The sequence below is a fragment of the Melozone crissalis genome, unplaced genomic scaffold (assembly GCF_028551555.1).
Source record: "Melozone crissalis strain CALT ecotype California unplaced genomic scaffold, PUWL_Pcris_2 ptg000005l_1, whole genome shotgun sequence".
Classification (NCBI taxonomy): Eukaryota; Metazoa; Chordata; class Aves; order Passeriformes; family Passerellidae; genus Melozone; species Melozone crissalis.
The window spans coordinates 8905135-8977223 of NW_026535783.1; the positions used below are offsets into that span (position 1 = coordinate 8905135).

Consider the following 72089-nt stretch of genomic DNA (forward strand, 5'->3'; position numbering starts at 1 on the left):
AATCATAAAAATGGAAATTATATGACCACCCTGACTTATTTATTTTTTAAATGTATTTCTGCTACAACAATATGCAGTTAAAATTACCTTGGTTGTTGAGAACACCCTCCAGATCTGAGATAGAATTGATCATTGCAGTATAGAGGTTAGAGCTACACAACCAGTTAATTGCTTCAATACAGTCAACTCCTTCCTCTCCAAAACCTGTAAAACAGAAGTGCAGCTAGCAGGATAAATAAATCACAAAAATATGGCACACTGCTGCCTCCAGCTCTTTAAGAAATTAACCAAAAAGAAGCATATAAACAAGAAATTAGTCAGGACAATTTAGACTGTTTGAAGCATGCTTCCCGAATGACATTAAAAAAAAAAAAAAAGTAGATGAATCTTCTAATTTGGAAAACATTTTTAATACCATTTATCCTTGTAGAGAGAAATATAAACTGGTCTGGCAACAGAAAGGGGCAAATAGACATAATCTCTAAAGAAAATTTTGAAATCCTATGCTAATGTTTTACCTGAATCAGAAAGCAATTTTTGTGGGTTTTTACGAAATAAATATTAAAAATTATTTTTAAAAAAAGAGGAAATACCTTTTCCAAAAAAAAGAAAAGTCGTTTAGGAACATTGCAAGATATTTACCACAGGGAAGATGCTGTAGCACCTAGTTCTGAAATCCGTAACACAAATATCAAAAATATCAGATAATGTTGAGTTCATGAGCATAACTGAACTTTTACCTGCAATTCTTAACCTAAGACTAGGCATTTCCTCTTATAGTGGAATACATTCATCAAGCTATATAAAAAACATAAATCCATAAACAACATTTGTCAAAATGTCATTAAATATGTTTTTATGCCCCAACACTAAAAATAATATTCCTCTTTGTTATTCCCCAAACGTGCAATTTGATGTAACTCTTTAAAAACATTTCACTTACGTGTCACAGGACGCCTGCCTCTGGATTCTCCCAGACAAACTTGAATTCCAGGGCTTCCTCTGCATCCGTCTGACCAGACAAAAAAGGTACAAGAATATCGGGCCAGACCCCTCAGCCTGTTGGCAGCCAGAGCTACAATCACAGCTCTTCGGAACACATAAGCCAGCTTCTTGGCTCTTCTTTGCCTTGTCCTGACTTCGTCCTGGTTTCTTTCCATGACAGCAGGGAGAGCATAAAGGAGGCTGACGATCTTGTGGTTCAATAGTTGTTGCTGGTTCACCTGTTCCTGGAGAATGTCTCTTTGGCAAGACATGGCGCACAGTCGGCCGTAGAGAGAGCACAGGGCCCCTGATAGCAGTGCAGAGGCTGCCAGCAGGAATGAGCGTGCCTTGAAAGCATCTAATAATGAATTTTTCAAGGTATTGTTTTCCTGGGCCAGTTTGTCAGAGAGTTGTTCAAGGCCATAGAGGTTTTGCCTGTTTTTCTGCACCGTTTCTTCACATTCCTGTGACAGAAACAAACCAAACTATAATGGACGAAACATTAACTACATGGTTTTTACCTAGACAAGAATGAAAAGAAAATTTCGCTTTGCCATTCAAATGATGCATTAAAGGAGCAAAAGTCGTTAGTAATAATCGTGATGAAAGTGTCTCTTCTAGTAAGCAATTACAGAATAAGATGAATGAAACAAAAACAGTGGTAGGAGGGAAATTTACATGATAATCAATTGCAAATGGACTCTTGATTTCTGAAAACAATCCACCAACACCGTGACAGCTCACAGAAGGTCCAACACCACCTGTCTGCCCACAATTCAGTTTTATTAATTGCCTTAACAATACTAATAACATCCTCCAATTTCAGAGAAAACACTGCTGTACCGAGCAGAAAGCCAGTGTAAGTGAGAGGAAAAACATCAGGAAGTCTGGAACATGAAAGCTGACAGATTGAATTTTTCAGCATGCAGAGACTTCCAGTCCTGAAATCTGCATCAAATACAGCATTATTCTGTAAAGTAAGTTGCAGTAACTCACAAATAACAAGGGACATCTATTTCCTTTATTCACTATGCTTTTAATTGAAACAGGCGTGAAGGAGTGTGATGATAAAGACAGTAAATGGTGGTTGTAGAATAACAGGGAACATTTTGGAATGCAAATAACTCATCTAACAAGGAGTGACAGTTTCACACTTTTAGGCCACTCCTCACTGTAGTATCAGAAAAACAGAATTGCTTAACACCATTGAAATCTACCACTGCTCTTAGGATCAGTACATACGTAACTAAATTTATCCCCAGGTGATACCACATTATTGTTATTCTATACAATCTCTGCAAATGATGATGCTGAAAAAGTAGCTGCTGCCCTCAGTAATTCTTAAAACAAGCAAAGTTGATCTTACAGCTTTAACATTCTCAGAAAAAGAATACTGCTATCTGCAGATGAAATCAGGCTTCTCAGCTGGGCCTGAAGACTAAATTCTCTTCAACAAATGCTTCATCCAAGTAATTTATTTCTTTTTTTAAGTGGTGTTAATATTAGCACAGGGATGGGTTGGTTTGTTGTTTGGTTTTGGATTTTTTAAAACTTTAAACGTATACTAAAATTCCCAAATGACCTTTAACTGCTAAGAGGCTTAAACTATTGAAATAATCAATTCAATTTTTAAAGAAAAAAAAATTAGAAGTTCACAGCACCATACCTGTGATCTTGCATGAATTTCTGCAAGGGCGTTTGAGTACTGCTGTTCAAGATATTGCTTTTCTTTCTGCGACCAGTGTTCCTGTGCTTTTAACTGTTCAGACATTTTCTCCAAAGCATCCTCCTGGTTCTGCTGAAGGTTGTTCACAGTTTCAGTCTTGTGCTTGCACATATATTCTAGGTGAGATATCTGTGTGACAAGCATTTAAGAAGAAATTCTTATTTACCTTTTCACTTTAAGTTAAGCACAGACTATTCCAGCATAAAATCTAAACTGCAGTTTTTTCAATATTTTATTAAAACTAAGTAAAACCCTTTCATGGCAGATAAATTACTTGGTTCTCAAAACAAAACTGAAATATATTTTTTGGGTTCAGTTTTGCCTTCTACCACCTTGTCACCCTCTTGGCAGGAAACCTGAGCCAGACACTTCATAACTTTTTTTTTTTAAATGATTGTATTCAATTTTAGTAAATTAGTAATCCAAGTATATCCTTTAGAAGTTTGTGATGATTGCAAACAATAATTAAAACACAGCCTTTAATTTTTTGTTTGTTTGTTTGTGGTTTTTGATTTTTTTCTTTTGTTGAAAAGTCAAGACATTCCAGGTTATGATTAAGTTTTAAAACAATTTCAGGGAATTCTAGCACAGAGAATTTTTTCCTTACAAATAGCTCATAAGTTTATGATGTATTTTCAACAAACATGAAGGGATTCACTCTTGTGCTTTAACACTGCACTTCTCATGCAAGCTAAATGGAGGAATGAACCAAGCCAACAATGATCCCCAAATGCACACACCTCAACTTTCTGTTCCTAGAAAATATCAAGATACTTCCAGATAGATCACACTGAATTGTGTGGAAAAAAAGGTTTTTCAGCACAGTCTAAAATCCCAGAAAAGCTGCTCAGTACATGAGAAGAGCCCTAGAGACCTCACAATCAGTCTTAATAACAATCCTTAATTAAATAGCAAGCAACAATAAGACACAAGCCCTACAAACACTGCCAACAGTGTTCACCTTCCCTTCCCTTTCCTCATCTACTTCAAAAGAGAAATAAACCAGAACACAAAGTGATACCCTAAAGAGCTCTTTAGGCATAGCTTAGCCTCTGGAGCCAGCTGAGTTATTTTAGAAGGGGCTTTTTCCTTCCTAAAACCACAAGGTTTTCTGAGGAGAAAAGCCATGTAAGCTCATTTGCTTCAAAACCTTTCAGAAAAGTACAGCTCCTCCTTCATACAGATCCTGACATGTTTTAGAATAGGTATTTCTGTTTGTTTCTGAATAAAAATGTCATAATCCAAAGTTACAATTAAACAAAAAAACCCCACACTGGCATTCTTTTAAATAGTACATCTGAATCATAAACACATAATTACAAGGTGATATTCCTTGAGAAAGTGTATTTTGCCTCTGGATTATAGTAAAATAAAGATTTGATTTATGACTGTAAATGACTATGTTCAGTGAATTTCTTCCTCAGTAAGATGAATTTATTGTCTTTTAATTAGGTCCCTGTGGCTACTATCAGATTGTCCTTTCAGAATATCCTGCACAGAAGGTGGAGCTGGGAGACTTGATGCACACTCCACTCACATCTAAATGCCCCTGGCAACAAACTGAGCAGTGGACAAGCCATCATTAATGGTGCTCATTTGTTAGTGTCCAAATCCTTTTTTGGGGGCATGAATATCAGTCTTTTTTAACGAGACTGCAGTGTGAATAAAAGTCACTGAGCTCAGCAGAGGCAGCTGATGCCTGGGCACGCTCACTCTCTGCTTAGCCTTGTTGAAGTTCGAGACCAGGGCTTCAACATTCTCACGCAAGAGCGCACAAAGGTCTGTCCAAGGTAATTCTTCCAGGGGGACGTTTGTCTGTCTGGAAAGAACCTGGGAGTTTGCCAGGGTGTGGTATAAGTTCAGGAGGATGGACATCTCCCTCTGGAACACAAAGAAAAAAAATAATTGCTGTAGCTGGGCAATGTTAAAATCAAAAGAGATGCATCATATGTGCAGTAGCAGCGCTGAGCACAGCTGAAAACGAGCTCTTAAGGTTCATTCTCACAGCTTTACAAAATTCCTCAGTTCATTTCTAATAATTGCAGCCATAATATTACAGCAGAGTAAGAAAACAGATTTCACAAAATTTATCTAGTTAGACACAGTATGTAAATAAAGTATGTGAGTAAATCCCAGTCCTGTGGAAGCCACAACCATGACCTGGCAGCTAAAAATTTCCATGCTCTTAGTGGATGCAATTCATTCACCCATGTTAATACCTTGAGGTGCCTCCAAATTGTCCCCCAACACTTGCACAGCACACAGAAAACTGTAATTTATTCTACGGGTAAAAATAAAATTAATTTCCTTAAATGCAATTTGCTTCCTTGAAGTAATCCTCTCATCAGGTGAGTAAAAATCACATTCAGAAGTTGGAAAATAACAAAGTAGCACTGTACAGATATCTCATGCCTGTCCCTAGGAACTGATATCACTTTTAGTGTCATTGCTAAGAGCTGAAGGTGTGTGTAAGAAACCTGAGCAGTACACAACAGTACAACCATGCAGGAGAATATTTTGCACCCCCAGCTTTGGAATTCTCAGCATAAGATGTGGTTTGTTTGTCTGTTTGTCTGAGTATTTTAATCCCAGTAATTCCAGGGGTCCGTTTTACAGAATCACCCCACCATTGATGGAGCAATGGGGTCAGGACAAGGGCAAATCCCTGTGTAAGAAGCAGCAATCCTTAAACAAATGGATAGGGAGCAACAAACTTGGTTTATTGGCTGTATTTAATAGGAAACAGATGAATGAGCATCCACACCAGATGCCCCTAAAAAACTGATAAGAGCAGAATTGTTACTTATATCAGTAATAAAATTCAAACGAAAGAAAATTTTAATGAAGCATTTTCTCACTGCTACTTCATTTAGGTACCAGTTTGCCACAAGAGCATCAGGGAAAACCTTTGTAAGGGGGCTAAATTATTTCCTATGAATGGGGCATGCATGAAGGATGCTGCTGCTTTGTAGATGTTCTGAAGAAATTCATGTTTTACTTTCCACCTTCTTGAGTTCTAATGGCTTGAATGTGGTTTCCTGGGTCTAGTTTTGGCAGCACTGACTAGACTATCTTTCTTACACCAGATAAGAGTCCTTTTTGAAGCCTTTTCTTTGTTTTGTTTGTTGTGTTTAATAGCATTCTGCTTGACTGCCGAACATCATTGGACTGAAGTTTGTGTTTACATAGTGAGTTCCTAGGTGTCTGATAATCTAATATCCCAACATAACTGCTTTTCTAGTTGCTAAATACAGTTACCATAAAACTGCCTGTGGAATATAATTGTAGCTTTTCTTTTCTTAAGGCAGAGCATGTTTGGAAAAACAGAGAGGTACATTTAAGGTACATGAAAATGATCTAGGAACAGGATCAGTTTGCATAAAAAAAATAAAAGTATCTAAAATGTGTGGTTTCAAGACTGTATTTAAAAATCAGATGGGATAAGATGGCAGCTGTGAATGCAATCTCTGAAATATTTATTTTCTAGATGTCTCGCTATGAAAAAGAAATACTGCAATTAAGGTTGGAACTTGAGAAAGGAGAACTTCTTCGTCAAAATCTGGAGAGTGAAATGAAATTTGCTAGAAAAGAAGCTAATTTACAGCTGTATTCTGCAGAGGATGAACTGTGTGATGCAAAAACCAAAGTTATGGAACTTCAAGGTAATTTTCAAAAAAAAAAAAAAATCATGGCCAGAGGATACACCAGTCCCAAGTCATTACAAAAGCAGAGATTGCACAAGGTTTTACAGTTACAGCATTCTTTGAAAGTCTCTTATTTTCTTATTTTCCCATGTCTTACTCCTCTGCTTCTATAAGCTCATAAGAGTTTGCAAAACCCTTGCTGTCTCGTATGAATTAAATATAACCTGCTATGCCTATCAATACCTTTGTTTTCTCTTGCTCCTTACCTTCTGTTATTCCTTCCTTCAGTGTGTACAGAATTGTAATTAAGGAGTCCCTCTCCCCATCCTGCTTATCACTATGTCCAGCAGTTCTTCCTTTTTATTTTCAGGGGGAAAATATAATAAAATCAAACCCTGTTTATTTGTTTACACTCTTTCCAAAAAGCTTTGTCTTTCTCCCCAGGAGTTCTCATCGTGCTGCTTTTTTCTTTCACCTTTTCAGATATTTCTAGCTTTTTGTTGCTCATATCTGGCCTCTTCATCTCATCTTTGGTTTTGTTTAGTTTGTGGAAAAGAATGGTTTTACCTGCACATTTTTCCCCTACTAGTTTTGCATTCAGAAACTTAAGTTATTAATTATTCTCAAGCAGAAAGAGATTTCTCACTCTTAAAAGCTGGGGAGATTTTTTTTTGTTTGTTTGCTTGGTTTTTTTTGTTACCTAAGTAAATAAAATACTGTTTAAATTCAGTACAGGAGATGTATTTGGGAATCTTTGGTGTTCACTGAAAAGACTGGAGCACTCCTGAACTTTGTAACCTTACAAGGATGGAAGGAGACTCTGAAACTTAAAAGTGCATTTACACTGCCATATTTTTTAAAAGATAATAAGAATTCTGCACTTTCATTCATTTGGAGAACACACAAATTACAAAAATCTTGGTTGGTTTAAATTTCTCAAGCTGTTTTTTGTTTGGTAGGGGATTTTGTTAGTTTAGTTTTGTTTTGTTCTGTTCTTTGTTGGTTTTTTTCCCCCAGTTTTGTTTTCATTGTGATAAATGTCAAAGCCAAATAGTTGCAGTGTTGCTTCTCATTTCTTTTTCAGTTTTTAACTTACTGCTTCTTCTTCCTTGTCTCTTGGAGCCTTGCTCACCTCGTGTGGTGTTTTTGACACCATCTCAGCTTAACTTCTTGGACAGAGCACCTCACTTGTGCCCTTTCTTTAGTATCCTCTCCAAACTGTTTTTCTGCTGTTCTTCTTGAGGTTCGATTCCTGACATCTGACAGGTCTTTTCCATCATTGTGTCCACAAATTCTCTGTGTTTTCCCAACATGTCTCTTCTGGTTTTCTCAGCCTTCTCCATCTAGGAAGAAATTTCAGAAGAATGGGATGAATTTGAAGTAAAAATCTATTAGAAAGTGGTGATCACATAAATGCCAACATAGCTAGTTGTACTCAGCAACATAAAAAAAAATCAACATATTTTGACGGAGTTTGTGAAATGAAGCAAAGTTCCTAGTAAAACTGCTTTTAGGAAAAGAGCTCTTCCTTGGGATTTACGCTTTAACGGAGAAGTAGATCCAGTATTTCCCTATCTTGGGGCAACCATTGGGCTGAAGATTTAACTCTCTTGAGCAGCAGTAAATTTCCCCAGAAAAGCTAAGCCTTTGCTCATTAGCCCAACCTGCCTAAGGTTTTCCTAGAATCATTTTCATGTGGCTGGTGTTTGTCTTTATTGATACTTAAAATGAGCTTGAAATTAATTGCTACAGACTGAAGTATCTCATAAATATTTGGAAATAAGCTAGCCAAGTGTTGCAGAAAAATGTAATTAAGTTATTAAGTTCCCTATGCTATAGAGGCCTCACTTGAAAGAGTTGAATTTTTATTCCTTTCCAAAGGGAGAAGAGCTTAAACTTGTAGAAATCTCCAAAGCATTTCTATGTCCTTGTGTGAAAGTTGCTGCAGGAACACAGAATGTGATTGTTTCTCTGTAGTGAAACTGGAAGTGTTACTGTTCCAGTGTTTCACAGGATATCACAATATACAGAGGAACTTATGTTCATTCTACTTTTTTTCTGAACATGCTAATTTTCAGTGCTACTTTTCTTTTTGTCTTTCTCTTTTTTTTTTTTTTTGTAAACAACAGTAATCAATGACAAACATCAGCAAAAAGCATCAGAGATTGAGAAATTAGTTCAAAGTGATCAGTGGCAGCTTCAAGCAGAGCAACAAAGATGTGCAGTGGAGAAGGATAACATCCACAGAGTACACCTTGCTGAGCTAGAATTCCTCATTAGAGAAAAAGCTGAAGCAGAAATGGCTTTTCAGGTATGATGTATTAATAGATGGAAAGTTCCATGAGATGCTGGCTGAAAGGTTTTTGGTACAAAGTGTGGGGTGGGTTGGAGGTTTTCTGGTTTAAGGGGGAAAAAAATCCCCCAAATAGCTAAATACTGCAGAATGATTCTGAAGATTACAGAAGTAATGAAGTTACAGAATTATGAAGTTATTACACTTAGTGTGTAATGCTGGTTTGGGGCTTTGATGGAAGGTGTTGTGCCTGTTTGTCATGGTAAACACCTAACCCAAATTATCAGTACACAGTGGTAGTGAAAAACAGAGGAGCTTGTGGACAGGACCTGATGTCCTTCTCAAAACAAGCAGAAACATGAAGCCTCACTTTGGGCGCCAAAATATTTGAATATGAATCCCAATATCACCAGGTAGATTGTGCCTGGGCCAGTCTGACCCTTGCTGCTGGGCCAAAGGCGGCTACTGTGGTGTGTCACCCCAGAGACACCTTTAGCTTGCTGGTGGTTGCAGCTGGGCAGCTGAACAAGTCCAGGCTTGTTAGGAACTCCGTTTACCTCAGGAGAGAAGGCTTCAGGCTATGGTGAAGAGAAAGGAGACGGATTCTGGTGGAGGGTTGATATCCAGAGCTTTATTCCATGGTCACAGAGGTCTGAATCTTGGCAACAGCTCCAACAGAATCCTGAGCACATGGTCCGATTGCCCTTTTAAGCTCCGGGGGAGGGGAAGGGAAAGGACACGTGTGCCACCAACCAGATGGGAGGGGGAGGATCTCAAGGGACGAGGGACACCTAGACAGGCCAATGATCCCCAGGCTTGAAGGGCATCCTTTGAAAGTGACCAACCATAGGAGGCCATGCTGGAATGTTAAGCCTGATTGACAGAACTCACTCAGCAAGGGGGCGAGGGGGAAGGGAGAGAGGTATTGGCACACCTGGGGAAGGGACCCGGAAGTTTAAAACAGGATATTATAACACACTGCAACAGAAACACAAACCAGTTTTTATTCAATGCTGATCCTTGTAAAGCTGGGCAGGATATCGGAGGTGAAGAAGCCCACTTTTATGTAGAGTTTTCCTTTTTAAGTTGCCAGGGGCAGCAGGGTAAGCTCTGAGTTCTGGCCAACAGAAGTGGCTGAGTTAATTTGAGGAGGCTCTGGAAGGGTATTGCCTTCTGTTGTGTACAGTGTTTTATAGGAGCTACCTTCAGAGAGTTTAATGCTGCATCAAAAATCAGCATTGAAAAAGTATGCCATGCTCTGTCGAGTGATGTTTGTCCTTGAAACAGGACAAAAGGAGCAGTGTATGGCTCAGGACATTGTGTTGTCTGTCAGTCCCCTGGCAGTGTTCTCTGACAGTGGTTGTAGAGGAAGGGGTTTTGTTGGTAAATGCATTAAAGATACAAAATTGTAGGAAATGTAATTAGCATGAGTAGACTAAGATTGCCATGAATACATCTAGTTAAACAGGCCAGAGTGAGCTGTAGGGTTTCAGTCTTGATGTCACTGAACTCAAAAGTCTTTCAGGACTTTCACTGAAATGAAAATCTGATTCACTGGTAGGTGCCAAACCCTAACCTGCCTCGGTAATAAAAATGTTAAATTTTTCCACTTTGCTTTTGTAGCTGTTCGCCTGCCCATCACCCTAGAGTTATGTTATGGATAGTTATAAAATTACAGGAAATAAAAATTCTTACATCTGGGCTTGACTGCATTGAAAGCTGAATTCATTTAAACTTGTCAGATGAACATCAGAAATGTTTGGGTTTATAAATTATGACTTTGCATACACTGCAGTCTTTTGTGTTGTGTATTTACAGGCCTGGTTTAAATCTCCTTTAGTTATTCTGAGTTACAAAATGAAAGCTAAGGAGATTTAATTGTGGTCTTAATAAGTGCAGAGAAGTGGGATTCTGAGCATGTAGGCAAATCCTTCCCGGAAAAACTGCAGGTCACAAGCCGTAATTCTGAACTTATAAATGGCTGTGAAAATGCTGAGGTAGGCATGGGAGTGGAGTCATGGAGTATTGAAATGCGCCTCTGGAACGAGCACGCAGGAAAAATCACCTTCTCTGCTTTGTGACAGGATCTGTTGGGCGGATCCTGGCCCGGGACAGGAGGGCTCGGATGCGATAGGAAGGGCAATAGCATCGTCTCGTGGTTAGGCAGGAGTCCATAGGCCTTCATGGTCTTTTCCTTCAAAAACCTGGGAGATTGTGTCGTTTAAAAAAAAACAAAAAAAAACCAAAAAAACCCCCCAAAAATCAAAAAAAGAAAAAAGAAAAAAAACCCAAAGCAAACAAACAAACAAAACAAAACAAAAAAAACCCAAAAAACAAAAAACAAAACCAAAAAAACCCAAACAGCTGTGTTTTTCATGAGCAAATATTATGGGGATAGTATTCAACAGTCATATGGCTGCCGAAAAGTTCAGAAATTCTTCAGAACTCTGAAATCCTGCAGCTCATTCTGACTTGTTTAATGAGCTTGATATACTCACGACAATTTTAGTTTGCTAATGCGAATTATATCTCCAGTAGAAAATGTTTCTAAATTTTTTGTAGTATTTCACAGCAAACTACCTGCTACTTATTTCACATTCCCCAGTTCAAATTTGTTAATATTAGGAAGATAAACCTGATATTTCTCTATCTTTCTAGGTATAGAGTAGAAATGTTAGGAAATGTAGAAAACAGTTAATTTTTTGTTTATTTATTTATTTATTTATCTTGCATTCTAAAGGGAAGAAAACTGTCTTGCTGGACATTCAAACCTAGAGGATTACCTTAAATTTAAATGAAATTCATATGGACAATGGGGATTCTGTAGCAGTGATTTCGTGGAGCTGCAGTGTCCAGTAATTGAAGTAATGCTTCCAGCCTGCAGCTTAGTTCAATTTCTGTATGCAGAAATTGAGTGGAGACCAGATTATTTTACCAGATTATTCTACTGAGGACTTCATATTTCACAAGTTTTTAAAGTAATTCAGTTTCTAGATAGTAGCAAATCCTTTTCAGAATACCAGAAATCAAAATTATTTAGTCTGTGGGACTAGCTGTTTCTAAAAAACATCTGATTTGAAGTTTGAGCAATCAAAATCATAACAAAAATGTCCCCTGTTTGGGGACAAAAGTTCACCCAATGCACTCCGTTTCATTGCCACAGAGCTGGGAGACAGAAGAGATTGGAAGGGCTGTAGTCTTTTAGGGAAAGATGTCCTGTGGAGATCTGGTATTGATTTTAGTGTTACCACAGAAGATAATGTTCACAGTGATTTTTTAGCCCAACATAGATTTCTTGATGGTGAATCAAAAGCATCTCTGCTGTTGGGTAAGCACTTCTGTTGACGTGTGCTGGCGTCGTAGATTTTAAAATTCTAACATCATCTTCTGATGCAGTCTCCATTTCTCTGTTGAACTCTCAACTGCAATACTTTATCATAGAAAAAGTGCCTCTTGGCATATTTATTTATTTATTCCTTTACCTGCTTACCTTTAGAAAACTAATGCTGCTCTGCAAAGCATTGCCAAGAAGCTGAAGGACATGGAGGCAGAGCACAATGGCTGCGCCAAGGTGCTGAGGCTCCAGGCCAGCTCTCTGGAAATCAAGAACAAACGGCAGGAGAGGCTCCTCAAAGAACTGGAGGTAAAGCTTTCTGCCTGCTGCTGGGAGCCTCAGCAAGCACTGGCACAACTGAGCAGTGTCATTTCTGAGGGGTGAAACCTCTGAGTCAGGTTATGAGTGCCCTGTGTTTGGTTAACAAAATGTGGAGTGTCACTTCGCAGGAAATGTGGATTCACAGGTGAATGCTGTGAGCCCGACCTGAGAGTGGTGTTTGAACTGCAGATGGAAAGGGGTTTATGTCACTGGGAAAGCAATCTTAGCAATACAGATGTATAGAAGAAGAATTTGTGCGGGATTTGTGAGTTTTTTAAAATTTTTTATTTAAGCATGTTAAGCGGATAGGTCTTGTGGGAGGAAGCAAAGCTTAAGCCTTTTGGCTGATGCTTTTGTGGAGGGGGTTTGGTGATCTCTGTGCTGTGGCTTTTTCTTTAATAGGCCTTCCACAGATCTCTGTTTCTCAATTATTTCCTTTTGTGAATGTGCGGGCTTATACAGAGTTTAAATTTATTGCCAACAGCTAGTATGTAAATTTTATTTATTTATTTATTTTTAAGTTAACATTTCCCTAACTGAAGTTCTTAGAGTTAGGATTCAGTCTCACATACTTGCTACTTTGCTTTACCTGTCCAAAATCAATGACTTTACTTGTATCTGTGTAACCTTGAGTGTCTTCAATTACTTTTAATATTAATGTCCTTTTCTTCATCTTTGTGGCATCACTTGAAGGCAGGAGTCATTTTGGGGTGTGATGTTCTTTTCAAATCAATCATCAGTCAAAGTGAGAGGATGTTTTTGATAGGAAAGAATGTAATTAAAATTTCATGTGAATTTCTATTACAGCAGCTCTGTAGTTACTGCTTTTGCTAAAAACATTTTTTCAATTGAAATATCATGTCCAGGCCTTTATGTAGCGACACGTATCTGTGACTATAAAAACTGTAGCAAGAGCATAATCCTACATCAATTTCTTTAACTAAATAGAAAGTATTACTTTGATATTCTGGATATGTAATGATTTCGTTTCATTTGTTTATTGGCATGAGTTTTCACAGTTCCAAAGTGCAAGTAGTTCAGATACCACAGGTTGGTTTATGGAGACCTAATAAAGTGAACAAATAAAGTTGTCTTTGCATGATGTTATCATCTTTCTGGACTTAAATATTTTTAAAATGTACTTTTAGGCAGCTGCAGTGAAAATAAAGGAACTGGAGGATGATGCTGCAGCAGCAAGACTAGCACATGTAGAATGTAAATACACAACAGATGTCATGCAGGTAAACTTTTGATTAAATATTTGGTGGAAGTTTGCAGTAAAATAGAAGATGGACTTGTAAAGGTGCAATCTTCCAAAAATGTTAAGATTTCCTTGCTCCAGTGAAAACACTGAGTAGATATTTTTGCAATGATTGTCAAGACTGTAAAAGGTAATAGAAAAACATCTCCTTTATTTCCAGGGAACTGTCAAGTTAATAGAATCAATATTAAAATAAAATGTCACATTCTTATGTTTTAGAATTCAAAGTTGCATTGAAACAGTGAGGGGAAAGGAAATGTTTCACAATAGTTAAACTGCTAAAATATTCTGTCCTATATCTCTGGAATGGGCACTTATATAATTTCAGAGATAGAGTGTACTCACCCAACTTCTCTAGGTGTGAGATATTAATGCATCCTGAGGCTGCAGTTCCAAATGTAAATATTCAGAGTTCATTTCTGCTATTACATCTGCTGTTACCAGAAAAGTTTGAATATATGAAAAAATGCTATATGTATACTTGAATATTAAATTTTTGTATCACTAAACTGTGTCACATAGGGTTTGATCCATTAAAGCAATTAGGATTTATTAAAAAAAAAAAAGTGAAAAACCTGAAAGATGATTGCTGAGTGATCTTTTGATCTGCTGAGTGATCTGACTAGCAGTGGAATTTAGAAACACTAAATGAGAAAACAAAAGTGAATTTCATTAATTTTTTCTTATTTTCTGAGGAACTCAAAAAAGCATTTCCACTTCTTCAGTCAGTTATTTTTTTATTACTTTTTCTAAGTACAGGCACTTGGATTTCTGAAGTGATGATTAAATAAGTAATGATGATGCAGGTTTTTTTATTCCTTCTCTACTCTTACAACATACAAAGGGAAAGGTAACATTCCTGGAAGTTAGAGATTTCTCTTCTTTGGGTGAAGAACACAGCAGGTTTTCTTTCTTGTTTATGTACATGAACAAGCTCCACATGAGCTTTGCTCTGAGTGTAAGTGTAGCTTTTACTGTTTATCCTACACTTTTATGAGCCTACTTAATGAATAGAATTCCCCTGGAAAACTTCAGTAATATAAATAATTGAAATCAGGAAAATCCAAACACCACGCAAGGACAACAAAATGTGCTTTTGGTTGGCATATCTATTTCTCTCTGTTTTGAACTCTATGTATTAATACATTTCTATGTGTGTTCAATGCTTTCTGATTCCATACAGAATTAATAGAATATATTCACCTGTAAAAAGCAGAACAGAGCAGTGAACAGCATGAAAGACCGTGGTAATCTTTCCTAACTTCCCTTAACTGCTTTCTTAACATTTGCTAGTTGAGAATTCAAGAACTCGAAGACGTTTTGAATGAAGATCAGCTCGGCAGAAGACAAGCTTTGCCAGAAGGGGTAGCAAGGGAAGATTTCAGAGAGCCAGTAAATGCTCTTGAGACAGGAAAAAAAGCGTAAGTTTCCTTTTAAAGCCATTCCAAAATGGCAGTAGACAGCTTGAGTACAAAATAGAAAATTCCCTGCAATTTTCAGTCAGCAGAAAATTCTAGGGCAATGGGACAAACCAAGCTAAAGGTTCAGAATCTGGCAGTCCATTAATAACAGGCCCATATCAGTAACCAAAGCTATTGTGAATGGTACAGATAATAACTGGCCTGCTACAGATTATTTGCCAAACCAAAAATTTTGAAAATCGTATTTATGGTAGGGTCCAGCCTCCAGTAGTGTTTGGGGTGAGTGTAGGAAAAGATATCCAGCAGATATCCAAAAGATGTCCAATTCTTATATTATTATGAAAACATTGTTTTCCACTTCAGTGAGTCAGTTGGATCTCTAAGACTCCTGTCAAGAAGTTGGGTATCATTTATAGTGGGTAATCTTTGTTTTCAACTTTTGAATGACTGTAGAAAGCTTGACATGGTTAAAAAACATTGAAAAGTGTGAGAGCACAGGAAATCTCTTGGGATGTTTCCACAGCACAGTCTGCTGTGCCTGTGGTAGCAGAACTTGGGTGACGTCTCTTTCAGCCTAGAACTATTTGGGTCCGTATACACAGGTGTTTCTTTTGACTTACTCACACAAGGAGTAGTGGAGAAGGAAAAAAATCAGTTTTCCCACAAGAAAGGAAGTTTGTGGCCCGAGCAACTCGTTCAAGATTCATGATTATGGACATGTTTTTAGTAAGATACTTCAAACTTGAGCTGGAAAAACCTTTGTCATCCTTTGCAAAGATCATTTTTAAGCAAGCTTTTGGCTTTCCTGATACCATGCCTAAATACTTAGGCAATCTTTTAAAATTCTTCCTTGCATTCCCTCTCTGTGCTTCTGTGTCGTTTATGCTGTTGTTTTGCCTTGTAGTTTCCTCATCAGCTGCCTGTTTAGTCATGCCAGGCTCTTGGTATATCTGTTTTCCTGACTGACACAGTACAAGAACAGATTAAAATTCTGGGTAGCTTGCTTTCAAAGTCAGACCAGAGTAGGGTCAGGCATGTGGAAATCTTAAGAGCAAGAACTGTACTTGAAATCAGGACTGATGATGCAACATGTGACATGGTCTCTCTGAAGACAGTTATTGTGCTAATTAAAATATGAAGAATTCTGTTTGTTATATGTAACTTTGAGGCCACATCCAAAAAATCTTATGAATTGCATGACAGCAGGCTTGGTAACTGAAAATATAACCTCTTGAAAAATCTTTCTTAGAAGGAATATAAATTTCTTCATTCAATTAAGAAAGGCAAGCAGCTTCAGGATCCATGTGATGTGCTAAAGTGGTATCTGCCATATCCATTGATTATCATTTAAAAGAACATAGAGCATGCGACAAAAGTAATTTTAGTTAAAGTATCTTTTTTGTGGAAACTTTCCAGTTCACCAAGACAGCATATAACCTACGGTATGGAATGGAAAGACAAGGTTGAGGCCATGAGGAGAGCTCAAGATCCCAATGCCACAATAGCGGTTCCTCCAGACAGCTTCAGCCTGCATGAAGGCTCAATAGTAAGGAAAAAAATCCTCAATAGTAAATTGCAAATACAAATAAAAAGTGCTCAATAGTAAGGAAAAATATGTGACACACATTGTTGAGGTGTTTTAAAACATACTGTCAAAATATTTACTGTGGTGAGGATTTGCTGCATTTGCTGTGCTGAGCTGCGGAAGAACTCTGCCATTCTCTCACCCTTTCTGTTATTATGTTAGCTTTAAAAAAATTTACTACATGAATAAATGTAACCAATGACTTGGAGAAGCTAATTTGAAAATATTTTTAAAGTATGGGTAGGATGTACTGGCATTCCTAATTAAGGCATTTTGTAGATATTGATTATCATATCATGTGAAGAATGTTCTTTCTACCTAACTTTTTTGTCAAGTTTCATTAGCTACCATTGTAGAAATGCTTATTTCTATTTCATACACCTTTTTAGTTTTAGTGCAAGTATTTAACTGTAAAAATTGCTTGAAAATTGTTTCAAGCTTTCAGGTGGAAAAGCAGAGGGGATTTTTTTGTTGTTGTTTTGTTTTTTACTTGTATTGCTGTGGCTTTGGCACATTGGATGTATTTCGCTGGATTATTTTCTGAAAACTTTCTCCTCTTATGTGACCACTTTGGGCTTTTCTACTGTCTTTACCCAGCTACACCTTGAATAACAATTTTGTCATCGTTTTGCATAGCAGCAGGGACAAAGGAAAGTTGTCAGCATGTTTAGAAAATCTCTCCTTTGATAGTGTGGTAACATCTGCTCTCTTTCTACTCTTAGCAATATAAATATTTTTTTGCTGGTGGCTTGGAAACTTCTCTTTCTCTCTCAGAGCTCTGAGCATGGAAGGTACATGAGGTCTGTTCCCTGTGGACAGGAGCAGAGACCTGCATCAGAGAGTCTTCAGATTTGTGGGTGTCTTTTGTTCAGTTGATGGAGTGATTCCACATTTTGTCTCAGTGCTGTCCACTGCCCAGGCAGATCTGTGATTCATAAGCTGGAGACAAATAAAATCAGGGTCTTCTTTTTTCTTTCTGGGAGAATAACAGCTTCTTCCCTGCAAGCATTAATGTATTAAAAGACATTTGCTGGCCCAGTTAGGCTGAGAAAGTAATTTCATCAGGCACAAAAGGAATACATCCAGAGAAAAGCAACTGTCTGCCCTAACTACAGGCATTAATGATTGCTATTTATAACTACAAAACACAATTGCAAGCTGAAAATATTCTACTAAAATTCTTGCTTAACCTAAAGTGCTTGCTAGCTGTTGCTGTGGCAGAAGTTTTCCTTTTTATTTGTATTCCCTAGTAAAATATATGACATGGCAATAATTATGGACAAAATTCCATTCATGATCAAGATTTCTTTTAATGGAAACAGTATTTAATGGTAGACTCAAAATTAATGTTATATTATCGCAAGGTTAAAAAATAAAGGGTTGTCTCACTGTCATATTCATAGAACTGGTTGTTTTAATTGTTTTACTCAAAGGATTTCAAACCACAAGACTGTCCTGAGCAGGTGATAAAAATGTTCATTTTTGGAAGAGTTGTATTAGTAGTTGTCTTATGAGATCAGGTATTTATTGCCTTGGATGGCTTTGCATTTTCCCAAAGCTGTTTGTATTTGTTTGGGAAGCAGAAGTGCCTGTAGGTGGTCCTGTTTACTCCATTGAGACAGCTCTGATTTTGCTTCCCAAAATGAAAAAGCCAAAGACTGTAGCAGAAACTAAGTATAGATAACATTTAATATATTGCTGTTAGTCTCTGCTATACCTATGCTTAAATTGTGTGAAAATGCCAGTGTGTTCTCTCCCATTCAGTTTCCCCTCCTGCTTTCTTGATCTGTACAGTATTTTTCCATGTTTTATACCATTTTTATGCTTCCTGAATATGTTCTTTCCACTCTAGTCTGATAATCTTATAGTGATCTCTGACTGTACTGATACAGCATTTGAGAAACAGCTTTCTATTATCTGAAGGCACTTGTATGAACTGAAAGTATGAACAATTGAATTTCTACTGCATGCTGTTGTTGCTAAAATTTATTTTTAATCCATTTAATATACTACTGATTAAAATCACTGTAAAGAAATGAGGCATGGCTTGTGGAGTTTGACTGATGGAGCTGTAGGCCCATTTTGGCCAGCTGATTAATCATATATAATCCACACAAAGCAAATTTTTAAAGGAATTTAGAGTGTATTGTGCTGCCAAGCCAAATGGACAGTTTTCTGTGTGCTGTGCAAGTGTTGGGGGACAATTTGGAGGCACCTCAAGGTATTAACATGGGTGAATGAATTGCCTCCACTAAGAGCATGGAAATTTTTAGCTGCCAGGTCATGGTTGTGGCTCCCACAGGACTGGGATTTACTCACATACTTTATTTACATACTGTGTCTAACTAGGTAAATTTTGTGAAATCTGTTTTCTTACTCTGCTGTAATATTATGCAATATTATGGCTGCAATTATTAGAAATGAACTGAGGAATTTTGTAAAGCTGTGAGAATGAACCTTAAGGGCTCGTTTTCAGCTGTGCTCAGCGCTGCTACTGCACATATGATGCATCTCTTTTGATTTTAACATTGCCCAGCTACAGCAATTAATTTTTTTCTTTGTGTTCCAGAGGGAGATGTCCATCCTCCTGAACTTATACCAGACCCTGGCAAACGCCCAGGTGCTTTCCAGACAGACAAACGTCCCCCTGGAAGAATTACCTTGGACAGAGCTTTGTGCGCTCTTGCATGAGAATGTTGAAGCCCTGGTCTCGAACTTCAACAAGGCTAAGCAGAGGGTGAGCGTCCCCAGGCATCAGCTGCCTCTGCTGAGCTCAGTGACTTTTATTCACTCTGCAGTCTCGTTAAAAAGGACTGATATTCATGCCCCCAAAAAAGGATTTGGACACTAACAAATGAGCACCATTAATTATGGCTTGTCCACTGCTCAATTTGTTGCCAGGGGCATTTAGATGTGAGTGGAGTGTGCATCAAGTCTCCCAGCTCCACCTTCTGTGCAGGATATTCTGAAAGGACAATCTGATAGTATCCACAGGGACCTAATTAAAAGACAATAAATTCATCTTACTGAGGAGGAAATTCACTGAACATAGTCATTTACAGTCATAAATCAGATCTTTATTTTACTATAATCCAGAGGCAAAATACACTTTCTCAAGGAATATCACCTTGTAATTCTGTGTTTATGATTCAGATGTACTTTTTGAAAGAATGCCAGTGTGGGGTTTTTTTGTTTAATTGTAACTTTGGACTATGACATTTTTATTCAGAAACAAACAGAAATACCTATTCTAAAACATGTCAGGATCTGTATGAAGGAGGAGCTGTACTTTTCTGAAAGGTTTTGAAGCAAATGAGCTTACATGGCTTTTCTCCCCAGAAAACCTTGTGGTTTTAGGAAGGAAAAAGCCCCTTCTAAAATAACTCAGCTGGCTCCAGAGGCTAAGCTATGCCTAAAGAGCTCTTTAGGGTATCACTTTGTGTTCTGGTTTATTTCTCTTTTGAAGTAGATGAGGAAAGGGAAGGGAAGGTGAACACTGTTGGCAGTGTTTGTAGGGCTTGTGTCTTATTGTTGCTTGCTATTTAATTAAGGATTGTTATTAAGACTGATTGTGAGGTCTCTAGGGCTCTTCTCATGTACTGAGCAGCTTTTCTGGGATTTTAGACTGTGCTGAAAAACCTTTTTTTCCACACAATTCAGTGTGATCTATCTGGAAGTATCTTGATATTTTCTAGGAACAGAAAGTTGAGGTGTGTGCATTTGGGGATCATTGTTGGCTTGGTTCATTCCTCCATTTAGCTTGCATGAGAAGTGCAGTGTTAAAGCACAAGAGTGAATCCCTTCATGTTTGTTGAAAATACATCATAAACTTATGAGCTATTTGTAAGGAAAAAATTCTCTGTGCTAGAATTCCCTGAAATTGTTTTAAAACTTAATCATAACCTGGAATGTCTTGACTTTTCAACAAAAGAAAAAAATCAAAAACCACAAACAAACAAACAAAAAATTAAAGGCTGTGTTTTAATTATTGTTTGCAATCATCACAAACTTCTAAAGGATATACTTGGATTACTAATTTACTAAAATTGAATACAATCATTAAAAAAAGAAAAGTTATGAAGTGTCTGGCTCAGGTTTCCTGCCAAGAGGGTGACAAGGTGGTAGAAGGCAAAACCGAAACCAAAAAATATATTTCAGTTTTGTTTTGAGAACCAAGTAATTTATCTGCCATGAAAGGGTTTTACTTAGTTTTAATAAAATATTGAAAAAACTGCAGTTTAGATTTTATGCTGGAATAGTCTGTGCTTAACTTAAAGTGAAAAGGTAAATAAGAATTTCTTCTTAAATGCTTGTCACACAGATATCTCACCTAGAATATATGTGCAAGCACAAGACTGAAACTATGAACAACCTTCAGCAGAACCAGGAGGATGCTTTGGAGAAAATGTCTGAACAGTTAAAAGCACAGGAACACTGGTCGCAGAAAGAAAAGCAATATCTTGAACAGCAGTACTCAAACGCCCTTGCAGAAATTCATGCAAGATCACAGGTATGGTGCTGTGAACTTCTAATTTTTTTTTTCTTTAAAAATTGAATTGATTATTTCAATAGTTTAAGCCTCTTAGCAGTTAAAGGTCATTTGGGAATTTTAGTATACGTTTAAAGTTTTAAAAAATCCAAAACCAAACAACAAACCAACCCATCCCTGTGCTAATATTAACACCACTTAAAAAAAGAAATAAATTACTTGGATGAAGCATTTGTTGAAGAGAATTTAGTCTTCAGGCCCAGCTGAGAAGCCTGATTTCATCTGCAGATAGCAGTATTCTTTTTCTGAGAATGTTAAAGCTGTAAGATCAACTTTGCTTGTTTTAAGAATTACTGAGGGCAGCAGCTACTTTTTCAGCATCATCATTTGCAGAGATTGTATAGAATAACAATAATGTGGTATCACCTGGGGATAAATTTAGTTACGTATGTACTGACCCTAAGAGCAGTGGTAGATTTCAATGGTGTTAAGCAATTCTGTTTTTCTGATACTACAGTGAGGAGTGGCCTAAAAGTGTGAAACTGTCACTCCTTGTTAGATGAGTTATTTGCAATCCAAAATGTTCCCTGTTATTCCACAACCACCATTTACTGTCTTTATCATCACACTCCTTCACGCCTGTTTCAATTAAAAGCATAGTGAATAAAGGAAATAGATGTCCCTTGTTATTTGTGAGTTACTGCAACTTACTTTACAGAATAATGCTGTATTTGATGCAGATTTCAGGACTGGAAGTCTCTGCATGCTGAAAAATTCAATCTGTCAGCTTTCATGTTCCAGACTTCCTGATGTTTTTCCTCTCACTTACACTGGCTTTCTGCTCGGTACAGCAGTGTTTTCTCTGAAATTGGAGGATGTTATTAGTATTGTTAAGGCAATTAATAAAACTGAATTGTGGGCAGACAGGTGGTGTTGGACCTTCTGTGAGCTGTCACGGTGTTGGTGGATTGTTTTCAGAAATCAAGAGTCCATTTGCAATTGATTATCATGTAAATTTCCCTCCTACCACTGTTTTTGTTTCATTCATCTTATTCTGTAATTGCTTACTAGAAGAGACACTTTCATCACGATTATTACTAACGACTTTTGCTCCTTTAATGCATCATTTGAATGGCAAAGCGAAATTTTCTTTTCATTCTTGTCTAGGTAAAAACCATGTAGTTAATGTTTCGTCCATTATAGTTTGGTTTGTTTCTGTCACAGGAATGTGAAGAAACGGTGCAGAAAAACAGGCAAAACCTCTATGGCCTTGAACAACTCTCTGACAAACTGGCCCAGGAAAACAATACCTTGAAAAATTCATTATTAGATGCTTTCAAGGCACGCTCATTCCTGCTGGCAGCCTCTGCACTGCTATCAGGGGCCCTGTGCTCTCTCTACGGCCGACTGTGCGCCATGTCTTGCCAAAGAGACATTCTCCAGGAACAGGTGAACCAGCAACAACTATTGAACCACAAGATCGTCAGCCTCCTTTATGCTCTCCCTGCTGTCATGGAAAGAAACCAGGACGAAGTCAGGACAAGGCAAAGAAGAGCCAAGAAGCTGGCTTATGTGTTCCGAAGAGCTGTGATTGTAGCTCTGGCTGCCAACAGGCTGAGGGGTCTGGCCCGATATTCTTGTACCTTTTTTGTCTGGTCAGACGGATGCAGAGGAAGCCCTGGAATTCAAGTTTGTCTGGGAGAATCCAGAGGCAGGCATCCTGTGACACGTAAGTGAAATGTTTTTAAAGAGTTACATCAAATTGCACGTTTGGGGAATAAAAAAGAGGAATATTATTTTTAGTGTTGGGGCATAAAAACATATTTAATGACATTTTGACAAATGTTATTTATGGATTTATGTTTTTTATATAGCTTGATGAATGTATTTCACTATAAGAGGAAATGCCTGGTCTTAGGTTAAGAATTGCAGGTAAAAGTTCAGTTATGCTCATGAACTCAACATTATCTGATATTTTTGATATTTGTGTTACGGATTTCAGAACTAGGTGCTACAGCATCTTCCCTGTGGTAAATATCTTGCAATGTTCCTAAACGACTTTTCTTTTTTTTGGAAAAGGTATTTCCTCTTTTTTTAAAAATAATTTTTAATATTTATTTCGTAAAAACCCACAAAAATTGCTTTCTGATTCAGGTAAAACATTAGCATAGGATTTCAAAATTTTCTTTAGAGATTATGTCTATTTGCCCCTTTCTGTTGCCAGACCAGTTTATATTTCTCTCTACAAGGATAAATGGTATTAAAAATGTTTTCCAAATTAGAAGATTCATCTACTTTTTTTTTTTTTTTTAATGTCATTCGGGAAACATGCTTCAAACAGTCTAAATTGTCCTGACTAATTTCTTGTTTATATGCTTCTTTTTGGTTAATTTCTTAAAGAGCTGGAGGCAGCAGTGTGCCATATTTTTGTGATTTATTTATCCTGCTAGCTGCACTTCTGTTTTACAGGTTTTGGAGAGGAAGGAGTTGACTGTATTGAAGCAATTAACTGGTTGTGTAGCTCTAACCTCTATACTGCAATGATCAATTCTATCTCAGATCTGGAGGGTGTTCTCAACAACCAAGGTAATTTTAACTGCATATTGTTGTAGCAGAAATACATTTAAAAAATAAATAAGTCAGGGTGGTCATATAATTTCCATTTTTATGATTTTATCTAAACTATTCTGTTTAGATAGCTCTGAAGAGATATTTCTGAATATTTATGATAGACACCTTTGACTAGAAGTTATGTCCTGAGCTAGTCAATACAAATTTAAGTGGGGCTGTTTCCCTGAAAGAGTAATTTTACTGCAGGCTAAAATAATAACCCTTTTCTACATTCTCTGAATGATCACATTTCTGTACTGTTGGAACAGATTAATTTTCTTAAACAGCTGATAGGATATTTTATCCTTTCGGTATATAGAGGCCATGGAAGCAGAGGGCTGTTTCTGGAGTTTATTTACAGTGAGAACTGATACAGGTTCCCTTGATTCATCTGCATTTCCGCCACCCCTGGTTCTTTATTAACCTATAGTTTTAGAGTCCCCAGATTTTTGTCACAGAAAAAAGGATAGTAGAAGAGGGATAATTTATGTGAATAAAGGGAAATAGCAGGAGAAAGACAAGGTGATGCATTTTCCAGAAGCCTAAACACTACATTGGTATAAAAGTTGACATTGAATCAAGTGTGTTTAGATTCAGTTTCAGGCACTTTCTTCTTTCATCATGCTCTTTTCAATAAATTGAATTCATATCCTTTAAAAGCAAAGTTTGAACAGTGTTTCAGATTCAGCATTCTGTGTTTCAGAATATTTACAGGTTCCATCCCGTATAAGTGAAAACGAACATGATATTATAAGAAATGGGAACTAATAACCTGCTTGATGTTTCCTTTTTGTTGTTTTTTTCTTAAAGATTCAGAGCTGTGGCTTTCTAGTAACTCGCTGATCGGCACAGCCAGGAACTGCTTTGCAAAACTGATGGACAACCTGAGTGTTCTGATGGAGACAGTTCAAGGGAACACTCGTGGGTGCAGAGCCTTCCTGGAGAGGGACTCCCTGATAGACAGGCTGGCTCGTGGGCTCCGCAGACTAAATGCCCAGGCCCTGGAAGCTGGATTGCATGACAGACTGCCCAGCACAGTAAGCAGACTTGCAGTCCTCCTTCATGGAAACAGAAGGTTTACAGCAACATTGAAGCTCCCTTGATAGCAGCATTTATTTTGTTTCAGACTGGTGATGAGTCCATGAGAGTGAAGTGCTACTATATGGACACTCAGAAGTTGATTTGTCACACATTAGGGTGTGAATAGGTCTTTTCTTTTATTGAGAAAGAATTTTTGAAGGAGGTTTAGTGTATCCAAGTAAAAGATTTTTTTTAAGTTCTATCAGATCTGCATTAGCTTATAAGCACAAATTTGCTTTTGGCTTGATGTAAATGTTAAGGTTGCTTTTTATTCTTGTTTTCTACTTTCTCATGTTTACCATCCTTTCTTTCAGTAAAGATAACCTTCTTCCCTTTAACCAAAATAAAAGGATAAACTCTTTCCCTACTAATCTTTTCTAGTAAACCTTAGGTGAAAATAGTACTTCCTTGTAAACAGAATTTGCAGTTACCCTTGGTAGGTGACAGGTTCAAACTTTTGTCCTTGTGTATGTCTTTTAGAGATGGAGGAAAAAATTATGTTTTGTCTTCTTTTTCTTGAGTCTTAAATATTATTTATTTTATTGCTAAAACAGCAGATTTTATAGCCCATCAACTTGTTTTTGTTTGCTGACAGAGAAACATAGCAACTTTGCAGCAAGAAATATTTGCATTTTCACGAAGGCTTCATGCAGCAGAAGTAGAGTCCCGCTCACTGTACCTGCAGCTTCAAGAATGCAGATGGGCTTTCAACAAGATGCAAAAGGATGCTGAAAAAACCCACAGACTGCAGACCCAATTAAGTGAAGTTCAGCAAGTAAGTGCATTTGACTTGGAGGCTCTCTTGCTTAAAAAAGACTCTCCTTTCTACACATGTTTTGATTTGTGTTCTTTTGGAAAACAAGCATCAAATTGATTTACTTTCAACAGAATTTTCCAGAAACCTTGCCTTGTAAATGTCACTAAACCAGAAGACAGATTTATTTAGAAATATCTCTTTTCCACTGGAGTTATCTTTTGATTTGTAGAAGGAGGTATCCTGTATAAATTAGAGTTTGGTCTTCAGCAATCCAGGTTCTCCCATTTGCTGGAAATGTTGATCTGATTTATATATCCTCAAAGAAGATTTCACTTAATAGAATAAAGTCAGTGGGAATGAGGGTATTCAATAAAAATTTTAATGAAATATAAACATAGCAGTTTAAACTCTGTATGGATGTTGATGAATGTTATAATAAATACAATGCAAAGTTTAGCAGGTCTGTTTCCCTGAAGAAGTAACTTTATGGCAGGGGGAAAAAAGCTTTTGTCTATATTCTCAGTAGCACAAAATTCCCCTGAGCCTTTTGCTGTTGGTGATTGACTTACTGAGACACTGTGGGTTCCCCAACCTGAAGCCTAGTTGGTAGAACCTGTCAGGGGGTTCTACCAAGCAAAGAATATCTGCTAGATGATGTCTCGCCCATTGTCCTTCCTGTTCTTAGCTAGTAAAATGGAATTTTTTTTAAGCTCAAAAATATCTAATCATCTTCAGTTTTGCTCTTAACAGGTTTTATGCCCTTAGTGGTTTTGGACTGTTAGATGAAAATTATCACATATTAGATAGTAGTTGAAATGCAGATGACAGCTTTCTTTGAAGAATTACTTCTTTCTGGAACAGTTTTTGGACAAGAAGAACAGCCCACAAAGGTGTTTACAAGGGTTAATAAGCTCTCCACTAAAATTCTGAACATTGATCTGCATATTTTTCCTTCTAAATCCTGAAGTTTTGCATCCCATGGTGTTAATTAGAATAGAGTAATGAATGCCAAGACTTTACATGAATGTTCTTTATAAAAAACACAGCAATTAACTGGTCTGCCATCTTATTGTTCAGCGATGTCTTCATGTTAAAAAAACCTCAATAGTACTCATAAGCATGCATTTATTTTAGAATTTGATATGTTTGCAAGTGGAACTCACTCAATGGTAGGGAAGCCATTGGGTATAGTTACAGAATCAGGCACAACTTGTTTCTCTTTCCAGCACATCAACAAAGACAATATACAGGAGGAGTTACAAAACGCTTTACAGCGTGAGCATGAGGCACAATTGCTTTTACAAAAGCACCACCAACGGATTCAGGAGCTGAGTAATAGACTGGAATCACAAGCATTTTCTGAGCTAAGTAAAAGCCAAGTATCTCCGACGGTAAGATTATTCTTCTTATAATATATATATAAAATAAATTCTTCTTATACCAGAGTATTACTTTTCATTAAATAAGCCAAATAGTGCAGTCCTTGTGTAAATAAAATTACCGGAGTAAATACACCCGCACTACTCAGTCTGCTGGAACTTTAGGCTACTGAGAAAACACTTCAAAGACTCCTTTTAAATTTTTTTTAGCTAATGGGGTTTTTTAACAGTTTAAGAAAAAGTCTTCAATGGGGGGTTTTTTTGGTTGGTTTTTTTTTTTTTTTGCCTACAATCATTTTGTTTTCTAAAGAACATTTATATGTAGCAAACACTAAGGGGGTTCTGGGTCAGTAATGCTTTTGCTAGGAAATTCATGAAACCTTAGGTTGCAGTGGTCCAAATCTTCTTTACAATCAATTTATCCTTCACATTGGTCAGTAGTCAGTGGCGTAAAGTGAAGTTTATTTGGGCTACAGAGTAACCCTGCTCTCTGTCTGCTGGCAGGGCCTCCCTGATGCAGCAGAGGAGCTGAAGAAAAGAGACCAAGCTCTAGATCAACAGGAGAAACTCCTGAAAGAAATGGAGCAGGACCAGAAGCGGCTGTGGGATACTCTCGAGGAGGCCGAACGTGCCCTTGATCAGGGAATAAAGTGAGCCCTGGGGCCTGGGGGATGTCACCTGAAAATGAACAGAGATTTAAATTTCTACTTCCAAGGGCGGGGCTTTAGCCCTGGACAATGTAAGATTAGAAGAGAAAAGTACATCTGTCTCTTTTATTTTTAAATTCAGGGATAGTCTTCTAAAAACAAAAGTGTTAGTTCAAAATACTAGGGCATCCATTTGATGCAGTTATCCCATAATAGTTCTTCAAATTCTGGGTGCTGAAATAACTGGCAAAAAAAAATACCTGTGCTATCTTACTGATCTGACATATCTTTGGCAGATCCTTAACATTCTGTTTATTTAAGAAATTGTTGTTTGTTCTCTGAGTTTCCATGCCAACTTTTTCTAGACAGATACAATTTATTTATAGTAAATACAGAAGCATCAGCTAGGGGACGGGTCTTCACTGTCAGAGAGACTGAAACCCATTTTGGATCTATGGCTTTCCTGTGGTACAAGATAGATCCTCCTGCTGATTTCAGGGAGTTTTGGATTTAGACCTAATCCCCACACCACTTACACCATAACCTGGAGAGGAAGGAAAGGCTCAGGCAGTGGTCTTGAAAAGATTGGTAGTCAAAAGGAGCCCCCTTGACTTGAAGCTTATTACTAACTTATTCTTATGCCATTTGAAAAAAATAAGTCTTTGCAGACTTTGTTGTCTAATACTTTTCATAGTATGAAGTATGTGTTACGAATATTGTTGTTCCATGGCTAGGATCTAAAAAAATTTTAGTTCATTAAAATTTCTCATCATACCTGGGATCATTTGACCTCTGAAGAACAATATCTGAGAAGATTTAAGGGTTTTATTCACCAGGGAAATAATGTAATTTGTATGGTCATCAGTTAAATGTTTAACAAGCTAAGTAAAATGACAAATGTTATTTGGTATGATTTGATCAAAGCAGGTGTCACCTGCAGAAAGATTTGTTCCAGAAAGCTTGCCCTTTACATCCTTCCCCAATCTATTTTGGGCATTTCAGTAAAGATCATTCCTTGTGGCCATATATATATATATATATATATCCAGAAAAGGTTATTCTAATGTGAAGTAACTTTAAAACTGGCTTTTTTTTTTTTTTCTTGTATATAGCAGCTGAATATCAACAAAGAAAGCTACTCTTCCCTCCATTATTACAGCAACTCTTCACAACTAATAGGTTTTATTTCTCCCTTCGGAATATAAGCAAAAAGATGAAATAAACAGAATCTGTCTGTGGTTTCCAATACAAGAATATAATTCCATCCTGCTAGAGACTTTTTATGACCTCTATATCCAAGCCATGATGGTTGTTCATTGATAGGCCTATGATTATCTAAATTTTAATTGCTTGTCCTCAACAGAAGCATCTTTCATATGGAAATGCACCAAATAGTGGTACATGAACTATTTTTAGGGTTTGCATTGGAAATATGAAAAAGAGAGAAAATCCTAATAGTTTGGGTTATCAACAATTATTTTACAAGACATGACAGCCATAAAGTAGCAGAAGATTAATTTCTACATTGGCAGAGCTTCAGTTCCATAAAGTTACTCCGTTGTTCTTGTTTTGTTTTGTTTTATTTTCTTTTATAATAGAGACAAAGAGTTAATCATTGGTCAAATGAAAGCTGTGGAAGCTGCCCTGAATAAGGTAAGAATTTGAACTGTTCCCTCTGATTTGTGTTTTTAAACATGGCTAAAGCCTTAGAACTGCTAATTCTCAGGGGAGGAGAGAAGCTGTTGCAAAACAACTTCCTTTTCCTTAGTGTTGAAGTTTCCCCTCTCAACTTGTTCCATCTTAAAAAACCACAGTGAAATCAAATGCAAGTTTGTAGTACATACACAACTTTTTCTGAATGTAGAAGTTATGACAAAATTCACTTGCCTTCCCTCACTGAACACTTTTTCTGGTTGACAAGTGAAAACTAATGAACACACAAAAAATTGGCAACTGAAGTTACCCCTCTACTGAATAATAAAAAGTCACATGCTTGGTGGCCATATAACATTTGGCTTTGTGTCTGCTACTTTAACCTATGAAACATCATAAATAGGAAAAGGCAGGAAGTAGCAATCTGTGGTCAGAAACTTCCACAGTATTTTTTAAATCATATTTTAAACTTAATAGTAATCTCAAGTTTTTCCTCTGACTTGTACAATTGTGCCCTGATATAGGACTATTTGATGGTCCAACAAAGCTGTATGTATTAATTATTTAGGAGAAAGGACTATTTTCAACTATAGCTCTCATGGTAGATGGTTTCACAACTGTTTTTAATCTAGAGCAGCACAGAGCAACAGTGATTTCATTACCTGGGAGTGTCAATTTCCCTTACTATATCTTTAATTCCCAGCAATGTGGGAATCTCTATTTTAGTTTTGGAGATCACAAAAACTGTTGCTATTTCTTTAATTTATTTCTTTTCAGATCTCTTTTTCTAGTCTATTTCCTTTAATGTTCATGGAAAGTGACAGAATCTGAACTGCATGTTTCTCCTACAGCAAACTCTGCTGATAGAAAATTTCCGTTGTGCCACCACCATCTCCATACCGGCTTCTTTCAAACTTTGGAAGCGAATGTCATGCAGCAAGTGCTGTGTTTTTACAGTAATACATATTTGCCATATCCTTGGCCTTTCTCTTTTCAGACCAGGGCAAGGTGCTTTTTTTCGGTAGCATTCTCTCCCAGCACTTTGAATTAGAGATTTATTTGCAACAAAAATTCAATCAGTCATACTTTATTCATGGATTTTAGGTCCAGTGATCAAAGCAAGTCCGCTCAATGGGCTCAAGGAGACACCATTCATCCCAGGTGGTGTGTCTGAAGGAGAATTACCACTGATGCTGGGGTTTTTTCCCTTTAGGCCAAAGAGCAGGCTGCGGCATCAAGTGCTGAAGCAGCCGCACCACTCCCCAGCCTGCAGCTGCAGACCCTTCCAGAGGAAGCAACGGCGGGCAGGCCAGAGGCTGCCTCATTACAGGTTAGAGTCTAAAACCAATCCCATTTAATATTTTTTTTAAATTTCCTTTCATTTTTTGCATCTGACATACCACTGCTCTGAGCATGTGGAGAGCAAAAAGCTTCAAAACTCTTGCAGTCAACAGTTGAAAGACTATTTCCATGTATACTCTTGCACGTGGTATTTCAGAGATGATGGTAACTTCTAATTTTGCAGTTACAGCGTTAAATAACTGACAGCAATACAAACATGGACAGAAGCATACATACCTGAAAATTAATATCCCTCTATCCCTCTCCCTTTTCTCCCATTAATATACAAAAGACTAATTAAAAAAAAACCAACCAAAAAAAACCCAAACAAAACCAAAGCCAAGATCCCCAGAAACAAGCAAAACCAACCAAACAAAAAAACCACAATTTTCATATTCCTTCTTGGTCAGTATCAGATTTGTTTTCAACCCACAGTTTTAGAATCAATTGTGGGGTTTTGAGCATTCCTTATTTAAAAGAAACTGCTCTTTAGAATGTTTAAATATAGAAGCTATGTTGCTCATGTAGGTTTAAAAACTTGCACATTTCAAAATACTAATTTTGTTAGGATAAAACAATGAGTGGGAAAAAGGAGAAATTAACAGAAGATGTGCCATATTTTCAGCTCTGAACATAGATTCAGTGCAATGCCTCCTCATTGTTTTTAAGTTTGATGTCTTCTACAGAAACTATATTAGTCTTTATAGCTGTGCAGAATGCATTAGTGCCAAGACAGATTTTTTTTTTCCCAATGAGAGAACAAAAGGCAAAGTGAGTACATATTTCTTTCATTGTGCTGCTCTGTCTGAATTAGAGAGAGGGCAGGTAATCAAGTAAAGTGCAAGGAACTTAGGCAGAGTAAATATTGCATACAGTGTGTAAGCTTCTGCAGTAATTCCTTCAAATTTATTGTAGATTTTCAGTTCTGGTGCAGTATATAATTGCAAGATCAGGGTCACAAAATCAAACATTCAAGAAAGGCAGATTCGAAGCTGGAAATTTTTCACTGTTGCCCTCTTGCATGCATACATACACTTCAATATGATAAAGATATAAATTATGTGTGCATTATGGTGTTTCCACACTAAAATATGGAAATACGGAATATGTAAAGCCTTGAGATTCCCATGAAGCTTAATTAGCACAGATGAACTTTTCTGTCAAAAGGTAGAATTACAAATTTTTCCCCAGTACAGTGATGATCCATTTTAGAGCTTCACAAAAGTTCCCATGGGTGGCATCTTTCCACAGGAGGCATTGTGGCAATCGCCAGCTTTTCAATCCTGCTTTTCTAATTTGGTAGTCAATGCTGCTTTTTTTTTTTTTTTTTTTAAGTCCCATCTCAACTCCCATTCTTTTTAGACCTCACAATGATTGCAGAAGCATCTGCAACCTGTTCCCTCTTTCTCTCCAGAAGAGAATAAAATCACAAACAGTTGCATTTCGTATTTGCACAAGGTGCTTGTGGTACAAATAATATAGTACGGTGTGTGCTGGGGAGCTCGCTGGTGGGGCAGAACTGTAAAGTTCTTGTTCACCTGGCAGCCTCAGGTGCACTTGGTAACTCTGGCCATATACAAGCAGCACCAATGGCTCACAGTCTGTGTCACTGTGACCTTCCTTTTCTTCATCCCTTTTCCTTTGTGTCCTTTCATCATCTCTCTTTCCCCCTTTTCCCCCTCTCTCTCCTCAGCCCTCATCTCTAGTTCCTGTTTGATTTCTTTCCAATCTCATTATTGAGGTTTCATTACAAAATTTGCCTTTTATGGACTGAGGTCACCTAATGGATTTTAGTTTTACTCTATGCCAAACTGTATTAAGGGCAGTCCTGCAATCTTGAGTGAGGTAAGCAGCTAGGAATGACTTTAGGGACTATTGTCATTAAAAGCACTGGAGTTTGTTTGCAGGCACATCCTCTAGAACTGCCTTAGTTAGTCTGTGATGAGAACATTTCCATTAAATGCCTTATAATCTGCAATAATCCTCTTTTGGGACTAGGACCACAGCACCAAGACAATTTGGAGATTCTTTCTGATGAAAAGAGATGTGATATGGGTTAATTTGCCACTGCTGTTTCCTAGACACCATGATGAAATAACATGATTGATTTTAGCTGCGTTAATATCTATTCTGAAAATCGTCAAAGTGATGAAAGGAAAGGAAAACTGCAAAAATCTTTTCAAATCCCTGTTTGTGATACTAAGCTGATTTTTGTCTGTATCACAGGTCTACATTCAAAAGACCAATGTAATACTGTCAGAAGGGAAAAATCATAGCAAATAAAATGTGATTAACCATTGTAAAGAAGACCAATAATTTCAACAGTTAGTTGAGACTACCAGGGGTAGATATAAAGTTACCAGTACTGCCAAATCGTCTGTGCTCTCTTGTCCTGCTAACTTTATGATCAATCCAATCAATGTAACAAAATTGGGACATTCTTCCACTGCATACATGGAAACAGCTATATTTTTCCAGTTATAGTGCAATCATATTATTTGTTTTCAGAAGTCTGTAGGTTTGTGATGTTTCTTTTGTTACTGCCAAGTTTATTCTTTTGCTGTGGAGTGGAAGGATTAGTAAAGTGATTCATCTTGGAAGTGTGAACATTAGCCTTCAACTGTGTGGTAATTGTGAACAGAAATTGAACCTGCACTATGTGTTGTATTGAAATAAAATGAAAAAGTTGTTTCAAGAGCTCAATGCTATATTGCATGCTTGAAAACATCTCATCAAAGCATCTCCTAACTAGGGTGTAGAGCAATTCCCTTTACCTCAATGATATTAATATTCAACATTTTAGAAAAAAATAGAAAATCCACTGTTAGGTGTTTTTGATGTTTAAGTCCTGGGACTGACATTCTCCCTGGCTTACAAACTCTATTTTATTTCTCTGCTAGAAAAAACCCCTGTCTTTTGTAAAAAAATTGGATATGTGCTATTTGCCATTTAAGTGTAGTTTGCCTGGCACTAATGATTCCTTCTACTTTTATTTAAGAATGTGGTTAGAAGTTTTGAGGATCTCTACTCACTGGCAGCTTCCAAAATTGATGTATTAAGAGCAGGAAGAGACTCTTCAGGCTCTACCTATGGATCCTTAACAGCTGTTGGGAGTCGTTCTGCTGAGGGTAAGTCTGCTCTTCAAGCAATTGTAGTCACTGGGATGAGGGTTCCTAGGCAGCATCTCTCTTCATGCTGCACAGCTTCTGTAGGCCAATACAGCAAAACTTAATTGTAAACATAATGGAGAGCAATAAAATTACTGCAAAGAGAAACATCCTGAGATATTTTCCAGAAGAGAAAGGGGATGGTGAAAGCTAACACAGTCATTGAAATTACTACTGTATGTTTTTTTTCTGCTGGTCACTATTTGATAGTGGGTTTTTTGGTTTTAGTTCAAATTCCTTGGTTGATTAGTTGGATGGTTTTTTTGGGTTTGGGGAGTGGTGGTGGCAGGTGGGTGGGTATTAATTTTTTTATTTTTATACATTACCTTTATTTCTGTTCTTTTTTCTCTCTTTCTCTCTTTCCTTCTCTTTCTTTCTCTTTCTCTTTCTCTTTCTCTTTCTCTTTCTCTTTCTCCTTCTCTTTCTCTTTCTCTTCCTCTTCTCTTCCTCTTTCCCTTTCCCTTCCTCTTCCTCTTCCTCTTCCTCTGCCTCTTTCTTTCCTTTTTTTTTTACCAAAGGACTTTCCTTTCTTTCTGTTATAAACAATAACATTTCTGTAATAGTCTTTTTTGCAACCATAACCCCTTCAGTTCTGTCTATGTCCTTGGTTTTTAACATTTACTTTCTCTGAACAGAATCCTCGCAAATTGACTTTGCACCTGGACCAGCTACTTCATCTCCTATTCCTATTACTCCTCCTGCTCCTGCAGGTACGTCTGCTTTTCAAGAAATTATAGTTTCTTAGAAGTGAGTTTCCATGCTGCTCAGCTTCTGTAGGTAAATACAACAATACTTGATTTTAAACATAGTGGTGCAATAAAACTAATGATAAGAGAAATGATCTGTGACTTTACAGAATAGAAAGGGGATGGTGAAAGATAAAACAGGCATTAAAATTACTACTGTTATTTTTTTTTCTATTGTCCTGATTAGCTTAGATATTTTTGGTTTTAGTTTGGGTTTGGTTGGTTGAATCTATTGTTATTGGGTAGTAGTGGTGGTTGTTGGGTGGATGTTTTCTTTTTGTTTTTGATGGGTTTTGATTTTTGGTGGGTTTTTGATTTCTGTTATTTTTGTCTTTCATTTCTTTCCTGTCACTTTCTTTTTTTTTTTTTTTTTTTTAATGAAGTCTTTTCTCCTTTCTTTCTGTTAGCAACCATTAACATTTCTGTATTGGCCCTTCTTTGCAACCATAACCCCTTCAGTTCAGTCATTTCCTTGCTTATTAAAATTTCTTCCTCCGAGCAAAATTTTTACAAGTTCACTTTGAATCCAAAGCAGCCGGATTTTCTCCTCTTTCTCCTGGTGGTGCTATTCCTCTTCCTTCTCCTATTAGTGTTGGTAAGTCTGCTTGTCAAGCAATTGCACTCATTAGAATTTGGGTTCCTAGCCAGCATCTCCCTTCATGCAGCACAGCTTCTGTAGGAAAATAGAACATCAATTTTTAATGTAAACATAATGGAGCAATAAAAGTATTGCTAATGGAAACAATCTATGACTTTTCAGAAGAAAAAGGGAATGGTGGAAGATAGCAGAACAATTAAAATTACTACAGTAATTTATTTTTTATATTGGACCCCCTTTGCTTGGGTTTTTTTATTTTCCTTTGGTTTTGGTTCCTTGGGGAGTTGGATTTTTTTGGTTTTGGGAAGTGTTGGCTGTGGGGTGGGTTTATTTGGTTTTTTTGGTATTACTATTTTTTCTCTTCCCTCCCTCCCTCCCTCCCTCCCTCCCTTCCTTCCTTCCTTCCTTCCACCACTTCCGCCACTTCCGCCACTTCCGCCACTTCCTTCCGCCACTTCCTTCCTTCCGCCACTTCCTTCCCCCTCTCTTTCCGCCACTTCCTTCCTTCCTTCCTTCCGCCACTTCCTTCCTTCCTTCCGCCACTTCCGCCACTTACACCACTTCCGCCACTTCCTTCTGCCACTTCCTTCCTCCACTTCCTTCCGTCACTTCCTTCCTTTTTTTTTTAACAAAGGCTTTTTCCATTCTTTTTATTAGAAACCATTGACATTTTGTAATAACCTTTCCTTTCAGTCACAAACATTCCAGTATTGTGCACTTCCTTGCTTATTAAAATTTACTGTCTCCAAACACGATCTCCACAAGTTCACTTTGAACCTAGTGTTACACCTCCTGCTCCTATTCCTCTTCCTCCTCCTATTCCTGCTTCTGTTCCTGCTGCTTTTCCTGTTTCTGCTCCTGCTCCTGTTCCTTCTGCTGCTGCTGTTCCTGCTCTCGCTGGTAAGTCTGTTTTCCAAGCAATTGTAGTCACAGGGATGTGGGTTCCTAGCCAGCACCTCCCTTCAGGCTGCACAGCTTCTGTAGGCAAACAATACTTAAATATGAACATAAAGGAGCATTAAATCTAGTGCTAAGAGGAATGTTTTCTGAGACTTCTTTCAGAAGAGAAAGGGGATGGTGAAAGCTAACAAAGGGATTGAAATTACTCCTGTCATGTTTTTTTTCTCTTGGTCCCTATTTTTGATTTTAGTTTGGGTTTGGATGCTTAGCTGCTTGGATTTTTTAGTTTTGGAGAGTTGTTGTGGTGGGTGGGTGGGTGTTTGATTTTTTATTTTTTTCTTTTATTTCTTCTTTCTATTTCTTTATGTTTATTTTAACTGAAGACTTCTTCCTTTCATTATGTTAAAAACCAGTAACCTTTTTTTAATCGTCTTTCCTTTCAACCATAACCAATTCAGCATTTCCTTGCCTTTTAAAATTTCTTCTCTGAAGTCAATTTACTTTCTCTGAACAGACGCCTTTCAGCATCGCATTTCACCCCAAGCAGCTGGAAGACCTCGTACTCCTGTTTCTGCTCCTGCTGGTAAGTCGGCCTGTCAAGCAATTGTAGTCCCTTGGATGTGGCTTCCTAGCCAGCATCTCCTTCCATGCTGCACAGCTTCTGCAGGCAAATACAACAATATTTGATTGCAAACATCATGAAGTAGTAAAACTGGAGCTAACAGCAAAGCTGTAAGACTTTTCTCAGAAGAGAAAGAGGATGGTGAAACCTAACACAGGGATTGAAATTACTACTATAATTTTTTATTCTCTGAGGGTGTGGCACAGCAGTTTGCATAACACTTTGTGCAGGCAGAGTTGCAACTTTTCTTGCCAGTAAGGTTTGCTGTGTGTTGTTTGCAGTGTTTCTGTTGGTTGGTGGGTTTTGGGGTTTGTATTAGTAATGATTTCTATGCAATTGAAAACTGTAGTTAGTACAAGTGTACATAGTCAAATGGAACCCTCCAAAAAGGTTACATCTGTCCAGACCCATTCTTGTGCAGAGTGTTTGATCTTAGCAGCAGTTTCAGGGGCAGTTGTGCAGGAAACCTGCCTGCAGTGTGAACAGGTGAACAATCTCCTTTCACTGGTGGCTGAGCTTAGAGAGGAAGTTTAAAGACTAAGGAGTATCAGGGATAGTGAAAGGGGAATAGATTGGTGGATTTGCCCTTCCATCCTTGAGGGAAGCCCACCAAGAGTCAGAGGACTCCCATGCCTCTCACTGTCAGACAATAGAAGGACACCTGGTAAGTGGAGTGGAAATGGGTACCTACTTGAGGAGGTAATAATAAAAATTCCTCCCGACCCTCATCCCCAAGCCAGATGCCACTTCAGAATAGGTATGAACCCCTGGATCTAGAAAGTCAGCCAGATGATTTAGAAGAAAATTATCTGCCCAGTGAGCCTCCCACTCATCTGTGAGAAGGATTACCACCTCTGGCATCAGGAAGAAAAAAAGGGTCATTGTAGTGGGTGGCTCCCTTCTAAGGGGAACACAGGGCCCCAAATGTCAACAGGACCCACCCCACAGAGAGGTCTGCTGCCTCCCTGGGGCCTGGGATATCACTGAGAGACTTCCTGGGCTGATTCAGCCCTTTGATTATTATCCACTGCAGATATTCCAGGCTGCCAGTGATGAGATTGAAAAGAGGAGTGTCAGGACAATTAAAAGGGACTTTAGGGCACTGGGACAAGTGGTTGATAGGACAGGGGTACAGTGAAAGGAATAGGAGAGCTCGCATTATCAACAAGTGTCTCAAAGATTGGTGTCATCAGCAGAATTTGGGTTCTTTGATCATGGGGCAACTTTTACAGCACCTGCTCTACTGGAACCAGATGGGCTCCATCTTTCTGTTAAGGACAGAAGGTTTTTAGCTCATGAACTGGCAGAACTTGTTGAAAGGACATCGAACTAGGTCTGAAGGGGAAAGGGGATGCATCTGGGCTGTCTGGAAGCAGGCCCAAGGGTGGTAAGCCTGAGACAGGAGTGAAATCTGCAGCCCAGCTGAGTTGCAGGTATACCAATACACGCAGCACAGGTTACAAACAAGAGCTCGAGGCCATGGTAAAGCAGCAAAGCTATGATGTAATTGCCACCACAGAAATGTGGTAGCATGACTCACATGGCCGGAGTGCTGCACTGGATGGCTACAAGTTCTTCAGGAGAGACAGGAAAGGGAGAAGAGGTGGAGGGGTGGCCCTTTATATTAGGGAGGCTTTTGATACCATGGGTATTGAAAGTTATGAAGATGAATGCCTACGGGTAAGAATTAAGGGGAAGGCCAACAAGGCTGACATCCTACTGGGAGTCTGTTATTGTCCACCCAACCAGGAAGAAGTGGTGGGCAATTCATTCTGTAATTAGCTAGAGAATGTTTCTGGATCATCAGACATTTTTCTTGCTGGCGATTTCAACCTGCCGGACATTTTTTGGGAACTCAATACAGCTGTAAAAAGGCAGTCCAGGAAATTTTTTAGAGTTTGCAGAGGACAATTTTTTGTCACAGCTGGTAGGTGAACCCACCAGGGGAGTGACAATGTTAAATCTGTTATTTGCAAATAGAGATGGACTGGTGGGAGATGTGGTAGTTGGAAGTCACTCAGGGCACAGTGATAATAAAATTCTAAAATTCTCTATATTTGGTTAAATCAAGAGGAACATTAATAAGACTTTCACAGGTGACTTCTGGAGGGCAGACTTTGGCCTGCTCAGGACACTTATTCAGAGAATTCCTTGGGAAGCAGCCCTTAAAAACAAAGGAGTTCAGGAAGTGTAGGTGAGCTTCAAAACAGAGATCTTGAGGGCACAGGAACAGACTGTCCCTGGGTGCCAAAAGATCAGTCAATGGGGTAAATGTCCAGCCTGGATGGGCAAGAAGATTTTGGAGGAAGTTAGGAATAAAAAAAAGGATGTATTATCTTTGGAAGGAGAGTCAGATCTCTCAGGAAGTATTTAAGGGGGCTGCTAGAGCATGTAGGAAAAAATTAGAGAGGCCAAAGCTCAGTTTGAACTTAAAATGGCGACTTTTGTAAAGATTAATAAAAAATACTTTTGTAAATATATTAATGGTAAAAGGAAGAGTAAGATCAACCTTTGTTGTTTATTAAATGCAGAAAGGAACTTAGTAACTGCAGATGAGGAGAAGGCAGAGGTGCTTAACACCTTCTTTGCCTCAGTTTTTAGTGGGAAGGCTTGCCTTCAGGACAACCGTCCTCTTGGGTTGCTTGATGATACTAGGGAGCAGAATGGTCCCCCCATTTTCCCAGGAGGCAGTCAGAGAACTGAGCTGCTTGGATGTTCATAAATCCATGGGTCCAGGTGGGATCCATCCCAGGGTGATGAGAGAGCAGGCAGATGAGCTTGTGAAGCTGCTCTCTATCATTTACCAACAGTCCCGGCTCACTGGTGAGGTTCCAGATGACTGGAAGCTGGCCAATGTGTCAATCATTCATAAAAATAGGGTGGAAAGGAGGATCCTGTTAATTATAGGCCAGTCAGCCTGAGCTCAGTCCCCCAGTAAGTTTATATGGAGTGTCATCACACAGCGCTTACAGGATGGCCAGAGTATCAGACCCAGTCAGACCCAGCAAGGGTTTAGGAGGAGTTGGTCATGTTTGACCAATGTGGTCTCCTTTTATGACCAAGTGACCCACCTGGTCAAAGTAGAAAAGGCTGTTGATGTTGTGTGCCTGGACTCCAGCAAGGCCTTTGGCACTGTCTCCAACAGCATACTCCTAGACAAGCTGGCAGCCCACGGCTTGGGCAGGAGCACTCTGTGCTGGGTTCCGAACTGGCTGCAGGGCCAGGCCCAGAGAGTGGTGGTGAGCAGTGCTGCATCCAGCTGGCAGCCAGGCACCAGGGGTGTCCCTCAGGGCTCTGTGCTGGGGCCAGTTTTGTTCAATATCTTCACTGATGCCATGGATGAGGGAATTGAGTCTTTCATTAGTAAGTTTGCAGACAACACTAAGCTGGGAGCGTGTGTTGATCTGTTGGAGGGTACGAGGGCTCTGCAGAGAGATCTGGAATGGTTGGATGGATGGGCAGAGCCTAACAAGGTGAAGTTTAATAAATCCAAGTGCTGAGTCCTGCATTTTGGCCACAATAGCCACCTGCAATGTTATGGGCTGGGGATGGTGGGGCTGGACAGTGCCCAGGCAGAAAAGGACTTGGGGTTACTGTTTGACACTGGCTGAACATGAGCCAGCAGTGTGCCCTGGTGGCCAAGAAAGCCAATGGCATCCTGGCCTGTGTCAGGGATTGTGTGGCCAACAGGAGCAGGGAGGTCATCCTTCCCCTATACTCGGCACTGGTGAGGCCACACTTTGAGTGTTGTGTCCAGTTCTGGGTCCCTCAGTTTAAGAAGGATGTTGAGATACTTAAGGGCATCCAAAGGAGGCAACAAGGCTGGTGAGGGGCTGGGAACACAAATCCTGGGAGGAATGACTGAGGGAGCTGGGGCTGTTCAGCCTGGAGAAAAGGAGACTCAGAGGCGACTTTAGCACTCTCTGCAACTTCCTGAAAGGCGGCTGTGCTCAGGTGGGGGTTGGTCTCTTTCTCCAGGCAGCAACTGACAGAACCCAAGGACACAGTCTCAAGCTGCATCAGGGGAAATATAGGTTTGATAATAGGAAAAAGTTTTTTATAGAAAGGGTGATAAAGTAGCAGAATGGTCTACCCAAGGAGGCGGTGGAGTCACCATCCCTGCATGTGCTTAAAAAAAGACTGGATGTGGCACTCGATGCCATGGTTTAGTGCTTTAGTGGAGATGTTAAGGCATGGGTTGGACTCAATGATGTTTAAGGTCTTTTCCAACCTAGTCATTCTGTGAATTCTGTGAATACTGTGGGTTTTTTCTATTGGTCCCCATTTGCTTGGCTATTTTAGGGTTGGGTTTGTTTTTTTTTTTTTTTGCTTGGTTGCTTGGATTTTTTTTGTTTTGCAAAGTAGCAGTAGTGAGTGGGTGGGTGTTTGTTTTTTGACTTTTTTTTCATATTTTCTCCCTTTTTTTGCCCCCCAAAGGCTTCTTCCTTTCATTTTATTGTAAAGCAATAATAGTTTTTGATCATCTTCTGCAAAAATAACCATTTCAGTTCTATGCATTTCCTTGCTTTTAAAAACTTACCTTCTCTGAACAGATCTATTTCAGATTAGACCACCCCGTACACCTACTATTCCTGTTCCAGCTCCCGCAGGTAAGTCTGCTTGTCAAACAATTCTAGTCCCCTGGATGTGGGTTCCTAGCCAGCATCACCCTTCATGCTGCACATCTTCTGTAGGCAAATACAGCAACACTTAAGGGAAAACATAATGGAGCATTAAAACTAGTGCTAACAGAAATGTTGTCATACTTTCTAAAGAAGAGAAAGGGGATGGTAGAAGCTAAAATAGGGATTAAAATTATTACTGGAAAGTTTTTTGGCTGGTCTCTATTTCCTTCTAGCTTTTTTTTGTTTTAGTTTGAGTTTGAAGGCTTGGTTGTATGGACTTTTTTGGTTTTGGGGAGTGGTAGAAGTGGGTGGATGGGTGTTTGCATTTTGGTTTTTTCCTTTTATTACTTCTTTTAAATACTTTCTTTTATTTTAATAACAAAAGGGGTTTTCATTTCTGTTCCAAACCATTCAAATTCTGTAATAGCCTTTCCTTTCAAACATAGCCACTTGCAATCTGTGCAATTCCTTGGTTTATAAATCCTATTTTTACTCAAGAGATAATATTTTGCCTTGTGTTTCACCCCAAGCACCTCGTACACCTCCTGCACCTCCTCCGCCTCCTGTTCCTGCTCCGGTTTCAGCTGGTGAGTCTCTTTTTCAAGCAATTGTAGTCACTGGGATGTGGGTTCCTAGCCAGCATCTCCCTTCATGCTGCACAGCTTCTGTAGGAAAATGTGACAACACTTAATTGTAAACATAATGGAGCAATAAAGTTAACGCAAAGAGAAACATTCGAAGACACTCTTCAGAAGAGAAAGGGGATGGTGAAAGCTGACATAGGGATTAAAATTAATGCTGGAGGAATTTTTGTTAATAATGGGTCTTTAATATGCTTTGATACTTTTGATATTACTCTAGGTTTAGCTGCTTGGTTGGTCGGATTATTTTTGATTTTGGGAAGTGGTCGTGGTGAGCGGGTGGGTGTTTGATTTTTGGTTTTTTTTCTTTTATTTCTTCTTTTTATTTCTTTATTTTTTTTAACTGAAGACTTTTCCCTTTCATTATGTTGTAAACGATTAACATTTTTTAAATCATCTTTCCATTCAACCATAACCATTTCCATTCTGTGCATTTCCTTGGTTTTCAAAATTTATCTTCTCTGAAGTAAAATTACTTTCTCTGAACAGAATCTTTCTGGCATCACTTCAAACCCCAACCAGCTGGTATCTTGTACTGTGATCTAGCTTGAAAACAAACTAGTGTCAGATTCCAAGCCAGAACTACAGTTTAATAGGACAATTAAAATACAGGCAGAAAACACTGGCAGGAAACCTAGAGAGTCAGGATACAACCTGACACCCAGTTGGACGAGGTGGTGGTAGCAGTCTGATCAAATGGTGGCTGCAGTCCTGCCGGAGTGATAGATGTGGTTCTGTTGATGCGCTGATCCTGTAGAAGGTTCTGGTCTTCCTCTGAAGATCCAGTGGTGGTTATGTACTTCTTGTCCTCTGGGAATCCAGTCAGTAAGGCCATTCTGGTGTTCCAAACCTCAGATTGTATCCAGGAAGGAATGCTTGGTTCTCCCCATTGGGCAGAGCATCTCAAATGGGATGATGTAATTTTATGGGTGATGCAGTGAGACCTTGATGGTCCACGAGCAGACATAGGCCCCTGGAGGGAGTTGTCAGTGATGAGTCATGGAGACAATAAAGAATACTGCCCCATTTCTCTAAACAGCTGACATAGATGGTAATAGGCTACACACCTCGGGGTTACATTTTCCATGACACCCTAAGACACTGAAGTAAATTTACTTTCTCTGAGCAGACTCCTTTCACAGTCGCATTCAACCCCAAGGACCCGCTACACCTTGTACTCCTGCTCCTGATGATAAGTTGGCTTGTCAAGAAATTATAGGCATTTGGATGTGTGTTCCTAGCCAGCATCTGCCTTCATGCTGCACAGTTTCTGCAGACAAATACATCATTTTAAACATAATGGAGCAATAACACTACTGCAAACATTTTGAAATGGCCATTTCTTGCATCCATAACTATTTCAGTTCCTTGCATTTCCTTGCTTTTTAAAATGTACCTCCTCTGAAGTAATTTTACTGTTTTTGAAAAGATTTTTTCTGGATTCCTGTTTCAGCCCAAGCTGCTCGTACACCTCCTGCACTAGCACAAGCTCATGATGGTAAGTCTGCTTGTCAAGCAATTGTACTCACTGGGATGTGGATTCCTAGCCAGCATCTGCCTTCATGCTGCACAGCTTCTGCAGACAAATGCAAAAATATTTAAATGTTAACATAATGGAGCAACAAAACTAGTGCAAACAGAAACATTCTGAGACATTTATCAGAAGAGAAAGGGAATGGTGAAAGCTAACACAGGGATTAAAATCATTACTGGAATGTATTTACTCTTAGTTCCTATGCCTTTTGTGGGTTTGTTTTGGTTTTATTTGGGGTTTCGATGTTTGGTTGCTTGGACTTTTTTGGTTTTGGGGAGTGATTGACGTGGGTAGGTGGATAGGTTTTTGATTTTAGAAATTTTTCTTTTCTAATTTTCATTCTATCCTATTTTCTTTTGTTCTTTCTTTCATTCTTTCTTTCCTTTTTTTTTAATAACCAAAGGGTTTTTCATTTCTATCTGATATAAAATACTCCCATTTTGAATTAGGATTTCCTTTCAAACACAACCATTTCCAAATAGTTCATTTCCTTAGTTTTTAAATCCTACTTTTACTCAACAGATATTCTCCAGCCTCGTGTTTCACCCCAAGCAGCTCGTGCAATTCCGGCTCCTGTTCCTGCTCCTGTTCTTGCTCCTATTCCTGCTCTGGCTCCTGCTCCTGCTCCTGCTCCTGCTCCTGCTCCTGCTCCTGCTCCAGTTCCAGCTCTTGTTCTTCCTCCTGCTCCTGGTCCTGCCCCTGCTCCTGCTCCAGTTCCTGCTCCGGCTCATGGTCCTCGTCCTGCTGGTAAGTCTCTTCTTCAAGACAACAGTCACTGTAGTCACTGGGTTATGGCTTCCTAGCCAGCATCTCCCTTCATGCTGCAAAGCTTCTGTAGGCAAATACAGCAACACTTTAGTGTAACGATAATGGTCCAATTCAGCTCATGCAAAGAGAAATGCTCTGAGACATTCTTCACACAAGAAGGAGAGGTGTAAATAATACAGGGATTAAAATTTTTATCAGATTGTAGAAAAACCTGCTTTCCTTGATTAAAAAACACATTTTAGGATTTATGAGCAGGAGGGGTATAATATGTCCTTTGTCTATTAAGGACGAATATAGAATATTTATATGAAATGTCTTTCAAAGAAGCAATTAAGACATGGAGCAAACAGTTGTAAGTACTTCAAATACATAGTCTTGTCAGAACTATTCAACAGCAAATGTAGATTCTCTCCTGATTTGCTTCTATTCATTTTTTTTTATTCCAGCATTCTGGGGACGCCCAAGATTCAGAACCTATACTGTGTCTGAAACCGACTCAGACTACAGTAGTATGACCCCGACGGAACCTATACTGTGTCTGGAAGCGACTCTGTCTTCACTTCGTCACCCAGCAGATCCTATAGTCTATCTGGAACCGACTCAGGCCTCCATAGTCTGACACTCGGCAGAACCTATACTGTGTCTGGAAGCGGCTCAGCCTTCAGTACATCACCCAGCAGATACTATACTGCGTCTGAAGGCGACTCACCCAGCAGATACTATACTGCGTCTGAAGGCGAATCACCCAGCAGATACTATACTGCGTCTGGAAGCAACATATTTGCAGGTGTGTCATCCTACAGAATCTGTACTGTCTCTGGAACCAACACTTCCATTCTATGCATCTCCTTTCTTTTTAAAATGTACCATCTCAGAAGTAAATTTACTATCTCTGACTCAACTCCTTAGGGCATCCCCAAGGAGCCAGTACACCTCGTGCTCCTATTCCTGCTGTTGATTATAAGTCTGCTTCTGAAAATATTAGAGCCATCTGGATGTGGGTTGAGAGACCACATCCATGGGGAGTGGTTGAGGTGGGTGGGTGTTTGCATTTTGAATTTTTTTCCTTTTATTACGTCTTTTATTTGCATGCTTGCTTGATTTCTCTTTTTATTTCATAGCAAAATTGTTTTTCCTCTATTTCTATTACAAACCATTCATATTCTGTAATAGCCTTTCCTTTCAAACATAACCATTTCCAATCACTGCATTTCTGTGGTTTGTAAATCCTATTTTTTCTCAAGGGATAATACTCAGCCTCATGTTTCACCCCAAGCAGCTCGTACACCTCCTGGTCCTCCTGCTCCTGGTCCTGGTCCTGGTCCTGGTCCTGGCCCTGGGCCTGCTCCTGGTCCTGGTCCTGCTCCTTCTCCAGCTCCTGCTGGTAAGTTTTCTTTTCAGGCAGTTGTAGTGACTGGGATGTCACTACAACTGCCTGCATCTCCCTTCACGCTGTGCAGCTTCTGTAGGCAAATACAGCAACACTTCATTGTAAACATAATGGAGCATTACAACTAGTGCAAACAGAAATGTCATGATACTTTATAGAGAAGGGAAAGCTGTAGGTGGAAGCAAACATAGGGTTTAAAATTATTATTGGAAATATTTTCCATTCGTCTCTATGTCCTTGTGGGTTTGCTTTGGTTTTTCTTTGGGTTTGGATGCTTGGTTGCTTGGATTCTTTTGGTTTTGGGGAGTGGTTGAGGTGGGTGTGTGGGTGTTTGATTTTTTATTTTCTTATTTAAATGCTTATTTTAATACTCTTTTTTTTAATAATAGATTTGTTTTTCTATTTTTCTGTTACAAACCATTCATATATTTAATCATTGTTCATTTCAATCATAACCATTTCCAATATGTTCATTGCCTTGGTCCTTAAATCTTTTATAGAAGAGATAATATTAAGCCTTGTGTTTCACCCTAACAGCTCATAGACCTCCAGCTGCTCCTGGTCCTGCTCCTGCTCCTGCTCTCGTTGCTGCTCCTGCTCCTGGTCCTGGTCCGGGTCCTGGTCCGGGTCCTGCTGGTAAGTCTCTTCTTCAAGAGAGCAGTCACTGTAGTCACTGGGATGTGGTTTCCTAGCCAGCATCTCCCTGCACGCTGCACAGCTTCTGTAGGCAAATACAGCAACACTTTAGTATAACAATAATGGAGCAATTCACCTAGTGCAAAGAGAAATGTTCTGAGACATTCTTCACACAAGAAAGAAGTGGTGTAACTAACACAGGGATTGAAGTTTTTGTCAGACTGTTGGAGAAGTTGCTTTCCTTGATTAAAAAACACACTTTAGGATTTATAAGGACCAGGGGAAAAATATGTGTGTGAAAATATGTAAAACTTCAAACAATGTCTAATTACAATACTTTGTAGGGCAAGATACTTGTGCTAATGTCGTTTGCCTATTAAGGATAATAAAGAATATTTATATGCCATGTCTTTCAAATAAGCAATTAAGAGGCAGACAGTTGTAAATACTTCAAATACATAGTCGTGTCAAAGCTATTTTACAACAAATGTAGATTCTCTCCTGATATGTTTATGTTCATTTTTTTTTATTCTAGCATTCTGGGGACGTCCAAGATTCAGAACCTACAGTCTGTCTGAAACCGACTCAGGTTACAGTAGTATGACACCCGACAGAACCTACACTCTGTCTGGAAGCGACTCAGTCTTCACTTCGTCACCCAGCAGATCCTATAGTCTATCTGGAACCGACTCAGGCCTCCATAGTCTGACACTCGGCAGAACCTATACTGTGTCTGGAAGCGGCTCAGCCTTCAGTACGTCACCCAGCAGATACTATACTGCATCTGAAGGCGACTTGCCCAGCAGATACTATACTGCATCTGAAGGCGAATCACCCAGCAGATACTATACTGCGTCTGAAGGCAACTCATTCTTCAGTACGTCACCCAGCAGATACTATACTGCATCTGGAAGCAACATGTCTGGAGGTGTGTCATCCTACAGAACCTGTACTGTCTCTGGAACCAACATTGCCTTTCCTTCCAACTACAAGCATTTCCGTTCCACACATCTCCTTTCTTTTTAAAATTTACCATCACTGAAGCAAATTCACTTTCTCTGAACAGACTCCATAGGGCCTCCCCAAGGAGCCAGTACACCTCGTGCTCCTATTCCTGCTTTTGGTGGTAAGTGTGCTTGTGAAAATGTTATAGTGATTTGGATGTGGGTTGAGATCCCACATCCAAGTGGACTGTTTGCGGTGGGTGGGTGGGTGTATGCATTTTGATTTTTTTCCTTTTACTACCTCTTTTAATTGCATGCTTGCTTGCTTTCTTTTTTTTTTTTCCTTTTTAAATTGCAAAGTTGTTTTTCCTATATTTCTATGACATACCATTCATATTCTGTAATAGCCGTTCTTTTTAAACTTAACCATTTCCAGTGGGTGCCTTTCCATGGTTTATAAATCCTATTTTTCCTCAAGAGATAATATTCAGCCTCATGTTTTCCCCTCAAGCAGCTCGTACACCTCCTGGTCATCCTGGTGCTGCTCCTGCTCCTGCTCCTGCTCCTGCTGGTAAGTCTCTTTTTCCAGCAATTGTACTCACTGGGATGTGGGCTCCTAGCCAACATCTCTCTTCATGCTGCACAGCTTCTGTATACCAATACAGAAACGCTTCGCTGGAAACGTATTGAAGCATTACAAATATGGCAAACAGAAATGTTTTTATACTTTTTAGAGAAGTGTAAGGGGATGGCAATGTCTAACAGACAGTTTAAAGTTATTATTGGAAAGTTTTATTTTTCTAATTGTTTCAATTTTTTTTTCCAAATTGTTTCAAATTGTATGTCATTTTCAAATTTCATTTCAAATTGTTTTTTCTTTATTTCTCTTAGAAATCATTCTTATTTATTAATAGCCTTTCCTTTAAACCATAACCATTTCCAATCTGTGCATTGCCTTAGTTTTTAAATATTACTTTTAATCAAGAGATAGTATACAGCCTCGCGCTTCACCCCTAGCAGCTCATAGACCTTCTGCTCCTCCTGCTCCTGCTCCTGCTCCTGCTCCTGCTGCTGCTCCTCCACTTCCTGCTCGCGTTCCTGCCCGTGGTCCTGGTCCTGGGCCTGGTCCTCGTCCTGCTGGTAAGTCTCTTCTTCAAGCAATTGTAGTCATTGGGATGTGGGTTCCAAGCCAGCATCTCCCTTCATGCTGCGCAGCTTCTGTAGGCAAATACAGCAACAGTTTAGTATAACGACAATGGAGCAATTCACCTAGTGCAAAGAGAAATGTTCTGAGACATTCTTCACACAAGAAAGAAGTGGTGTAAATAACACAGGGATAAAAATTTTTGTCAAGACTGTAGAAGTTTCTGGTTTCCTTGATTAAAAAACACACTTTAGAATTTATAAGGACCAGGGGAAAAATATGTCTGTGAGAATATCTAAAACTTCAAACAACGTCTGATTACAATAATTCCTAGGGCACGACAGTTGTGACAATCTCCTTTGTCTATTAAGGACTAATATAGAATATTTATATGAAATGTCTTTCAAATAAGCAATTAAGACATGGAGCAAACAGTTGTAAGTACTTCAAATACGTACAGAGACCTATTTAACAGCAAATGTAGATTCTCTCGTGATTTGTTTCTATTTTTTTATTCCAGCATTCTGGGGACGTCCAAGATTCAATACCTACAGTCTGTCTGAAACCGATTCAAACTACAGTAGTATGACCCCCGACGGAACCTATACTGTGTCTGGAAGCGACTCTGTCTTCACTTCGTCACCCAGCAGATCCTATAGTCTATCTGGAACCGACTCAGGCCTCCGTAGTCTGACACTCGGCAGAACCTATACTGTGTCTGGAAGCGGCTCAGCCTTCAGTACATCACCCAGCAGATACTATACTGCATCTGAAGGCGACTCGCCCAGCAGATACTATACTGCATCTGAAGGCGACTCACCCAGCAGATACTATACTGCATCTGAAGGCGAATCACCCAGCAGATACTATACTGCGTCTGGAAGCAACATATTTGCAGGTGTGTCATCCTACAGAACCTGTACTACCTCTGCAACCAACAATGCCTTTCCTTCTAACTATAACCATTTCAATTCTATGCATCTCCTTTCTTTTTAAAATGTACCATCTCAGAAGTAAATTTACTATCTCTGACTCAACTCCTTAGGGCATCCCCAAGGAGCCAGTACACCTTGTGCTCCTATTCCTGCTGTTGATTATAAGTCTGCTTCTGAAAATATTAGAGCCATTTGGATATGGGTTGAGAGATCACATCCATGGGGAGGGATTGAGGAGGGTGTGTGGGTGTTTGCATTTCGATCTTTTTCCTTTTATTACGTCTTTTGATTGCATGCTTTTTTGCTTTCTCCTTTTTTTTATTTGTAAAATTGGTTTTCATTTATTTCTATTACAAACCATTCATATTCTCTAATACGCTTTTTATTTCAACCATAACCATTTCCAATTGGTGCATTTCCTTGGTTTCTAAATCCCATTTTCCCTCAAGAGATAATATTCAGCCTCGTGTTTCACCCCAAGCAGCTCGTACACCTCCTGGTCCTCCTGCTCCTGGTCCTGGTCCTGGTCCTGGTCCTGGGCCTGGTCCGGCTCCTGCTCCTGCTGGTAAGTCTCTTTTTCAAGCAATTGTAGTCATTGGCATGTGGATTCCTCGCCAGGATCTCTCTTCATGCTGTACGGCTTCTGTAGGCAAATACAGCAACACTTCATTGTAAACGTAATGGAGCATTACACCTAGTGCAAACAGAAATCTTATGATACTTTCTAGAGAAGAGAAAGGCAATGGTGGAAGCTAACACAGGGTTTAAAATTATTAATGGAAACTTTTTCCATTGGTGTCTTTGTCCTTGTGTGTTTCTTTTGGTTTTATAAGGGTTTGGATGTTTGGTTGCTTGGAGTTTTTTTGGTTTTGGGGAGTGGCTGAGGTGGGTGTGTGGGTGTTTGATATTTTATTTTCTTATTTAATTGCTTCTTTTAAAAACTTTTTTTTTTTACAGAATTGTTTTTTCCTATTTTTCTTTTATAAACGATTCTTATTTTATAATAGCCTTTCCTTTCAATCATAACCATTTCCAATCTGTTAATTGCCTTGGTTTTAAAAGTTACTTTTACTCAAGAAATAAATTTCACCTCATGTTTAACACCTAGCAATGCCTAGACCTCAAGCTCCTGCTCCTGCTCCTGCTCTTGCTCCTGCTCCTGCTCCTGCTCTCGTTGCTGCTCCTGCTCCTGGTCCGGGTCCGGGTCCGGGTCCTGGTCCTGCTGGTAAGTCTCTTCTTCAAGAGAGCAGTCACTGTAGTCACTGGGATGTGGTTTCCTAGCCAGCATCTCCCTGCACGCTGCACAGCTTCTGTAGGCAAATACAGCAACACTTCAGTATAACGATAATGGAGCAATTCACCTAGTGCAAAGAGAAATGTTCTGAGACATTCTTCACACAAGAAAGAAGTGGTGTAACTAACACAGGGATTAAAGTTTTTGTCAGGCTGTAGAAGAAGTTGCTTTCCTTGATTAAAAAACACACCCTAGAATTTATAAGGATGAGGGGAAAAATATGTCTGTGAGAATATGTAAAACTTCAAAACAACGTCTGATTACAATACTTCCTAGGGCAAGATACTTGCCGTTTGCCTATTAAGGATTAATATAGAATATTTATATGCCATGCATTTCATATAAGCAATTAAGACAAGCAGCAAACAGTAGTAAGAACTTACAATACGCACTCTTGTCAGGCCTATTTTACAGCGAATGTAGATTCTCTCCTGATATGTTTATGTTCATTTTTTTTATTCCAGCATTCTGGGGACGTCCAAGATTCAGAACCTACAGTCTGTCTGAAACCGACTCAGGTTACAGTAGTATGACACCCGACAGAACCTACACTCTGTCTGGAAGCGACTCAGTCTTCACTTCATCACCCAGCAGATCCTATAGTCTATCTGGAACCGACTCAGGCCTCCATAGTCTGACACTCGGCAGAACCTATACTGTGTCTGGAAGCGGCTCAGCCTTCAGTACGTCACCCAGCAGATACTATACTGCATCTGAAGGCGACTCGCCCAGCAGATACTATACTGCATCTGAAGGCGAATCACCCAGCAGATACTATACTGCGTCTGAAGGCAACTCATTCTTCAGTACGTCACCCAGCAGATACTATACTGCATCTGGAAGCAACATGTCTGGAGGTGTGTCATCCTACAGAATCTGTAATGTCTCTGGAACCAACATTGCCTTTCCTTCCAACTACAAGCATTTCCGTTCCACACATCTCCTTTCTTTTTAAAATTTACCATCTCTGAAGCAAATTCACTTTCTCTGAACAGACTCCATCGGGCCTCCCCAAGGAGCCAGTACACCTTGTGCTCCTATTCCTGCTGTTGGTGGTAAGTGTGCTTGTGAAAACATTATAGTGATTTGGATGTGGGTTGAGAGCCCACATCCTAGGGGACTGTTTGCGGTGGGTGTTTGCATTTTGATTTTTTTCCTTTTATTACTTCTTTTAATTGCATGCTTGCATGCTTTTTCCTTTTTTTTTAATTGCAAATGTAGTTTTCCTTTATTTCTATTACAAACCATTCATATTATGTAACAGCCTTTCTTCTCAACCATAACCATTTCCAATGGGTGTATTTCCTTGGCTTGTAAATCCTATTTTTCCTCAAGAGATAATATTCAGTCTCATGTTTCACCCCAAGCGGCTCGTACACCTCCTGGTCCTCCTGGCCCTGGTCCTGGTCCTGGTCCGGCTCCTGCTCCTGCTGGTAAGTCTCTTTTTCAAGCAATTTGCAGTCACTAGGGTGTGGGTTCCTAGCCAACATCTCTCTTCATGTTGCACAGCTCCTGTATGCAAATACAGCAACACTTCATTGGAAACAAAATGGACCATTACACCTAGTGCACAGAAATCTTATGATCTCTTTAGAGAAGTTAAATAGGATGGTGGAAGCTAACACAGGGTTTAAAATTATTATTGGAAAGGTTTTTCCGTTGGTCTCTTTATACTTATGGGTTTGTTTTGGTTTTACATTGGGTTTGGGTGCTTGGTTGGTTGGACCCTTTAGTTTTCGGGACCTGTTGAAGTGGGTGGGTGGATGTTTGATTTTTAATTTTTTTCTTTCATTGCTTCTTTTAAAGATTTTTTTTTTTAAATAACAGAGTTGTTTTTCCTATTTTTCTATTGTAAAATATTTATATTTTTAAATAGCCTTTCTTTTCAACCATAACCATTTCCAATGTGCATCGCTGTGATTTTTAAATCTTACTTTTACTCAAGAAATAATATTTAGCTTCGCTTTTCATGTCTAGCAGCTCCTGTTCCTGCTCCTGCTCCAGCTCCTGCTCCTGCTCCTGCTCCGGCTCCTGGTCCTGGTCCTGCTGGTAAGTCTCTTCTTCAAGAGAGCAGTCACTGTAGTCACTGGGAAGTGGCTTCCTAGCCAGCATCTCCCTTCACGCTTCTTTAGTATACGATATATAGTATAACGATAATGGAGCAATTCACCTAGTGCAAAGAGAAATGTTCTGAGACATTCTTCACACAAGAAAGAAGTGGTGTAACTAACACAGGGATTTAAATTTTTATCCAACTATAGAAGAAGTTGGTTTCCTTGATTAAAAACCACACCCTAGAATTTATAAGGACGTGGGGAAAAATATGTCTGTGAGAATATGTAGAACTTCAAACAACATGTGATTACAATAATTCCTAGGGCAAGATACTTGTGCTAATGTCCTTTGTCTATTAAGGACTAATATAGAATATTTATATGCCATGTCTTTCAAATAAGCAATTAAGATAAGGAGCAAGCAGTTGTAAGTACTTCAAACACTTACTCTTGTCAGAGCTATTTAACAGCAAATATAGATTCTCTCCTGATTTGCTTCTATTCATTTTTTTTTATTCCAGCATTCTGGGGACGTCCAAGATTCAATACCTACAGTCTGTCTGAAACCGATTCAAACTACAGTAGTATGACCCCCGATGGAACCTATACTGTGTCTGGAAGCGACTCTGTCTTCACTTCGTCACCCAGCAGATCCTATAGTCTATCTGGAACCGACTCAGGCCTCCGTAGTCTGACACTCGGCAGAACCTATACTGTGTCTGGAAGCGGCTCAGCCTTCAGTACATCACCCAGCAGATACTATGCTGCGTCTGAAGGTGAATCACCCAGCAGATACTATACTGCATCTGGAAGCAACATATTTGGAGGTGTGTCATCCTACAGAAACTGTACTGTCTCTGGAACCAACATTGCCTTTCCTTCCAACTACAAGCATTTCCATTCCATACATCTCCTTTCTTTTTAAAATTTACCATCTCTGAAGCAAATTCACTTTCTCTGAACAGACTCCATCGGGCCTCCCCAAGGAGCCAGTACACCTCGTGTTCCTACTCCTGCTATTGATTATAAGTGTGCTTGTGAAAACGTTATAGTGATTTGGATATGGGTTGAGAGCCCACATCCATGGGGAGAGATTGAGGTGATTGGGTGGGTGTGTGCATTTTGATTTTTTTCCTTTTATTACTTCTTTTAATTGCATGCTTGCTTGCTTTTTCCTTTTTTTAATAGCAAAATTGGTTTTCATTTATTTCTATTACAAACCATTCATATCCTGTAATAGGCTTTTTTTTTCAATCATAACCATTTGCAATCAGTGCATTTCCTTGGTTTTTAAATCCCATTTTTCCTCAGGAGATAATATTCAGCCTCGTGTTTCAGCCCTAGCAGCTCGTACACCTCCTGGTCATCCTGCTCCTTCTTTTAAGTCACTTTTTCAAGCAATTGTAGTCACTGGGATGTGGGTTCCTAGCTGCCATCTCCCTTCCTGCTGCACAGCTTCTGTAGGCCTATCCCGCAACACTTAATTATAAACACAATGGAGCTTTAAACCTCGTGCAAACAGAAATGTTATAATACTTTTTAAGATGTAGGCTAACACAGGGATTAAAATTAATACTGGAGGATTTTTTTTCCCTATGTGTCCTGTATTTGCCTAGATATTTGTTTTTTTAGTCTGGGTTTAGCTGCTTGGTTGGTTGGATTCTTTTTGGTTTTTCAAAGTGGTCCTTGTGGTTGGGTGGTGTTTTAGTTTTGATTTATTTTTTTAGTATTTCTTTTAATTACATTTCTTAAACTAAGTCCCTTCTCCTTTCTTTCTGTTTTAAACCATTAACATTTTTATAATAACTTTTCCTTTCAACCATAAGCATTTCAGGTCTTAGTGTTTACTTGTTTGTTAAAACTTACTTTTTTTCAACAGGTAATTTTCAGCCTTCAATTTCATCCCACGCAGCCAGTACACCTGCTACTCCTACTTCTCCTGATGGTAAGTCTGCTTTTCAAGAAATTATAGTCTCTTGGATGCGGGTTTCTAGGCAGCATCTCCCTTCATGCTGAACAGATCTTGTACGTAAATACAACAATACTTTATTTTAAACATAAGGAGCAATAAAACAAGTGCTAACAGAAATGTGAGATTTTTTAAAGAGAGAATGAGGATGGTGAAACCTAACACAGGGATTAATATTACTTGTGTAATTTTTCTTTTGGTTCTTGACTGCATGAAAAATTTTTGTTTTCAGTTTGGATTTGGTTGGTTGGGTTCTTTGGTTTTGGGGAGTGGTTCCGCTGGGTGGTTTGGTGTTGGGGCTCTAATTTTTTTGTTTTAAAATTATCTCCGCCTTCAACTTTTTTTTTTTACTGAAGGCATTTCTTTTCTTTATGTGATAAATCATTGTAATAGCCTTCCCTTGCAAATATAACCATTTCAGTTTCATATATTTCCATAGTTTTAAAATTCACCTTCTCTGAAGTACATTTACTTTCTCTACACAGAATCATTTCAGCTTGTCTTCGTACCCCAAGGAACCATTTCACCTCGTACTCCTGATCCTAATGGTAAGTCTGCTTGTCAAGAAATTATAGTCATTTGGATGTAGGTTCCTTGCCAGCATCTTCCTTCATGCTGCACAACTTCTGAAGACAAATACAACAATACTTGATTGTAAACATAATGGAGCAATAACACTATCGCAGATATTTTGAAATAGTAATTTATTGCAACTATAGCCATTTCAAATCTGTGCATTTCTTTGCGTTTAAAAATGTACCTCCTCTGAAGTCATTTTATTTTCTCTGAACAGCCTCTTTTCAGTTTCCGGTTTCAGCCCAAGCTGCTCGTACACCTCCTGCACTAGCACAAGCTCATGATGGTAAGTCTGCTTGTCAAATAATTGTAGTCACTGGGATGTCAGTTCCTAGCCAGCATCTGCCTTTATGCTGCACAGCTTCTGCAGTCAAATACAACAATCCTTAATTGTAAACATAATGGAGCATTAAAACTATTGCTAACAGAAATATTCTGAGACATTTATCAGAAGAGAAAGGGGTGGTGAAAGCTAACACAGGGATTAAAATTACTGCCATGATTCTCTCCATTGGTGCCCAATAGCTTGGCTATTTTTGGTTTGGGGTTCTTTTTTGGTTGGTTGCTTTTTATGATTTTTTTGGTTTTCCAGAGTAGCAGTAGTGTGTGGGTGGCTTTTTGATGTTTTGAATTTTTTTCTTACTTTTTTTTTTTTTTTTGCCATATGCTTCTTCCTTTCATTATGTTACATACCATTAGCGTTTTTTAATCATATTCTCTTGCAAACACAACCATTTCAGTTCTGTGCTTTTCATTGCTTTTAAAAATTTACCTTCTCTGAAGTAAATGTATTATCTCTGAACAGATATATTTCAGGTGAGCTTTGGACCCAGAGCACCCCGTACACCTGCTACTTCTACTCCTGCTGGTAAGTCTTATTTTTGAATGTTTTCTTTTCTAACTTAGTTTAATTACATTCTTTCTTTCATTCTTTCTTTTGTTCTTTCTTTCTTTTTAAGAGCCAAAGGCTTTTTCCTTTCTTTCTGTTATAAAACATTAACATTCAGAATAAGTTTGTTTCCTTGAATAAAAAACACAGCTTTGGAGTTAATATGATGAGAAATAAAAGATGTCTTTATGTGAATACTTGTAGCACTTCATTTAAAGTGCTATAGCAACTATTTACGGGCTAGGATACTTGTGCTAATGTCCTTTGTCTATTAAATATTTATATATAATAATCAGGTGCCATGTGTTTCAAAGAAGCATTTAAGGAGCAAACATCTAGAAGTACTTCACATACATGCCCTTGTAAGGAGCATTTAAGAGCAAACGTTAATTCTCTCTCGATTTGTTTTTTATCCTTTTGTTTACTCTAGCACAGCGGAGAGTGCCTAGACACAGAGTCCACACTGTGTCTGGAACCAACGTACCCCCCTTTGTGCTACCAGCCAGACCCTACAGTGCATCTGACACCAACATCCCCTCCAGTGCGATGCCACGTCGAACAGGTTTTGGGTCATCAATGGAACCAGCCATCAACCTGATTCCAACCAGATCCAATATTGGGCCATCCATGGATGCATCCTCCCACACGAGACAAAACAGAGCTTTTACCATGCCCTCAAGCAACACGCCCTCCCACCTGACAGGAAACAGAGCTGGTATTGGGTCTTCATCCTTCAGTTTCAGACCACGCAGAACCAGTTCTTTGCCTTCAGTAGCTCCTTTCAGGCGGGATGTGATACCCAGCACTAGAAGAAATAAGGAAATTTAATTATCAGATGTGAGAGAGTTCTTCATAGAAATACTAGCTTCTCTCCCGAAGAAAAACACTCCAGCAACACAAGATCTAAATAAAGTACAGTCTTACCTACTTTTGTATTGTGGTTCACTGTAGATATTTTTTGTAATTTCATATTGTTATGAAAATGTCATCCATATCTTCACATTTCTGTGTTTCTAATTAAAAAGCACTTATTTATATAACTCTTTTTATTGCGGTTTTTAATTTTTATGTAGTATATTTTAAAATGTTATAAAACAACACCTTTTGGGTAATTTTCCCCATTACTAAAAAATAATAAATCCACAAGCCATTTTAGTCTCTGTCTCTCAAAGTTGTTTCATATCCGTGTATTCTAAACCAGGATTTCCATACTTTAATAGGATTGAGAGAGGTCCATGATATGTACACCAGTGACTCCTCTTGTGGAAAGTCATGGCCCTGTGTTTTGGTTTGAAAAGGCAGGTGTCTGCTAAGAAAGGAAGGAGCCTCCCTTGAAATCGAAAATGCAAACTCCCTCTCTCTGAATTATCATTTTGAAATTAAGAGGCTCTCAGGCAAAGACATGGGAGTAGGAATAGTAGTTGTTTCTTAGGAAAATTAAAACACAAATGCACTAGTACAAAAACAAACTACTGACAGAGTCAGAATATGCCCTGACACTCTGTTGGTCAGGGTGTTGGTAGCAGTCCAAAAATGGACAGCATGGTGGCTGTAGCTTTCTTGGAGTGGTGGATGTGGTTCTTTTGAAGCAGTGATCCTGTAGAAGGGTGTAGTCTTCCTCTGAAGGTTCAGCGGTCGTGTAGATGCGCTTGGTCTTCTTCTGGAAATCTAGTGAAAAAAAAGCTGCTCTTCTGGGAATCTAGTGGGAAAAGGCTGCCATGGTGTTCCAAATCTCAGATTATATCCAGGTAGGAATGCTTGGGTCCTTCCCCTGGGTAGACCATCTCCCAGTGGGATGATGTAATTTTTTCATCATGCAGTGAGATTCAGTGGCCCACTAACAGAAGATATTTTCTGGAGGGAGGATTGGTTGTGGAAGAGATGAAGCAATCTGCCCCACCTGGTTTTAACAGGTGGCCCAATTAGCAGAAGATAACTGCCCTATCTCTAACAGACAGCAATAGAACACATACTCCCAGACACATTTTCCAACCTAAGACATTATCCACCCCTTCTTCCATTAGTACTTACATTATACTCAAATCAATAAACTTGACACCATGAAACCTTACACACAGTTCTTACTTAAGACTAGGTTTCCCTGTGATACACTGTTGTTGTTGAGTTAGGAACGAATGAAGAAAGGTGACATTGATTCCTTTGATCAGAGGGCATAAAGCGAGATTTATTAGGAACTTCACATATTTATAGACAAGATTGTTCACCCAGAACCTGAATGCCCCTCACACCACTGGTTAATGACGAACAACATCTTCTGGTAAAATATCTTTCCATAAACATGTACAAACATTCCACATGTTCACAAATACCAGGTGCAGAGATTAAGATAATTGTTTTAATTCTTTCTCTGAGCATTCTCACAACTTCCCTAGGACAATGCCTGGGAAAGTTGTCTGTTTTTCTCTCTGTCAGCATCCAGAGATGACAAGAGGCCAATCCTGTGCAATCATCAAAAGAGAGGGAAGTCCAGGTTGCAGAGGCCCCATGTCCTCTATGATATCGTTGATCTTCCTCAGGTCATGGAGCAATCTTCAGGAATCAAAAGTTGCCTTATGAATTACAAAAACTGGGGAATTCCAGGGACTGTTTGTAGGTCTGATGTGGCCCTTTTGCAGTTGTTCACTTACTAATTTTTGGAGAATATTCAATTTTTTCTGCTCAAGAAACCATTGATCAAATTGGCTGATTGGTTTTCCATGATAATTTCAGAGCGGCAGGCATTGCTGTGGTTTTTGTCAAACACCCACTTCTATCTTTGCTCCCCACTGGGACACACATCTCTTCCCTGTACTGTGATGGGCTTCTGCACCATGAAGGGACTGATGGCTGCTGTCCTTGCCTTGGGACCTTGGGCTTTGGGTAACAGTAACCATGAATTCACTTTGCAGACACAAGATAGCTCCTCCAATTCCTGTGAGAGCACCCATGGGTGTCACCAAATTCCAATTGCACAGCCAGGATGCACGAGAAATCACAGTGATGTCAGCCCCTGTGTCCAGCATACCTGCAATATGAACAGTTTGACCAAAGTGCATTAGACTGCACGTCAGCTCTGGCCATTCATTGCTGACATGTTTTAGCCAAAGGACATTAGGCACCGGGCCAGAACTCTCAAAAGGCATTTCTCAGCATACAACTTGCTTATTTCTACTCATTGGTAATGCAATAGTGATAGCTATTGCTGGTTTTGTTTCAATTACCATTGGAGCATTGTAAGTAAGAGCTGATGATCACCTCTTCATTAGAATTTGCTGAGACAACAGTCGGAAAAATTGAAAGTTGAAGAATTTTATTACTGTCCTTGCCTATAATGAAAAAGTCTTGCTTTTGTTGTGAATACATTTCCTATGTGAATGTATTCATGGTAAAAGTTTTTTTAAAAATAAATTAATTTGGAATTTGTTAGTTTGCATGGTGCCCCTGGGGGTAATAAGTTGGGATCATTTGGGAGATGGTTTTATCTTGTATGACTTTACATCTCATCTTACCCTAATCGGACAGTCTTTTTGAATTATTTCTTGAATCAACAGAAGGTAAAGTAGGTTTTTTTTCTGTTTTTGCGGGACTAGTATGTAATAGGTTAACTTATTGTTCAGAATCACTAGAATTATCACTGTTATTTTCCTCCCTCACAACCTTGTAAATTACAGACTGTCTCGGAGGAATTTCACGGTGACTAGAGACTGTTTGTTTTGTAATACTAACAGAGAAATCCTACCTTTTGCTAACAGAGATACTGGTGTCGAGAATTTTTTCCCTCTTTCTCTCCCTGCACTTTTTCTCACAAGTAGCAAGGAGCTCTCATGTTCTGGGGGGGCAGAGTGGGGACCCAGACATGGCTTGGAAAATGGTGAAAGTTGGGGGGCACACTGCCATGCTAGGGGTGGAGGTGTCACAGCCCCAGTCTGAATGTCAGGGTCTTGAGTTACAGCTGAAGCAGAGGTGGGAGGTCTGGGGACTCAGTGTTGGGGGAAGGCGCTGAGGAAGTGGAGGGTTTAGTAGAATGTTTAAACATATCAATCATGGTAGGACAACACATCAGAAGCAACTTAGCAGCTGTTTGATCTCTGTTTGTGGTAAAAGCACTGTATAGTTTCAGTCCTAATAGTTCCCAAAGAGGGAGTGAAAACATGGAAGTTTTATCTGTAGCTGGAAACTACTTCTGAATATATAATAATAAGTCTTTTAACTCGGTTTTTGAAACATTACAGGAATTAGATTTGACCAGATCTTTGAGGTTTTTATAAACATCTCTAGGTAAATTGGCCATGTTGTGTCCTAATATGTTCCCTGAGGCTCACCTGATGTTGAACAACATGCAAGTCCTTGTCGCATCTCCATCCTGATCGAGCCAGCAACAAGGGGAGAAATCCAACTTCTCTCTTTTTGTAAGAGTTACGATCCTGGGATTTGTGCTTCTCTCAGCAGAACTTTACAAAAATTACCTCAGGGCTTTTAGGTCAGTCAGTTTAGTCAAGTTATTTGCTCCTGACACGGGAACACCAATGTGTTGGACAACACCCTTTTCTGACCCAGAGATGGGGCAACTGAGAGGCATTTTAAAAACTTTTATTCCATTTTCAATCTCATAAGAAGGGTGAGACAATACAGATGTTCACAATCATTCACGCTACCATAATCAGAAGCTGACTATTTCCTATAAGCGTTTCTTGGCCTATCAGCTTTTTTTGCCACACCATGCTGTAGATGCCTTCAAGCCAATAATCTAAAATTACCCCTCATTGTCCTACTACAATACATCTTTTATAGTTCTTTCTCTCCAAAGTATCCAGTCTTATTTACAAGACCATCCTTTGAAATTTTTTTCTAGCTCCAATTCTTTCTCAACAATATCTGTTCTATTCCGTAGCATTTCTAAGTCAGCATTTCTTATCTCAAAGCTTGCATATGGATGCATACTGTGTGAGCCTCCTGTCAGGCCCTGAGAACTCTCTACAAATCCATTTCCCACATTGGTCAATATCAGTGTAGCGGCTTCTGGCAATACAAAAAGCTCTTTCAAGACTCTTCTGAAGAGAAATGTCTTTTTCCTTTTCATCCTAAACTGCAAAGCTCCCTCTAGGATGTACAGCAAACAGTTATCTAGATTATCTTTCCACAAAAGCAGAACACTTGCCCTTTAATAAAGCCTGAATTGGCAAATTCTCATCTGTATTAAGGAATTTAATTTAGTCTATAGTAGCAGTGTGACCCCCGAGCAGGGAATAGTGAGCTTTGACTCCATGATTTCAGAAGGCTGAATAAATGCTTTATTAAGCTATACTATATTGTACTGTACTACTATACTATACTAATACTAAAATATACTAAAGAAAAACCCGTGACCCATTACAGTCAGTCACAACACAACTTTGACCTAATTGGTCAATCAATCCAAACACCATGTCTAGTCTCCAATTAACAAATCCCTTTTGGGTAAACAATCTCCATTACACATTCCACATAACACATGTGCCAAACAATAGACGCAGCAAGCAGAAAAAAGAATTGTTTTTCTTCTTCTCTGAGCTTTCTCACTGCCTTCCCCAAGTAAAATCTTGGGCAAGTCGTGCCTCTCTCTGCGCGGCCACAAGTCTCTACTGTAAAAAAGTGATTTCTATGCAACAGAGTTGATAAAGGACAAACCTGAATTAACAACAGCTGCCTTGCCCAAGGACAGCCCCTGTGCCAGCCGGGGCAGCTGCGCTGAGCAGCCCCAGCAGGGGCAGGGCCCGCTCCTGCCCCGCCGGGCAGTGCCCACGGCCACAGCCCACGGCAGCCTCAGCCCCAGCCTGCCTCCCGGGGCCTGTGGCCTCAGCTGGGCTCTCTGCAGGCTGGCAGCAGCAGGTCCCTGTTCACTGCTCTTGCTGCTGGCCTTCAGCTCCTCCCTACTGCCTCCCGTCAGTCTCCGGCTGTCCTCAAGGTTTTTCCTTGCAGCTGTGGCAAAAGTGGAGGTTTCTGGAATTGCTTCCAAGGCCTGGCAGAGCTGCAGTCCCTGCTGTGATCCCTGCTGGCCTGCTCCATCCCCTCAGCCCCGCCATGCTCTCGGTGAAGCCCCAGCCCCCTTCAGTTTCTTCAGCCCCTCACAGTCCTCTCACCCCCCTCAGTCCCTTCTGAGCCATCCCGTCCCCTTAGACCCACCAACCCTCAGCCTGTGCTACTTCCCTGTCACCTCAGGGCCACCATGGCCCTCGCCTGCCCAACTGCCCTCAGGCCCAGCAGCAGCCACCGCCCCCTCAGCCCCCTCTGTCTCACCGTCCTTCAGTAGCTCCTCAGGGGACAGTGCCTGGGGCAGCGGCAACTCCCACCGCTCCAGGGACAGCCAGGGCTGGAAGTGCTGCTCCGCCCGGCCTGGCCGCCAGCTCGGACCCAGCACAGGGACAGGGACACAGGGGACACCGGGGGAAAAGCAGGAAGTAAGTGTTATGAACAAAATTCGGGTAATATTTTTTTGTGAGAAAAAGTTACAAAAAAGCAGCCAGACCACGGGTAGCTGCTGAAGTTCTTCGTGTTTTGTTATTGTAATCACGAGTCCTTGTGGCTAATCGCTCCTTTTGTATCAGCAGAGCCTCGCCCGAGGCTAAGTTGTACCTTTCCCAGAAGGGTGGGAACCTTCCCGAACAGTAGAAGAGACCTGAGAAGGTGAGGGGGGCTATGCAAAGTGACTCCAAGACCACAATGCAGCATGGGTCCCCCGGTGTACAGAGAAGACCCCAAAACGACGAGCCACCTAAGAGTTGAGAGACTGGAGTGATGTCTGGACATGAGGAGCCGAGTGCTGAGCCTGCAGAGATGCAGAACCCCTTCAGACCCTCTCGCCCTGACCAAGAGAGACGACCCCGGCGGTGAGACCAGGCCGACTGAGTGGGTGGGGCAACATCTGACCGGGAATCACGCCCTAAAGGCTCCCACGAGGACTGGATTCCCCCAGCTCTGCCCCTTGTGGACAGAGCTGCGCATATCCTCCTCCTCTGAGTCGCCCGGGAAGACGACGGAGACTGCAGACCCGTCGAGCCACCCAATCCTGAGCTGATCACTTTTAATAAAGGCATTAAAAAGGAGAAGAAGTCTCCTGGCCCTTGTTTATTTCAGTGAGGGAGGAAGCAGAGCAGTGAAACAGGCCTATAAAAAAGAGGCCTGTACCTATACAGATACCAGTCTATGTAACTAAACCCCATATACAAATATGTACATAAACACACTTGCTCTCTCATCTCACAACTCATTCTGCAAGTTGCAATAAACAGCTGAATGCTCTCAGTAGCTCCAAGTTGTTCCTCTTACCATCCTGAAGGGACAGGCAAAAGTAGGAATAGACAATATGAACAACTCTTCAATTCTATTCCAACTTAACTCTTCAAAGATCAGTTTTTATTTTGTGTCTTCCAGGCAAGCAGATGGCCCAAACACACAGGAGAACATGATTTTACTCGGTGCTGATTGGTCAGGCAGTTAGTATGGTCAAGAACTGCTTTTCTCAGGAACTTGTGGATAATCCCTCTCTATGCCTCAAGAACTGCATAATGAGTAAAGCCTGAACGGACCAACTTGCATTTCATGAGTTAGATGGTAATCCTTACATACTCTGAGCAGTGTTTAATAAAGAAGTTAAGGGATATTGGAAAAATATCCTCTCCTGGCTTGATCTGTGATTTATGGGTAAGAAAAAATGTTGGTTTTCCAAAGAAAAAAATAGTGTTTACAATAGGGAATTCCCTAGATTTGCCTGAGAAAGCTGCACTTCAGAAAAGGCAATGAACAATATAGGGAACAAAAAGAAACTTAGCTTAGAGCTGAGAATAAAAGCACAGAAACACATAATACAGATTTTAACCTATCTTATACACTGAATGGCTATGACTCCGAAACTTTTATTTCAAGTTGTATAAGTTTTTATGTATTTTCCATCATTTATTTTTAAGTAGGACTGTACTAATAAAGTAAGAAAAGCAGGAAGTACACCTAGTACCGTCTAAAGAGTGATGTTAAACAAAGGCAGAATCAAATCATGTCAAGCAATTTCTGAAGCTATCTGAAGTCTGCTGGTCAGTCACTAACTGAAAGGAACGGTAGAAACACCAGAATAAATGTAAAAAAAACCAAGATTGGCTATGACATCTTTAATAAATATCCATGCATAAGTGTTAGGTCAGTTCAGATCAGTGAAAAGATTCTTGCTGACTGCAGTGGGTTGGAAAATGCAAATTGGAAATAATTAACTTTGTGAAAAGATCCCAGAGAAAGCATTAAACTGATCTTCATATCATTTGTAATCAGTCTGTTTCCTCCAATAAAAACAAGATACATGCTTATAAATCACAATCATTCCTCTGCTATTAGTCTTAGTTTGGTATTTCACACCACTCTTAAAATTGAATTTGCTGTTCTCCTTTCTATTCTTCTAGCAGTCACATGAGTAGGGACAGTGAAGAGTCAAAAAGTGCACCCCAATTGTGTGGTCTTTTTGGTTTTTGATTGCTACGTCACATACGTGTGTGACCCTCTCCTTAAGTCAGTTTCATCTTAACCATTAATACCTGCTAAATATCACAGCAATTCAGCAAAGGGAATAATTTGTTTCAAAAGTCAGACTCCTAAAGTCAGTGCCCTTCATGAAGCTGCTTTCCCACCGATGGAGACCTCCTCAACAAAGCCTCTTGGGTTTGTCTTGAGAATTAAGAGCAGAAGTGCCAGCTGAGCACATCTGCAGCTGCCAACATCTCCTGCAGACCGTCATGCCTCCGAGCTGAGCTAGATTTTCATATATCTATATATCTATACATCTACATATCTATATAGATGGATATCTATGTATCTATATCTATAGCTGTATCTAATCTCTAGATGTATATATGTATAAATCTATATATCTATATCTATCTAAACAAGCTCCCATGGAGGCACAGGTACATGGAAAACTAAAGTACAGCCCCAAATTATTAAATCTCTAACTACAATACACCTGTGGAAATAAGGAATGGGGGGAAATAAGGAATGCAAAGAAGATGCAGTCCTACTATAGAGACTTTATGTAGCTGCCTAAGAGTGTTTGTTATCAATTTTAATGGTATATGAAATTTTTTCTTTGCCAAAGGGCATGTTCTGCAGGTCTTGGGTCATATTGTGGACATTTTGCATTTAAAACAATATTAGACAGCTGTGCTGAGACTACAGATAAATTCTAGATATCTGGCTCTAAAGTATAGATATTTAAATTCTAGATACCTTGTTCTCACAGACTTGATGAACCTTCATATACAATCTTGGAGCAGCCCAGAAGAGCAAAGACGAAAACTCAGGCAAAAGTGATTCTTGGCTTAGATGGCTTAAAATAATAAAATATTAAAGAAGAATATAAAGAAGAAGAATATTAAAGCATTTTTAGTATTACTTTTCCTAGATGGAAACCATAGAGTCTGTGATCTAAAATGTCTCCTACAAGCCATAGCTGCTTACCAAGAGCACAAATATTAGCCAAAGCAATAAATCATGCTGCACATGGATAATCAAGAGATTTCATAATGTGACCTAAACAATAACAAATCTTTGATATTGAACTGCATTGCTGCTGCCGCAGCAACCTCCAGATGAATGAATAGAATAATTAACTGATGCTGTTGAGTCAGGGATGGAATGAAAGACTCCAGTCTTCAGAAGCTGAATCAGAAGGCAAGTTAATGATGGTAATGTGTCTTTTACAGTATGACTCACTAAGGCAAGACTTGGTTGGTCTCAAAGTAAAAACCTCTCACACTATTGGTAAACTATGAATAGCACACTCTGGAGAACCCTATCTATAAACAACGGTTACAGAAAGAGAGATAATAATTGTTTTAATTCTTTTCCCAGGCTCGGCCTGGGAGAAATTTTCTCTGTTCTTTCTTCCACTGAACAAAGGATACCCACAATTCCCCCTTTTTGTTTAAAGGAGGAGGCAGTGTTTGTAATCTCCTGTGGGATCCCTTGCAGGAAAGAGAATAAACACAGCTCCAGAGGTTTATCAGTTATCAATCAAAACCGCAATCAGACATTGGCTCAGAATGGTCAAAGAGATCTCATACTTATACTATAAATTCTCTACCATTACATTCCATAAACTTTAACTATTAGTTCTAAAAGTCAGTTACCAACTTTTAGTATAGTAACATTGTTAATCTGCTCATAACACTGGGAGTCTAACTCATCAACAATCTGTTTCCGGAAACAAGGAAAAGATAAAACGCTCATACCCCACTCGCAGAGGGGCCAGCTTGATGGTCAGTATCTTGATCATCATTCAAAGACTGTGACTGATGGTCAGCACTTTGGCCACTGCTTGAAGGTTGCCTGCTGGCCACATTCTGTTTCTGATGTCGCAAGTCAGGGCGAACACTCCTTGCACGTATCCATCGTACCCTGGTACCTGTGGAGACACATGCATATCCGAGGCCCCAGGTGATAAGGTCGCACGGGCCCTCACACTTATTGGTGGCAAGGTCCCATATCCAGACCTTCGCTCGACGCAGGTGTGTCTCACCTGCTGAATTCAACAAGAGAAAATGATTCAGAATTACAGGAATCTCTGAATTCTTTGGCACTGTAAGGTGATTATTTGTATAAAGCTTTTTCCAGTTGACTGTGGGCAGTCTCTCCCAGAATTCCCCTCTTTTGTTTTTCCAGAACATGCTTTCAAGTGCCATGAGCATGTTCAACAATAGCTTGACCCACTGGTGAATGCAGAATACCAAGTTTGTGTGAGACTCCCCATATGTGTAAAACCTGACGTGTCTTCTTGTGAGACAAGGCAGGGCCATTGTCAGTTTCCATAGAAGAAGGTATCCCCAAAACTGCAAAAGCCATCCTCCAACAAGCAAACACATCACAACCCCTTTGAGCAGATGCCCACATGGCAGAGGAGAAGGCGTCAATAGACACATGCACATACAAAACTCAGCAATGTAGTATCTATTTGCCAGAGCTACAAGCCCCTTAAGCCTCCGAGGTTCACCCCTGCTGGTAAAGGTGCAGCAAGGCCATGGCACTCAGCACAGGAACTGACAATGCCATGAGCTTCAGTCAACATTAACTGAAATTGCTTTTGCAGAGTATGTGCACTTTGATGAAAAAAATCATGCGATGCTTTGGCTTGCGCAATCTTGTCAGGCTGAAGCGCTACCCATGCAGCATTAGCCAACCTGTCAGCCCTGGCATTACCTTCTGCTATGAAACCTGGTAAAGTGGTGAGACTCCGAATGTGCAGGATGTAACACAAATGAACCTGGGTTTGAATTGCACACGCCAAGGCTTCCAATAACAAACAAAGCTGCATTATTGACCTCTTTCAGAAGCGAGCAATCCAAACGCTTGGTTATGTCTGCGACATAGGCAGAGTCAGTGACCAAATTCAGAGGCAGAAAATTTCTGGAATGCCATGGCAACAGCTTTTAGTTCAACCAGTTGGGCCGAGCTGGACACATGGCCTTCCAGCACTTGCCATACAGACTCATCATCCTTCCAGGTAACAATGGCCTTCCCTGTTTTTCCTGAGCCGCCAGTGGAGACCGTGGGTCCCTGCACTGGCACTCAACTATTATTTGGCCATAAGGACAGACTGGTTGTTTTTGGCAGCTGCAGTAACTTGTGACTGGGCAGATGACAAGCAATGTAGCAGGCACAGGGCCTTGCAAGGGCTCCCTGGTGTGCAGAAGTCTAAGATAGGAAATGCCAAGTCATGGTGAATGGGCTAGAAGCCCCTCTCTTCTGCCTTTGGACCCCTGCTTACCTCTCTGTAAGACTGTAGGTCACTTTCCTTTAACCCTTGCTATTGGACAATTTCTGATACCCAGGTACCCTATGTAAAGAGCTGCTTTTGCCCAGCTTGGGCAGAAGAGCTGTCACTGGGAACCTTCTCCCAAGAATCAACAAAGACGCTCCTGTGGAACCCCACACAGACTTCTCCTCTCTCTCCCTGCATCTGCCTGCCTAGGCACCTAGAAAGCTGAAGGGCTGAAATCATAATGAGCTGATAATCACTAAAGAGCTGATATCACTTAAGCTTGCTAAGTGGCCTGTGGCTAAGAATTGCTTGGGAGCTCCGACAGTCTGTCCTGAACCAGACTGCGCTATCTGGACCGCTGCAGCCTGCTGGAGACACCCCGAAACCCAGCAAAAGGTCACAATAAATGGTTTGTCTGCTGGTAGGGAACGGGAAAACATGGGATCAAAACTTAGTATATTGAAAGGATCCCACAATAAGAGAGATTTATACTTACTAATCCTAGAAATCCTATCTTCTAACAACTTCTCTTTCTCTAAAGGTAATCTTTCAAAAACTAACCTGAAAAAATTTATAAAATGGATTCTTTCTCAGCTTCCGCATACTAACACAGACATCATTACTAAAGACTTCTTTTAGGACAAAGTTGGGAACACGATACATACGCTCCAAACTAACCAAGATTTCTCTGTAACTCAGTTTATTCCTATGTTCCACATTATAACTAAAGCCATAGAGAAAGCCAACAGAAATAGCTCACATTCCCTGCAACCTCCCACAGCAGGGACAGACTACCTCCCTTCAAATCCCAATCACACTGATAACAATCTTTCCCTGGAATTCTGCCCTCCGCCTCCGGGTCCCCAAGGTCCCAGTGCCACCTCTGCCGCTGTTCCATCCTCTGCCCTTTTCCCTGCAAACTTCTCGCCGCTTCCCCCCACCACCTCCGCGCCCGCGGGGTTTGCGTGGTCCCCCCTTCCCCTCCCGGACGTGGCAAACACGAATTCCGCGGCATCCTCTGTGTTATCTGCAAGTGCAAAGGTGCCTCTTTCCTCTGAGTCAGCTCCCCCCACCCTTCTTGCTGCTTCTCCTACCCCGACCACGGCTTCCCCTGCCCCCACTGCGCCCGCCCCCACTGCAGCCACCTCTGCTGCGGCTCCCCCTACCCCTCCTCCCGTTCTCCCCCCGCTCCCGCAGCAGTCCTTCCCATCCCCGCCACCAGTCCCTCAATCCCAGCCCCCACCCCTGCTGCTGCCACCTGCACCCGGGCGTGTATCCCCATCCCATCCCTGCCTGCTGCACTGGCAGGTCTCCCTGCATGCCGGCATACCCCAGCCGCAGCACACCACGCTGTACCCGCGGCAGCCCAGACCAATCCCACCGGCCCCTCTCCCCCGCTTCTCCTTTACCCCCACCCCAGGCTTTCCAGCCGCCCACCCACCCTCAATGTCACCCGAACGGAACCTCAGAGACCCCCCCACGGTACCACCCCACTTCCTCAAGCCTGTGCATGTCATTCTGCTGCCGTTCCAGCTCCACTGCTGGCTCCCTCTGGCCAAGCTCTTTTGTGCCTTCTCTCAGCCATAAAAACCCCTGCAAAATCTCACTCCAACGCGCCGTAAAAAGCATAGGCCACGGCCTGCTCGCTCTCATTCCTCCTCTAAGGACAGCAGTGGCAGTGACTCTGATTCTCATACAGAGGACATTGACCCATGGGCTCTCATTAAGATAGAAGCGACCAAGGCAGGAGACTGGCAGATGGCACAAAAAATTAACACCTTCTCCGTAGATTATAAAAAGGGAAAAAGAGAAGGAGCCACTAAGAGAAAAACATGGGAACCTAACTCAAAGAAGGAACTCACACAATTAAGAAATATAGCCAAAGTACATGGCAGAAGTTCACATATTTTTAGACATTTCCTAGAAGCTATGTTCTCAACACATATTTTAGTACCCCATGACATTAAAAATATTGCCCACTGACTCCTTGCCCCAGCAGAATATATGTTTTGGAAAAGGCATTGGAAAAGACAATTAAAAACATTATTAGATTCATATTCTACAAATGCTGGTAAGTCTGATTTCACCGTTGAACAGCTGGCTGAGGAAGGGGATTTACAGAAACCCTCTGACCAAGCTGACCCCTTACCTAAGGAAGCATTACACGATGTGGCACTTGCAGCAAAAACTTCCTTGCTTCTTACCCCAGATAACTCTATCCCTACCCAACACTTTTCTAATGTTAAACAAGGAGTAGATGAAAGCTTTATCAAATTTCTGGACAGAATTAAAGATGCTCTGAAAAAACAGCACAGAGGCAAGAAAGGGGCTGTTATGCAAGCTTGCCATGAGTAAGCCAAATGAACAATGCAAAACAATTCTGAGGTCTCGACCCTTGGATACAGAACCTACCTATTACATGCCCTGTTCTCAAAGACTTTTACACTGTTTTCCCTCTCTCTGTGTTTTCACACTTGTTCAACAAGGTTTTCTTTCTAAGAATATTAATCACAATATCCCAAAAAATGGTTGTGTATTTGCTCCCTAAGTATTTACAAAGGAACAATTAAAAAACAAAAAATCTGTATACATGCTGGATGTAAAATGCAAATAAAAATAAACTTGAGAATTCTCCCAAAAAACCTTAAGAAAAAAACCCCATGTATCCTGTAAAACCCAGAGTATCCATCTACAGAATACAAAAATGGGCACGTTCTAGAAGACAAAATTTGTAAAATGATTCTGCACAGAATTCTATGCTTTCAAGCTTTTTGCCCTTCAGGGGCAGTGCCATTCTCTGAACTGGAATGCTCTGAGCATGTTCTGCTCACCACGGCAACTTTCTGCTCTCCCCTGGTACAGATCATCCTCCCAGCAAAGGGGGAGTGCAGCCACCACAACTCGCAGCACTTTCCCACACAGCAAGAACCTGAAGTACAGAGATGGCTTTCACCAGCTGCTGCGGGTTCTAATCGTGCCACCTCTCGGCTGCTGAAACCCTGAATTTCTGTGTCGCGATGTCTTAGTTTATTGACTTAAATCTTCTGTTATCTTGTGGTGTGTTCAAGTGTTCCCCAAGTAATTACACTTCCATCTCCCCTGTGTTATGATCTCCTACCCAAATGGCCGTCAAGGAATCTCCTCCCTCCTCACCAGATTTTTCCCTGTCTGTCAAGACAACCCGGCCCCTTGGGCCCATCCATCAGCCCAAACCCTACCCTTTGTTCCAGAAAGTTCCCTGTCCCTCAGCCCAAGAACCAATCCCCACCCCAACCCTGTCTCCTCCCCTTGTTCTGATTTGTTGTAGCCTTCAAAACCACACCATGAGAGTCGCTTATTGGTTACTATATGGTGTCCACCCCCTGTTTTGAAAGATTTTAAAAACCCGTGCACAGCAGGGATGGGAGTTGGGAGTTGTTTTTAGTTTTGCTTGTTGTTTGCAATTCATTTCTATGTGCTTTTCTCCCGCCTTTTCTGATAAATCTGCTGTATTTTACACTGCAGAAGAGCTTCCTCTGTCTCCTTCACTTGGTCCTTGTTGGTGCTCTACAGGTCTCTACTGGTAGGCAATTAGCTTAGAGGTTCTGGCTCAGGCAAAACCCTAACCTAGCCAGTTCCCCATTCTTGCCACTGTCCTTGGAACATCACAGAGCTAGCCAGGGCTCTGGAGGGACAGTGACCCATGCCCTGGCATGTCACAGCCCCCAGAGCCACACCTGCCAGGCCACAAGCCCCAGCCCTGGTCCCCACTGCCAACTGCAGCAGCTCCTGGGCATCTTCACCCTGAGTGCAAAGTGCAAAGGCAGCCACAGGTGCCCCCCAGAGCACTCTGGATCCAGGCTGCAGACACCCTAAAGCCAGCACTGAGAGGGACATGGATGGGGACTGCAGCTGCATCTCCCAGTGCTCACCAGCTCTGACTGCTTGCTCAGTGCACCCAAACCTCACCTGCAGCACCTTGAGCACATTTACTCTTCTCGTCTATTCTGGAACGTGATGTTCCCCCATCCTCTACCAGCACTTTGCAGGGAGTGATCAGCTCCCAGCTGCTCTGCTACCCTGGCCTTACTTTCTGTTTCCTAGCAATGAATTTAATGGATACACTCATGAGTATCCCCACACAGCATTTGTTTCTCAGGACCTCTTAGGCAAAAAAATTCCACTGATGACTAGTTTTTGCACAGAGGAGGAGGTGCTGACAAACATAAGGCACAAGCAGGGCTCGGGCATGAGAATTCCTGATCCACAGGATTCCACCCATTGGTGTTGCCAACTGCTTTGCTCGTATGTTCCACCCAGTTTGGGACAGAAGTTGCTGTTGCCAGGGTAGGAAAATTTGGAGAAATAAAGACGCAG

General features: G+C 40.1%; 1 protein-coding gene across 1 annotated transcript; it reads left to right on the forward strand.

The window, feature by feature from the left end:
* The first annotated feature begins 6281 nt into the window (after positions 1-6281).
* On the forward strand, positions 6282-56785 carry LOC128942929 (coiled-coil domain-containing protein 171-like). The gene is made up of 22 exons (XM_054285652.1): positions 6282-6372; positions 8484-8665; positions 12144-12290; positions 13451-13543; positions 14857-14984; positions 16401-16530; positions 19139-19306; positions 20891-21079; positions 22283-22787; positions 23528-23644; positions 24479-24705; positions 25344-25529; positions 26732-26896; positions 27389-27534; positions 29130-29184; positions 30398-30514; positions 33524-33653; positions 34328-34402; positions 54403-54468; positions 54978-55040; positions 55874-55936; positions 56388-56785. Exons 1-22 carry the CDS (start codon positions 6282-6284, stop codon positions 56783-56785), a joined length of 3441 nt encoding a protein of 1146 aa, XP_054141627.1.
* The last annotated feature ends 15304 nt before the right edge of the window (positions 56786-72089 follow it).

Bases quoted from the DNA above. Each gene is read 5' to 3' on its own strand.
- LOC128942929 (XM_054285652.1), top strand. From the start codon at position 6,282: ATGAAATTTGCTAGAAAAGAAGCTAATTTACAGCTGTATTCTGCAGAG. The intron at 34,403-54,402 runs GTACGTCTGCTT...TTTTTTCAACAG, and splicing joins TACTCCTCCTGCTCCTGCAG to GTAATTTTCAGCCTTCAATT. The intron at 55,937-56,387 runs GTAAGTCTTATT...TGTTTACTCTAG, and splicing joins TGCTACTTCTACTCCTGCTG to CACAGCGGAGAGTGCCTAGA.